Source organism: Melospiza melodia, unplaced genomic scaffold (assembly GCF_035770615.1).
Source record: "Melospiza melodia melodia isolate bMelMel2 unplaced genomic scaffold, bMelMel2.pri scaffold_48, whole genome shotgun sequence".
NCBI classification, from domain to species: Eukaryota; Metazoa; Chordata; class Aves; order Passeriformes; family Passerellidae; genus Melospiza; species Melospiza melodia.
Window position 1 is genome coordinate 5,154,510 of NW_026948796.1, and position 71,702 is coordinate 5,226,211.

Sequence of the window (71,702 nt, forward strand, 5' to 3'; positions counted from 1 at the left end):
AATTAGCATACAGTATTTGCGAGAAGGAGACTGATCTAGTTAAACAGACACAGGGAATAGCCATGGGAGGTCAACAGAGTAAGGACGTAAATATGAAAACCCCCTTAGGATGTATCTTAAAGCACTAGAAGGACTTGGGAGAGATTCCAGGGAGAAACATAAGTAAGAAGACACTCCTTAAATATTGTACACAATGGTGGCCGTTGTATAAGTTAGATGACAATGAGAAATGGCCACCGGAGGAAACAACTAATTGTAATACTATTTTACAACTGATGCTCTTCCTCCGCCGACTTAATAAATGAGACGAAGTGATGTATGCTGACATGTTCTTTACCCTAAGAAATAAGCCAGAGTGGCAAAAAGAGTGCGGAGTAAACGTAGCACCTCAGGACCCCCTAGTACTAGCCCTAGAAAAAGATAAGAAAGGTTCAAAGCCTAAGGAATGTTGCTGTGATGCATGTAGCATTGGGCAACAATGTCTTAAATTGACAAGAAGGGATAGTGGAAAAGAGAGTGAAATAAGCCTATGGGAATACCATCCATTCACCCCAGGGCGGGAAGGGCCTCTTCCCAGGCCAAAAGAGGAACAAGGAGATCCTAGCCCATTAAAAGAACTAGAACGATAGTGGAAATCCAGGTTTGGGCACAGCCCTCAGAGACTAGACAACAGTTGGGAAGAAGATACCCCATTAAAATCAAGGATTGACAAGAGAGAAAGCAGCCCGCAGAGACCAGATAGTCTACAGGGGTCGGGGAGCTACAGGGAGGCTGACAGCCCACCCAGACTAGAAGTTGAGAGGGAAGAAGGCAGTCCACATGGAGCAGAGAGCCGAGGGGAGACACGCAGCCTGCCCGAACTGAGCCCATGTGGGGATAGTAGCACACTTAAGAATGGAAGTTTAAGGAAATCAAGTTCCTGTAGAATGGAAACCAGCACACCAAAGACTGGAGACAAAAGTAACTCACTGGCAAAGTTGAAATACAGTGAGAAGAATGACAGCGAGACATGCGAAAGGGAGGCAGAGAACAGCTCACAGAAGCTGAATATAGTAATTCAGATAGAAGATAAGAGGGATGGAAGAGGAACAGAAAATGAAGAGGACAGTAGCCCGGAACAGAATAGGCGTCGGCAGATGCGGGAAGAAAGGCGACAGATGCAGAGCGAGAGGCGGTTAGATTGTGTAAACCACGCTAGGGGAGTAGTAAGAAAAGAGTTAACAGAAATAGAGGAAGAAGATAAAGAACGAGAAAAGAGAAAGAGAAAAGAGAAGAGAAAGAATAGGGGAGACATTGAGGCGCAAGAAGAAGATCCCGGAGAGGGGACCAGCCACTCGTATTATACCAGATCTGTAGCACGGAGAGAAGCAAAGCAAAGAGAGGAAGGAAACCATACAATAGCTCCTCTCCGACAACTTATGCCAATGGTAAGAGAAAGAACTAAGATAAAAGTGCCGTTCTCCACGAGTGACCTGAACAATTGGAGGGATAAGGCAAGGAACTTCAGGAGGAATCCAGAGGGAGTAGCGAAGAGGTTTGAACTAATGGCAAAGAATTTAGACATTGATTGAGAAGATATAGAGGTGATGCTGTCAAAATTGACAGATACAGAAAGGAACTCGTATTAGAGACAGGAAAATGACATGCTCAAGTATTATCAGGGAGACTAGAAGATAATTTCCCCAGCAGTAAACCAGAATGGGACCCGGGCAACGAAGAGCACTATCGGCGGCTAGTGCAGTATAGAAAACTGATAGCGATGGGCTTGCGTAATGCGATCCCTAAGGCTATCAATTGGTCGATGCTATATGACATCAGGCAGGGAAAAGATGAGACCCCATCAGAGTTTTTGGACAGACTTAGGGCAGCCATGAGACAATACACACCCCTGGACCCAGCAACAGAAGAAGGAAAACAACACCTGTTAGGATTAATGATGGGACAGAGTAACCCAGACATCAGGAAGAAATTACAAAAGCTTGAGCATCCAGAAAATAAAAACCTAGAGGCATTGATGAATGAAGCATGGAAAGTATATAATAATAGAGAAGCTGAGGAGAAGAAAAAGGAAGACAGGAGGATAGCTCGAGTAGTGGCTGTGGCAGTGGCAGCTCAGAAGACAAGTTACTCGGAACCTAGAACCAGGGGAAGGGGTAGAGGCAACCCAGTAGGAGGGGGAGGGAGGCTCCAACCCCACCCAACTAGAATAGGGCCAAATCAATGTGCGCACTGCCCACAGATGGGACACTGGAGGCGAGAATGCCCCCAACTAAGGGAAAGGCTAATTGCCACTACTACTACCACACATCAGGATAGTGAATGAAGGGGACCGGTGGGCCGTACCCTAGCAGACCCACTAGTTAAAATAGAGCTAGGGGAAGGTAAAAAGGAATTGGACTTTTTGATTGATACGGGAGCAACTTTTTCAGTTTTAAATCAAGAATTAGTACCTAAAAGTGATGAATTTGTACAAGTTGTGGGAGCAACAGGCCAACCAGAAAAGGCTTACTTTTTGAAACCCATTAAATACAGAATTGGGAAACAAATGGGAATTCATCTAAACAACCTGATTGCAAATTGCATCCGTTTAATCCCAGTGATTGAGTGTATGTTAAAAATATTTTAAGAAAACCCCTACAAGAGAAGTGGGAGGGACCTTTCCAAGTGCTGCTGACTACCTTCACCGCAGTTCAGATCAAAGAGCGACCTATGTAGATCCATTATTCACAGGTCAAGAAAGCTCCGGAGAACAAACAAGAAGAAGAGAACAAACAAGAAGAGCAGACGTCATGATCCTGACTCCACCTCAAACCTTCACAACTCTGATCATTGGACTCTCGATAAGTATAGCTCTTCCCCAAGACTCTTCCCCAATAGACCCATGGTCTCATGCACACCAGTGTATCCACCCAGAGTTGAGATTGAGAAGACCCCATTTCGAAGTTTATGCCTTACGTAACAATCAGCCATACGCGAATGAAGTATGGCATCAGTCCCCCATGGTAGCATACGAGAGAGACCAAATCCAAATTGAGTGTCGAGAGCTTGACCCAGTAGAAGAAAAGAAAACAAGGCGGCTAGTGCTAACAATTGAACCCTCGATGCCAGCCTCTGAACATAACCTAATTACCTTTAGTCCCGTGAGAATGGGCAGGCCCACTGCCTAGATCCAGCAAAAGGGCCCAATTTCATGTCAGTGGAGTGACTTCAGAGAAGATCCACCTAGATCACAACCCCAAAACTCAGTGATTTATAGAGAAGATTCACTTAGGGAGCTACATCCTCAAAACATAACCTATAACCCTCACCCCCTTCTCTACCCTGCGAGAAAGATCGTAGCATCTAGTAGTCCTGAGGGAGGGAAAGTACAGTGTGAGATGGCATTTAGATTAGATCAGTCGATGACGTTCACATGTGAAAGAGAGTTGAAAACGCTCGAACAGGGTTTTACCTTCCCTAGGCGTGTTGCCATGTATAAAGTAGAATTACCGAGAGACGTGATTTCATTGTATCCAAATTTAGACTTGCCCCAAGAAACCACTCGACCAGTAGAATGTAAAGCAGTACATAACCTAACCTTTATAGGGCCTCAGGTGATAAGAAAATCTAACGAATTAAAATTATTGCTAGACCCCACTTATTCCCTAAAAAAGGTGCAGATGAACATTCACACCGATATTACGTACTTGCAAAAAGATTGCCGACCATTTATACAGCAAAGCCTTAAGAGATGGAATGCATGGCTAGCGACAAGGTCTCATCACAGAAGAGCAAAAAGAGATCTAAGTGAGTGGATTGGCACCAGATTTAGTATAGTAAACACAATAGATCAAGAGGTATTAGTAAACAAATTAAGTACCGTCATGTCGAACTTAAGAAAGCTTAAGATGCCCCTCAGTTCATCCATGCTTACATTAGCGGAAACACAATCGCTAGTAGTGAAATTACTAACCATGGTAGCAAACCATACTGCAGAAGATTTTGTAAAGCTCGCTGACTACACAAGAGAACTTAGCAGAGACATTGCACTCTCTATCCAATGCTCTGAGACGCAACAATAGGTACAATCAGTAGCAGCAAGAATAATGAGAGAAAGAACGTCAAGTATATTACCTCAAGAAATAAGGGAAACAATATTAAAGGACAATCATACTACACAATTTGAGAAGGACCATCAGGCTTGGTGGCAATTAGTGAACTTCACTTATGAGCCTTAACAAGAACACATTGAAGCTTATGTCCTCACCATTAGTGCAGCAGAAGAAAGAGCTATCTTTCCCATCCTTACTCTAGAGACAATACATCAAGATGTCATTGTCAGGCCAATAGACCATAACGTCTGAGCCAGTTATGATTACACCAAAAATAGGTGGCAATCGGTTAGCACAGAAGCATGTATTCCTAGAGGACAATTAGGCTATGTTTGCAAAAATGCTGTGGTAGAAGCCGAAGATTTATGCTTAGATGCTGAAAATAGTGTATGTACCTTAGAAATGCTTCCGCATGATAGAACACAATCACAAGTTTACTATATAAGAAATGGGTGTGCTTGCGTAAAGACAGCTTGTGACAACGTCACTATAGATAATTGCCAAGAAGAGACTAACAATACTAACTTCTGTGTATGTAACTTTACCAAGATCGTAAGTTGTGATTTTCACTACACTGTCCCAATAACTACCCAACAGCTAATTAACGCAGATTTCAACCTATATCAAGAGATACCGAAATTACAAATAGGGATGGACGTCAAGATTCTTAAAGCAATGCTCGCACATCCCAAAGTAAAAGAATTGGTGCAAAAAGTAAATCAAACGACTAAACAAATAGTATGGCAGGTAGAGCATAATTCAGAAAAGATAAAGAATGTCCTGACCGAAGTAGAACAAGTGGGCCAGCATCATTGGTGAGATATCTTTACAAGATACTCCCCAACAGCTACACAGGTCTTCAACTACCTGGTGCACCCAATGCTAATAGTAATAGTAGTTCTGTTACTATTAACTCTCACAAATATTTGTATGTAGTAGAAACTAAGAGTCATAATGAAAAAGACCCAAATAGTTTAGGCTATAGTACGAGCGTATCAGCGCCCTATAGGATCAGAACTTGACAAAAGAATTCGTAAGTTATAAGAAAAAGGGGAGAATGAAGCCCCAAAACAGATAGTCTTCAAGAAATAATGAGTTAAAACATAGAATGTGAGGCATTTGAAGAAGGCATAGTATTAGGAAACACATAGAGCAATTAATCAGCTAAAACATGGAACACAATGACAGGAAAGAGATAGGGATAGGAGAACTGATGGGCTAAGCATGTTCAGAGCCAACAATGTCAAACTGACCCTAAGGACTTTGCCAAGCCATAGAGACCAAGCCAAGTACACCGGGAATTGACCAAATTAGGAAAGGAGTTCAAAAGTTTAAGGAAGAAGACTCATCAGGAGACCCCAGCCCATGATGAAGGCAACCAGAACGACCACCGAGATGATCCTCAAAAGAGGTGTCCCCGCCCACACTCCGCCTACACCACGCCCCCTATGAATATTCATGAAAAGATATGATTATGTATATGATCTGATGTAATCCTATATTCAAAACTGTATAAAAGGCTTGCTTTGTTAGGGGAAACTCAGAAATCCACTTTGTGATTTCTCCGATGCGTCGCAATAAAATACCTCCTGCTTATCTGACTTAGGCTGAGTCTCTTAAGCAGTTATTCTGGCCTTTTGGGACAAAATTCGGCATCAAGCTTATGAATATTCTGTAAGCCAAGCGATCTATTGGGTAAACTATACCATCAACTCTTCCTCATTCCTTTGGGCCTACGTTCTCTATTTCTTACGTCTCTCTGTCCACTCATTATCATACTCAGCTAGGCCCAAGGACACGTTATCTTGCAGGTGCAGGACTTGGAATTAGCCACGGCCTTGTACTTTTCCATTCTCTAGTCGGCTAAATTCCCAACAGACACCCTGCCTGCAAAAAGGGCCTCTGCCCTAGTTAGGACATCTTTACCAAATTGATTCGGCTGTGTCCCCTCTCCTCAAACCACTCTTTGACAAAACTCTCCACACTTCCCCCGTTTTGTTCTTGGGCAAGGAGGTTAGTCTGCCAGGTTCTTTCTATCATTTGGCTGACCATGTTTTGAATACAATTAAAGATACAAGGCAAAATAAGCAAAAGCATCAAAATCACACCCAGTATCCCTATAGCATATGTCACAAAGTTTCTCAGCCACAGTCCAAGTCCTAAGCTTTTAAGCCATTTGTTGATTCCTAAACCCTCTTCTTCTTTAAGATTGTGAAGTCCCTGCTATAATTCTTTTATCTTTGCATGAATAGATACAGAGTGATTGGACAAATTCATGCAACACATTCCCTCAAACTCTTCACATCCATGACCTTGTGCTAAAAGCAAAAAATCTATAGTGGCTCTATTTTGCAAAACAGCATGATTAACACTTTGCACATCTGCGGTTAGCATATCTAAAATTTGTGACATCTTGTTTAGCTCATCCTTGGCCCAGCATCCCAATTGCTTTGCTAAGTTCATAGCTTTATTTGCAGCTCCTCCTGGCAAGATAGTTGAAACTATCACTTGCTTTAACTCACTCCAAAACTGCGGGTCTCCTATCTGGCTGCAGTCTAAGTCATGCAGGCTGCGTCTCTTCCTGCTTGAATTTTGACTCAATTGCATTAATAAAGACACATTGGGGTGAAACAATGACAATTTTCCCAAATAGCAAGGTCGACCCTGTGGCCTGGCTGGTATACCATTCCATGCCCTGTCTCCACAAATTAAAAATATCCCTGTGGGTAATTTCATCAGTGCCGTGATGTTAGTGCCATTACATTGGCTATAAAGCTGCTGAGACACTGTACCCAAATTCAGGGATGAATCTAGGGTAGCCCATGTTCCTCTATGCTGATTTAAATTCTGGGGATCTAAGGGATCGAAACTGAACCATCCACCATTTGAGGTGTTAGTCATACTGGCGTTTGCACTTCTGAAGATATCCAACTCCTCTGGAGGAGAGTACAAAGTAGTATTAAGTGATAAGATTATTAAGCATTGGCGGTAACCGTCACTTTGTCTTGTAGTGTACCCTTGTTGTGTGGGTAACATAATGTTTGTCATATTCTGCATGCATAGAGTTTGGTTATCAATCAGACTACAAAATTCCCAAGGAGATCACACTGGAAGCCCCACCAAGCATGTTCAAAATGGGTTAGTAACCCCTCCAAGGCTAAGACAAAGCGATGATTGGTTAGTTTGATTAGCAAGCGTTATCCATATGTTATCTCTTGGCTGATTAAAGCGTGTTACTCCTACTGCCCAATCTGTCACAGCACTGAGCAGTATAACAAAAATAAGCCTTATTTTTCTGTTTTCTTTCTCGCTTTCCTTTTCTTATCTGTCTTTAACCTCATCGATCCTAACTCTTGCAATCTCCTGCATCTGTAGGGCCTCGATGCAGGAGTCCAATGCCTGATCGGGATCTCCTCTGATGGGTCCTACAACCGAATGCTGTGTTAAAGGCACCAATTTTCTACACCTAGCAGAAGCTATGTATGACTTACTTTGAGCTTTAACTCTTTTCACAATACACTGTACCTCCCACTGGTAATAGGCCAAGATTTTCTGCTCGGGAGACTCATAAAGATTTAAAGATAGAGCCGTACCTAGTCCCGTCTGTCTCCTTAGTTCCCTTTGCCAGTCTTCCCTCCATGCGTAGTCATGCTTGCAGGTGTTACACCATAAACCCCAGATCCCGGACTGTTCTAACCAAAAGGTTTTACCACAACCCCCACAATACAGAGCTACCCACGCAGCACAACAGTGGCTATGACACTCAAGGCAGCGCTCCCTTGCTGGTCCTTTTATGTGGAAGGTCGATAGTGCTTCAACATTGTCAATCAGCTCCCTGGCCGTCCGGTAGTGGCGTGTCACTGCTCTGTCCACTGCTTTCGAGTGTCCCTTCAGCTGCAGCAATAAGGGTTGTAAAATCAGTAGCAGCTTCTTCTTCAGGCGCTCCTTGTCCCCCTCCTTAAGGTTGTTCACCAGATGCTGCATTAAAGACAGGTTTAGTCCACTTGGCAGACACCCACAAAGGCCCTGTTGGTGAGGAAACACAAGGATATCCCCGACCCCAATATAGCACTTTTGTGAGTTTTTCCCATATCCCTGTGCTTGGGTTCTTCACCCAGATCTCTGTTTCCTTAATAGTTTCCTGACCTGATCTTGGGTGATGTTAAACTGCAGGGGGGGCATTGTCCTCCCCAAAAATACATAAATGATTGATCACATACAAAACCTTAGCCAGGCATGCTTGTGGGTCCTTTAAATCCTGGTGTTTGTCAATATATTGTTTGAGGGTACCATTTGCTCTTTCTACTATCGCCTGTCCTGTGGGGGAATGCGGAATACCTGTCACATGCTTGACAGACCATTGGTCCAAAAACTTTCGGACTCTAGCACTTGTGTAAGCCGGACCATTATCCGTTTTGATACCTTGTGGGACTCCCATAACAGCAAAGCAACTCAATAAATGCCTGATCACATGTATCGCTTTCTCTCCTCCCTGAGCTGTAGCCCATATATAATGGCTATATGCATCTATCGTAACATGCACATACTTAAGCCTGCCAAACCTAGCTACATGCGTGACATCCATTTACCATTTCTCATTCATTTCTAAACCTCGAGGATTAACTCCGCAGCCCAGACCTATTCCCCCATTATGATAACTGCATATTGGACATGCCCTGACAATGGCCTTGGCTTCTGATAAGCCCAGATCAAAGTTCCTCACCAACCCTTTCACATTTTGATGATATCTACTATGGGCTTCTCTTGCCAATGTATGCTTATCAACAGGACAAGAGTTATCAATGGGTAAGGTAACCAGCTTCTCTGCACGCTCATTCCCTTCCCCCAGACCTTCAGACCACTTATGACTCCTCATATGGATTATAGAATATGCTGCACTTCTATCCCGGAGACCTTTCCTTAATTGAACCAGTAACTCATACAGCTGTTTGTTATTCACTTCCTTAATTGCTGCTCCTTCTATACGCCTGGCTACTCCAGAGACATGCATAAAGTCTGTGACCACATTCAAGGGCTCATGCATGTTAGACATTGCCCATACTACTTCTAACAATCCTAAGGTTTGTAGGCTGTCTGCAGGGTCTGCTGTAAGAAGTTGATGCTTCCATTGTCCTTTTTCTTGCCAAGTGACAGCAGCACGTCTCGATTTCTTCCCTGCGTCTGTGAAGTCTGTGGTGGCTCCTTCTATGGGGCGCTCTCTTCTCAGCGGCTGAGTGATCCAGTCCCATTCTGCCATCCATTGCAGGACCCTGGGCACTAACTTGCTTGTCTCCACCTTTGCAGATGATGTCAATAATGCTTCCTGTAAGTCCATTGAATTAACCAGGTACCAGTCCAGCGTCTCTTTTTCCATGGGTAACCTAATGGTGGCAGGTTCTCGACCGTCCACTTCTAATTCTGAGACGGCCTTTTTTAATCAACGCAGCCAATTGTTCAATTTTTGAAAATATTTTCTTTTATGTTGTAATGGTGGTGACAGCCATTCCAATACCCGTATCTCCCCCGCTTTGTTCTCGTATTGGGAGACAGGGCCAAGCAGGTGACAAGGGCTATTCCAAACGGTGAGGTCAATAGGGCAATCTAGTTGTCAACGAGACACATATCCTTGTTGTACAAAATTACTGATTTGCTGCAAGGCAAGATGGTGTTCCTTTATGAGGCACACAGGGGTAGTGGGGTCAGTGCCCTTTAACAAGGGTCGCAGGGTTTCCAACAAGCGATTTGGTATTCCCACAATGGGTTTAAGCCACTGTAAGTCTCCTAGCAACTTTTGAGCATCATGTAAAGTCTTAATGTCCAAGCGCAGTTCTAATTTTTGGGGTACCACTGTTTGGTCCATTAGAATCCATCCCAAATACTTCCATGGTTTCGTGGTCTGAATTTTCTCTGTGGCAATAACAAGTGAAGATGCTGCAAGAGTGTCTCTGATGCTGTCAACCTGTAAATAGGAAAATGGCTGTTGCTGCACAAACAAGATGTCATCCATGTAATGATATATTATGGTAGCTGGCCACTGCTGACGTAATGGCTGTAATGCAGCGTCAACATAAAGCTGGCACAATGTGGGGGAGTTCTGCATCCCCTGTGGCAATGTCGTCCATTCAAACCTTTTGTCTGGTTCCCCACAATTTATTACTGGTAGGGTAAAGGCAAACCTCTTCGTATCATCGGGATGCAGCCCAATAGTGAAAAAACAATCCTTTCAATGATTAGAAGTGGCCAATCTTGTGGGATCATGGCTGGATTCGGAAGACCAGGCTGCAAGGCCCCCATCGGTTCCATCTGGTCATTCACAGCTCACAGATCGTGTACCAGGCGGTATTTCCCTGACTTCTTCTTGATCACAAAAATGGGCGTGCTCCACGGACTCGTTGAGAGTCGTAAATGTCCTTGCTCGTATTGTTCCTTCACCAATTCATGGGCATGCATAGGACTCTCCCCTTTCAACGGCCATTGCTTAACCATCACCAGTGTATCTGTTTTCCAGGTGAGTGGAATGGGGAAAGTCCCAGCAATGGAAATTACCCCAAAGGGTCGTGATTGGTCAATACCACCCCCAGCTGTGTTAAAACATCCCTGCCTATCAGGCAAGAGACTGTAGGGGGCAACTGAACAACTGAGAACACAATGGACACTTGTTGCCCATCAATGTGCACTGACAGAGGCGGTGTTTTGCTTGCCAAAGTAAGTCCTCCTACTCCTGTGAGCATATTAATTGATGGGAGCAGGGGCCAATGCTGTGGCCATGCTTCTGGCGATATAATGCTGGTGTCTGCTCCCGTATCCAATAATCCATAAAGGATTATGCTCTGATATCCATGGGTAATCTCAAGTCTTTGTTTTGGCCTCTCTTGTAGATCTACAGTCAGGAGTGTAACACCGGTAGAGCCAAAACCCTTTCCATCATGCTTCTGTCCAGTAAGGGATGGAATACCCGATGTCATCTGCGGTAGCGGTACCAATTGTGCAACGCGTTGACCTTTTGTTATTTTAACTGGGGGATAAGGGGTGTAATGATTTGTATTTCTCCGGTATAGTCCGCATCTATGACCCCAGGCAATACAAACAGTCCCAGCATGGATGTCGAGGAACGTCCTAATAATAATGCTCCACATTTTTGTCCTTGTAGCATGAGAGGACCGTTTACTCCAGTTGGTATCCTTTCAGGCCGGTTCGTCATTAAAGTGACGTCTACTGCGGCTGCTATGTCCAAGCCGAGGCTCCCTGCTGTTGCTGGCTGCAGACAGGAGGTGGCACTGATGTCACGGCGGCAACTCGTGTCTGGGCACCGCCACTGAACGCGCTCCGCCGACCGTTTCCTGATCAGCGCCGGCAAGCCGTAGTGTTGTGGGAGCTGGATTGGCAGCTTTGGCACCACACACCGGCCGCTCTACATTCTCGGCGCGTGTGTCCCCCATTGCCGCATTGGTAACATTTGGGGTATGTTCTCAAGCCTCCCTGCGTGACTGCAGGGAGCATCATACTGTGGCGTGTATGTAACCGGACAGGCAAGAGCAGAAGTGGCCTCCATTGCCTCATCATCCCCCACTTGCATTGCCTCTTTTGCCAGAGTAGCCCAAGCCTCTCTCCTCTGTTTAGCCATCTCCCCCCACAGGTCACTGAGTGACCCTGGGATAGGATCGTACTCTCTGAGAGCTTTGCACTGTTGGCACTTCTGCGCAGGCCGTTCGGGTGGGGGAGGCAGCAGGCTCGGCTCGCTCTCTCTGCGGGGGGTGGCGGGCTTAGCTCACGTTCCCTACGGGGGGGCGGCAGGCTCAGCTCGCGTTCCCTACGGGGGGGGCAGCGGGCTCTGCTTGCGTTCCCCGCGATCCACCAACTTGTCCTCCTCCTCCGACAGAGGAGGTGCAGACAGCCCCCCCCGCGCCTGTAACAAGATCCTCCATACCACACTGTTGTGAACCCATCAGTATTAACCCCTTGTTTACCGAAAGTTCGAGAGGATCGTCCTCACGACCATACCCTACATTTCTCTTATGAGCTCCTGTCGCCCTTTCTGCCACCTTACGCTCAGAAACATGTTGAAGCAGTGTATTGTGTACTACTCGCCATAGCTTGCCCAATTTCTTTGCTGTCTTATCATCTTCTAACACAGCTTCCCATAGTATATCCCCAAATTTTCTCCATTCCGCGAGTTCATAAACCGTATGTGGGTTAAGGAAAGCCCCCTTAGCATAGCTGTAGGCTAACAACCCTGGTAGCTCCTTTTTTAAATCTATCCCCTTTACTCCTTGCCTTTCTAAATACGCGGCGAAAAGATCATATGCTGCTTGCCTATCCATACCTATTCGTGAGCGTGCTCTTTGCAGCTTTCCAGGCTCCGGCAGCACGTATGGCTTGAGTCACCGATGTGAACCCCAAGGGTGCTTCAAAATTCCGGCACCGTCCCAGATGCAAACAGGACCCAACTCCAACTTCCTCAACCATGGCGCGTCCTCCCCCTTTTTCTTTTAGTGTGAGACAAGGGGGTCAACGTTTGGGGTCACCATTTATTGAAGGAAGGAGACCAGGACACCAGATGGTTCATCACAGGTTCAATTTATTGATTAATTCAGCAACTTAAATACAGTGTCTAATGAGTCTCATACATATTGCAAAAGCTGAGCTCAGGATTGGCTATTCAGCTACATGTCAGCCTCGTCTAATCTAGCCTTTTAGTTACATTTCTGTGGTTAGGAAGCACAGCAGCTTCTGTATTCTTCTTATCCACAAGGACACTCTAGCCTTGAAGAGGCCTCTGCTCTAGCTAAGACTTCTTTACCAAATTGAATAAGCTGTGTCCCCTTTCCTCAAGCCACTCTGCGACAAAACTCTCCACAGCCCATGTCCCCTTGCTTGGAAGGGTGCTGGGGAAAGATGAGAACTGGATGAGTCACGCCTGGGAGAGGTTTGCCTCACTAGCTCAGGGTCTTGTTTCCTTTTTCCCCTCTTCAGAGAAATTCGCCGTTTAGCCATCCACTTTTGTTCCACGGCTGCATTTTACCTGCTCGCCCTGCTCGGCAAAGAGATGCCATACTGGGATTTCCCTGCCCTGGCATTCCTTGTGGAGGTGAGCCTCAAGGCCAGCGCTGCCTGGCTGAGCTGCCTCCCAGCCCTCTGGCCTCTCGCAGCCACAGCTGCCAGGACAGTGCCCGTGCCCTGTGCTGCTGCCTGGGCCCGGCCCTGTGCGCTTCTGGGCTCCTGCCGGCTGGCTCACCTGTCACTGCCCTGTGCCTTTCAGGTCCTCAAGTGCCTGGACTTGAGCGAATGCAGCGACAGCGTTCTGGAGATCCTGGCACAGAACCTGCAGAGCAAGCACATGGCCAGGCGTTACTTGGCAATCCGAGGCCTCATACGGCTGGGCAAGGATCCCTTGATGGTGAGAAGGGAGCAGTGGCTGAAGCCGTGCAGGCAGCGTGAGGCTGGGCAACGCCGTCACTTGGCATTGTCTGGGCTTTGGCCGCTGGGGCAGCTGCTCCCAGCTCTCCTGCCTCCCGCTTCAGCTGCCCCAGTGCTTCGGGACAGGCCTTTGGCCTCTGGGCCCTGCGGCAGCAGGGCGGCCTTTCACAAAGTGGTGTTCCGCACAGGCTGAAAAAATGCAGAGCCTGACTGAAAGTCTTCTGGAGCTCCTGGAGGAAAATGACAGCGACATGATCAGGATGAGCATTCTTCTACTCAGATATTTGCTCCTGGATAATGGTGCTCCAATAGTCACCCCCATCGCCCTGCAGCTGGCTGAGGCACTCCTGCCACTCTTTGACAGCGTAAGGCTCTGTGCCCACAGCCACAGCCACTGGCTGCTGCCGGGACAGTTGGTGCCCTGTGCAGATACAGGCCTGTGCCCTGGGGGACCTGAAGCAGCTGATGCTCAGGTCTTTTGCCCTTTCCTTTCATCCAGGATGATATCCAGGTGCAGCTGAGCTGCGTGGCTCTATTTCAAGAGATGCTGGACTTATTAACAGAAGAGGGAAGAAAGGCCCTGAAGTCCCACGTGCACCAGAGCCTGCTCCCTCTCTACTTCCACTGCCATGATGAGAATCAGATTGTTGTTGAGGTGAGCACTTGTGGTCACCTGCTGTCCCCCTGGCAGGGGCTTGGGCTGCCTCCTGCCCTGGCACCTTGTGGGCTGCAGCCTCCTCCAGCCTGTGCCATTGGAATGTTTTCCTGTGCCCTGGACTGTGGGGCCATCTGCGCATCTCTGCTGCTCTCCGGGCCTCCCGGGAAACGCTGCATTCCTCAGCCAGATTCCTGAAGAGGAGGGATATCGAACAAATGCTACACGTGGATCAGAGCTTTGGCGAATGCCTGGTAAGAGCAGCCGAGAGCCCCCAGCCTCAGCATGGCCAAGGTCCCTGAGGGCAGTGCTCAGCATGCGGGGCTAGCAGCTGTGCCCGCTGCTGCAGCCAGAGGCTGGGTGGGCGGGCTCTTCTCCAGGCTCCCGTGGGCCAGAGCCAGTTGCCCATGGAACCCCGGCCCGGCCTGGCTGCGGGGCGGCACCGCGGCTCCCCGGGCAGCAGCCGGCCCCCTGCCCCTGCCCCTGGGAATCCTTGGCCAGTGGCTTCTGGCCGTGCCTCAGGGCTGTGCGGGCAGGGGAGGCTGGGGCTGGGTGCAGGCAGCACCCGGCCCAGGGGCTGAGCCCGCGCCAACCCTTCCCTCCTGCCACTCTCTGCAGCTGGCAGAGGACAGGAGTCGAGCGGCCGAGCACTTGTGCCGGGCACTGCGCTACCTGCAGAGCCCACAGGAGCCCCTGCGAGAGGCAGCCATCAGGTTCACGGGTGAGTCCCGAGCCCGGGCTCCTTCCCCAGCCCGCCGCAGGTCAGCCCTGGCCCCGCCTGCTGCCCCGGCAGCGCCAGCCGGGCCCAGCGCCGTGCATCCCCGCCTGGCCTGGGCATTGCTTCTGCTGCCGCCCTCTGGCAGCCATGCCCTGGGGCGGCAGTGTGCGGCAAAGGCTGGGCTGAGCCCTGCAAAGCCAGCAGCCCGTGTGGCCACAGTGCCTGCAGCGCCGCTGGCAGGGAGCTGTGCCGCTGGGGCCGTGACAGGCTCTGTGTTCACAGGCATGGCCAGGCAGCACCTGAGGGGGCAGCAGAGAGCTACAGCTGATCTGCACTGGTGAGTGAGGGCAGCAGGCTGACCCAGGGGCTGGAGGGGGCAGCTGCAAGCCCTCCAGCGGCTGTGGAGGGCTCTGCTCTGGTGAGATTTCAGGGCCACGTGTGCGATTGGTGGCCAGCACCTTCAGGCTGATCCCCTTGCTCCCTGCTCCCTGCGGCCCATGGCAAGAGACGACCGGGATAACCCTGGCAGGGGGCTCTACTCGGCTCCCTGCATATGAGGGATCTGACCTTGCCTCTGTTCCTCTCTCTTGCAGCCCTTGAAGAAATGGCATGTGACAGCAGTCCTGCAATCAGAGATGATGCCATTGAATCCTGTATAGTTCTCCAGGCTGTACAGAGAGCTCCCTACTCCCCATGGCGCAGGCTGCGAGATCGATTCCGCAGCGCATGGAGGAAATGGCCTCGTCTGTGCGGCACTGCTTTGCTGTTCTGCTGGAGGTCTGCAGAGAGATGATCTGGGACCATTTAAGCCAGCAGGAATTTTCTTTTTCCTCTTTAACATTTCCGTGTTTGCATTTTCATTGTAGAGTATGTAAATATAAAATACGTTACAATACACAGAGTCCCAGGATCTTTCTTTTCCTGCCCAAGGTCTGTAGGGCAAAAGAGAAGAGGGGGAAAAGGTTGCTTGTACTCAGCCAGCTGCCCAGGCGTGCAGTGTTGCAGGGAAAATCGCCAGAAGCCTTTAGGCCTATGGTGGTTCTGCTGAAGTGTTTGTGCTGCCCACAGAGCGGCTGGGCAGGGGCCAGAGCCGCAGGCATCCCTGCCAGAATGGTGCCTGGAGGTGGCCACAAGTCCTGTGCCAGGCGGGAAGGGCCATCGTGTCCTCCTGCCAGGGTGTTGCTGGCTGCCTTGCTGAGGGTTCCCAGGTGCCTCTGGATGGGGCTCCTCTGCAGCTGCTCTGGGGCTGCGGCGCTGCTGCTGGGCAGCTTGGCCATGCTGGGGGAGACCCTGAGGGGCTGAGGCACTGCTAAGCCTTGAGCAATTGGCCAGCAGAGGCCATAAGCAGCCCCCTGGCAGCCGCCTTGATCCCGACAGCCGGCTGCTCTTGTGCTTCCAGGTTGGTGGCCCGTTGGAGGGACCTCCTGGAATCAGGCGTGGAACCCTGGTCCTGGCCTTTCAGGGCTCTGAGGCCAGCTGTTGTGGGGCTGAGCATGTGCCCTCCCTGGGCTCCAGACTGGAGCCTCCCACCCCTCAGCCTTAGGCATTGAGCTCCACTGCCTGATATCCAAGTCTTGTTCCTCTTGCTGTGGGGGAGGCTGAGCTCTGTGGCTTTAGGCCCCATGGAGCCAGAAGAGCAGCAGCTTTGAGCCCACAGGGGCCCCAGAAAGGCCCTCTTAGACCACGGGCATTCCTGTCCTGCCCAGGCCAGGGACACATGAGAGTGCAGCGGGCACCTTCAGGGTGCCACGCTGGCTTTGCACTGGGCCACTTCCCTGTGCTGTGCACGGCTGGCTCTTTGCTTTGCTGCTCTTGGCCTTGTGTCGTCGTACTCCTCTGGCTGCCTGCAGCCAGGGGCAGCCCTATCAGGAGGGTGAAAGGCCCCGTCTCCAACATCTCAGCGGGGGAAATGGAGCTCTCCCAGCCCTCAGCCTATGCTGCAAGCAGAGCAGAGCCTTTTCCCCAGCCCCGCTGGCTTTCTGCCTGCTTCTGGCCCCTGGCCACCATGACCCACTGCACTCGCTCTGAGTCACCTACAGCATGGCTGGTGCCTCTTGATTTGCTGACCCTGGGATGTGAGGCTCACTGAGGGAAAGGTGGCTGTCCCAATGCTGAGGGCACACGTGGCTCACTGAGCAGACTTGAGGCTTCCCCAGCAGCTTGCAGGTGCCTTATGTGTCATGTTACAGTGCTTGTGCTCCTGCCTCTTCCTGTCCCTCTTCTCACCCTCACCCAACCTGCACCCTCTGACCTACCTTCAATAAACCCTGTTGCATCAGACCCGGTGTCAAGAGCCCTCCTTCGGCTGCCAGTCGAGGGCACGTTACAACCTCCGGGCCTGGGAGCAAGGTGGGCTGGGGGAGCTGGTCTCTCAGACCAAGAGGGAATGGCTCTCGACAGCACCTGCCCATGGGCCTTCCCCGCACCAAATAAAATCATCTCCAAGTTTAGCTAGTAAGCTAGTAAGGTATAACTCATTAATTGTCTGGAAATCTGGCACTAGTCTCTGAGTTCCATTAGGTTTCTTTATTGTTAATCTAGCAGTATTAAATTTTGACTCCCATTCTTCCAATAGTCCTGATGTCAGGAATTTTTTGATTGTTCTCTATTCCTTTCCTAGCTTCTAATCTTCAAGGGTATTGCTTTCTAAATACTGGCCTAACTCTTGTCTGTAGCTCAATTTTCATAGGGTCTGCTCGTTTTGATTTTACCTGGGCTATGAGTATCCCATACTCTTAGGTACACCTGATTCAATACTTGCTCTAAATAGTTCTTCTTGTTTGTTGGTCTTCTGTCAATTGTCAGTCCTACTGCTAAAACTGCTCATTTGTCTTCAGGTACCTTCCATTTAGGTTTTCTTTTCCTAAACAGAAGTGTTGCTGCCAAATTTTCAAGCAAATCCCTGCATAGGACAGATTTGGGTGAGTTGGGTAAACAAAGAAACTGATGTATTCCCAGTTTCTTCTTGATTTTACATTGAAGTGGTGTCAGGAAGAAAACTTTTTCTGGCTGGCCTATAGTGGCTCCTATTGCTTGAGATAGTTTTCACTTTTGGGTATCAGTGCTTGATTCAAGAGTGAAAATGTGTCTCCACAATTTCTTAAAAATTCAACTTCTTTATCATTTTATCATTCTTTAGCTGTATTTTAACCGGTAACCTGCTAGGGTAAGAATTGCCAGTCTTGGTCATTTCTTATCATCTAGAGTGGCTGCAAGAGTTTTGTGTACTTTGTCTGCTAACTCTGGACACTGGCCTTATTTCCAGTGTCCTGATTTCTTACAAGATGCACATTGATTTGGCCCCAGCTTGGTCTGTGGCTGCTTTGAACCTCCTCTGCCTCTGATATTGTTGCCCCTGCCTCTGCTTCATCCAGAGGCATCCCACGTCCTTTCCCTGGTGCTGATCCAGAGCTGCCACCATGGCTGCAGGGAGCTCTTTTCCTTTTTCTCTCTCTTGATTATCATCCACTTTCTATGCTTTTCTCATTCATGCCTTTAAGTCTCTCTTGACAGGCTCTTTCAGCTTCTCAAGTTTCTGCCTGACATCTGGGTTAGATTGCCCTGACATCAGGGAAACGCACTGCTGCTTTCCCATATCCGAGCAGGGATCCAGGGGTGTGCCTTTACGTGCAGCTGCTCAGAGCCTGTCCACAAAGTCAGTGGGTGACTCGTGCTGTCCCTGTGTAACGTTATCTATTACTGACCAAGTTATTGCTTTTGAAATGGCATTTTTTAATTCCAGTGTGACTATGTCCTGGTATCTGGTTAACATTGCACAGCTGCCTGCATTGTTCGCGTCCCACAAAGTGCTTACAATAGGACACAGCTGGTGCACTGTACCTTGTAAGGCTCCACTAGCAATTTGTCTCTGCACACGTGCTCTGGCTACCTTGATCACCAACTCTTCTGCTGGTTTTGTTAGCTCTGTCAACATGAAATCAGTATCACCTCAGTCTGGCTCTTGATTCTTGACTATGAACTCCAATCTTTTTGCTACTTCGCTAGGGTTTTCTCTATCCATTGTAACTTTTTCCCACCAACTGTTCAGGTCACTAGTAGAAAAGCAGATGTTCCCCCTCGTGGCTTCTCCTGGGAAATTCAACACTTGCCTTAAGGGGGTGACTAAAGGCAAAGCTTTCTTGGTTTTATTCCTTGGGTTGCTTGTCACTGGGGGTCTCTGAAATTGTCCCCTCACTTGGGGACAATTATTCATCTCATCCTCACGGCCATTTGGCTTTCATTGAGGGGGCGGAGTGGTTGCCTGAGGGGGAGTGTACCTGAGCTGGCCTGGACTAACTCGGCTCTAAGTCTTGGACACATAGAACACAATTTTCCTGGTGCATTGGAGCCAATTTCAAACATCTCTGCCCTATGCTGAATTCTTAACAACATCTCTTTCTTTTCTGCCTCTTATCTGTTTCCAAAGTAAGGACTAAAGGTCCTGTGGGGCCAAATCAAAGCCACATTCTTTCTGACACTCAGGTTTATTCTTCAGTATTACAGTGACCTGATGAGGTCTTCAGGGGTGAGAGAAGTGGACGAGAATCTTGGTTGATGATCAGAAGGCTGGATTTATTGATATATGATATATAATACATCATAACTTTACTAAAAAAATAAGGAGAGAAGTTGCAGAGGCTGCTGAGCTAAGAATAGAATAGGAAAGAATGAATAACAAAGTTCTGTGTCCAGCAGAAAGCAAGGACAAACTCTCCTTGTGAGTGGTTAGCAAATCCAAACACTCACAGAAGCCCAATCACCGCTGCACCTGTTACATTCCACACCAGCCGATAACAATTATTTACATTCTTCTTCTGGGGCCTCAGCTTCCCAGAAGATGAACAAATCCCAAAGAAAGGATTTCTATGAAAAAATGTCTGTGACATTCTTCAGGGTAAAAAAACATGTCTGCATATATCACAGGATCTCATTTTTCTTCTTGTCTTAAAAATAACATCAACTGTAACAGTGTATTGTAAAGTTCCATTAGGGGGTGACTTCTCACCACTTTCTAATGGATACCAAGCCTACCACTGGGAAGAGTATTTCATCCGATTACCTTTCCTTGAAAAATTACCCTCTGGGATTCCTCCCAAATCTTTCTCATCTGCTAAATTACATTCTAGTGTACTCTTTTTAATACCCTCTTTACTTCTTGTGTTATTCATTCTTCATGCTATCTAAATTTCCAAACTTGTCAGGATGTATTAGTACTTCTCTTTTCCTTCCCTTTATCCCCTGTAGACTACAATTAACACACACGGGCTGTCTCTGAGTCATCCAGCACCAATGTTTTCTTTATAGTCTTAAAAATCAATGAAAACAAAAGCATTCCATGTGTGGTAAATAGGTATGATTCATGCTGATAAAATTTTAAAAGTAATCAATATTGATACAGAAATTTATATTTGGAAGTAATAAAACATTTAAAAGTTGTAATGCCAAAAAAGAAAGAGATAGGAGAGGTTCCACCCCCACTCCTTGGAGATGTTCAAGGAGAAGAGATAAAAGTAAGAAATAACAGTTACTAAAAATTAACAAAAAGAAGGGAAAATCTGATTGGGTCCCAGGAAAATGCCTGCTATAAGAGATTTATGGCTTTGATGCTTAAATGGAGTATTATGTTAGTTTTGGCTTACCTTGTACTGGCTTGGTGCTCATGTGTAACCCAAAGGTGAATTAAAGTGCACAGAGGAACAGAAGAGGCCTTCATCAGTGACGACCTCCAAGGACTTGTGAGACCATCAAAACAAGTGGTGGAGCATGCACGGTAAAGGTGGTGATGAGGGCGGAGGTAGAGGTGTGATGAAACGAAAATGGGAGGAATTGACATCGATACATGGCATATAAGGGGTAATCTTCACTTGACAAGCTCCTATGTAAGGTGGCAAGGGTCCAAGAGCCCTGCACTCTGAACCCCGTGGTTATCTTTTTCTTACAGGCTATTATTGGAATGAAATTATCTCTTATTTTTAGTCCAATTTGATTGTAAATATTTCAAGTGTATCCAATTTTATATAAACTATTCAATTAAAATTGCTGCTACCTCTAATATTGTTTGGTTTTTTGATGATGGGATAATTGCGCAAAAATAACAATATGGAAAAACAGGCCCAGGAGCCTCCCTCACGACTGCTTACCACACAGCTTATCTTTGACATGGGCGCTTCACCTTTTATACCTCTGGGGGTTGCATCAGCCAACCCTGGCCCCTCCCAAAGTCTGTCAGTCAACTCTTCTTTCCCGTTTATTGGTGGAGATTGCTTTCCTGCAACTTGATTGGTGGGTCAGGTGGTGCCATGCTGTGCCCTCCAGTAGCAACGAGCTTTTTCATTCTCAGCTGCCCTGTAGGAGGGGCACAGGTACACGCCTTCCTTTTACCTGTGCTAAATAACCCAGGCTGTCCAGTGGCGACAATACAGAGGATGGGGAAAGGGGACTGTGAGGAGAACAGAGGACATCTAAACAATAAACTACAATGACATACCTATACATCAATAAAACTTCTCTTAATATTCACACAATATTAATTCCTTAATTGTTAGAGCAAATCATCTCATTATTCATCTATAACAATTTTTATTTTTATTTTTACATTTTCCTATTCCTACTCCCATATTATTACCTGACAGCCCCTTAATTCCAAAATTTTAATAATTCAGAGGGAAGGGGTTTATATTTTCCATTTCCAGAGAAGCTCCTTCCTTCCTTAACAGACACCTGTCTTTCAAACCAAGATAGAGCCCCAAAAATCCTGCAAATCCCACAAATATTTGCACAAAAACCTGACCAGGTTCCTCCTTCCTGAGCCAAACAGGGCAGACCTGAACAAACAAAAACCATTTCTCCTGGTTTAATGAAAAAGCTGCGTTTTGGATCCCATAAGAGGGACAAGGGTCCTGTGTCCCTGGTACTGGGGGAGGGAATGGGGAGCTCCTGGGGGTACTGGGAGCACTGGAACGGGGAGCTCTGGGCAGCCCCATATGGGACCCCACACTCGTGGCCACCCCCCCATGGCACGGTGGGCACCCACGGGAGCTGGGGGGCGGACACACAGTGGGAGGTGCCCTCAGGCAGGGATCTCCAGTGCCCCCAGTGCCCCAAGTGTCACAGCATGTTCTCGTAGATGTCACTGGGGTCCTGCTGTTGCCCATGGGGTCCTGACAACTCTGCATTGGTCACCTGGGGGGATGTGGCACAGGGGGGCACTGCAAGAGACACTGGGTGGGGGAACCTGGATGGGAGGTGACACCCCTAGGATGACATGTCCCTGTCCCGCCACCTGTACTCACCCCCTGCCTTCTTCTTTCACACGACCTCGCTGTACAGCAGCTCCCCTGCCTTTGGAGGGACCGAGGGCACTGGGGGGGGGCCCTGCAAGGATAAGGGGGTGTCTGTGGGGGTGTAGGGGGTCATAATGAACATAAAATGGGGGTTCAGGCCTGGACCCCCCACTCAACTTTCCTGCTGTTTCCTGAGGGCTGCAAAGGAAAGAGGGGAGGGTTGACTGTGGAGCCCTCAGGGCCTCTGAACACCCCTGAGACTTCTGACTGCCCCCAGGAGCCTGGTGCATCCCTGAAGCCCCTAATGAGCCTTGAATCACCCACCGAATCCACTGAGACCCCAAACTCCTCCAAACCCCTGACAGAACCCCCAATGTCCCTGCACGACCCTGCAGGACCTCCCCAAATCCCCCAGGACCCCCAGGTGAGATCACTAGGGATTCAGCTTCACCCAAGTCAGGAGCTGTTGGTGCTACCCTCTGGACCTCAAACTCTGTGGGGGTTTCACCCCAGTCCCTGGGACCCCCATTCCCCCTCATTGTCACCCACCCAGGTGGTGCCACCAGTGCCAGCCCCTGATGACAGCCAGGAGCAGAAGTAGGAACAGGAGGGACCCGCAGACCCCTGCGGCCACTGCTGGGGACAGAGAGGGACACATCAGGGTCACCCAGAACCCCGGGGGTCCTGCACCCCCCATGTGACCCCAAGTGACCCCACCTGTGTCCTGTTCCTGTGGTGTCACCTCCAGGGCCAGCTCAGGGCTGACTGCCTGGTGCCCGTCCTGTCCCAGCTGGTTGGTGGCCACGCACTGGTAGGTGCCCGAATGTCCCACATTGATGGCCCTGAGCTCCAGGAGGGGACCTTGGGCCACCTCCTGCCCATTGTGCTGCCAGGTGAAGGTGACAGGGGCTGAGCCCCCCTGCACCGAGCAGCGCAGGGTCACGGGGTCACCTGCACACACCCGGTGTGACAGGGGACTGAGAGTTATGGTGGCATTGGCCACGGGCACTGTGGGGACACAAACAGGGCTGGCACCTGGTGAGGTGGATGGGGGTGCCATGGTGGGGTCACCCCCAGCCTGACGGTCCCGCTCACAAAGGACAGTGGCATTCAGGGGGACACTCTCAGCCATGCTGTCCCCGCACTGGTACTGGCCGCTGCCCTTGTCCCCAGTGTGGTGCAGCTCCAGGAAGGGCCAGTGCCAAGCGCTGCCCCCGAGCCCTCCCGGGAACCAGGAAATGGACAGGTGACCTGTCCCTGTGGCCACCGTGCAGCTCAGCACAAGGCTGTGCTGACAGAGACACCCCCGAGGGCAGAACCCCTGCGGGAGGGGGTGACACCAGGGGACATTGAGGGACTTGGGGGGAGGTCAGGGAGGGGCAGGGAGAGACCAGTGAGGGAAAGGAGAGGAGGTGCAGAGCTGGGGCGGGGGAGGCTTGGATAGGTACCCCAAGGAAGGATGGGGGGTTTAATGAGGGGACACATGGAGCAGGAGATGGGAGGACCCCAGTGCAGATATGGAGACCCAGAGAGGGTATTGTGGGACTTGGAGACTGCAGGGAAACAGCAGAGAGGGGTGGGGTTGACTCAGAGATGGGTGAATGGACCCAGTGAGGGATGGGGGGAATGGGGCAGTAATGGAGGTACCCAGGCAGGGGGCCCAAGGAGGCCGTGGGGGCTCCCTGTGCTCATCTCTGCATTCACTGGGCACCGTGACACGGAGCAGGGCACTGCTGTTCTGCACGGCCCCCCCTCGGAGCGCACCTGGCAGCTGTAATTCCTGAGTGGGAGACCCCCACGGCGAGCACCAGCAGCTGCAGGGACCCCTGCCGGCCCCCCACCACCGTCCCGTCCCGGTAGAACACGTGCAGGAGGGGGGCTCGGGGCCCCAGGGGCTGGGGGTGCTGAGGCAGCTGAGAGTCAGGGGGGACCCCTCGGTGGGCTCAGAGGGACCATCCAGCACCGGCACTGAGAAGAGCTCTGGAAAGGAGAGGGGAGGGAGATTTGTGAGCCCGAGTCACTAGGGAGGGGCTGCGGGGGGGGTTGGAGTGGCAGTTGTGGGGTGCTCACCATGCTCTGTCACTGTCACTGATTCTGACTTCTCCCATCCCCATGATACCCTGGATTTCACCATGCTCCCACAGCTGTAGTGGCCACTGTGTTGCAGATGCAAAGGGGACAGGGACAGCTCGGTCCCATTGCAGAGCTCCTGCAGTTTCTTCTCCTCATGGTAGAAGGACACTGATCTGACCAGGTTGTCCCGCCAGCACCGGCAGCGCAGTGTCACCGTGTCCCCCTCCAGCAGCGCCCGCACTGGCACCTGCAGCACCAATGGGGCTGTGGGACACGGGGGTCCTGTTACACCGAGGGTCCCAATGCCACCACGAACCCCGTATTGGCTCACACACAGCACAGGGATCCCCAAATCCACAAACAGGGTCTGCCAGCACTGGGATGCTCTGGGATGCCCCCAGAGTAGGGGACAGGCTTTGGTCACACAGGTGACCCATGGAGCGGAGCCCACCCAGAGCCCTGGGGTCACTGCTGGTGCCAGGATGGGGACACCCAAACCCTCCTCACCATCTAAGACTGTCACGGTGGGGCTGAGCCCAGTGCTGAGTCTCTCACATGTGTAGTTGCCTCTCTCAGTGACAGTGAGGTGGTTGTGTCCCCCCTGCCTCTAGCACCGCCAATTCTTGTACCAGGTGGTGACACCAGTGTTCCCCGAGCCCTGGCAGGTCAGTGTCACCCGGTCCCACAGCTGGCCTCCAGGGGGGCTCCATGAGGAGTTGGGTGGTCTGGACACCTGCGGGTGACAGGGGACACCAGCCTGCCAGGGCTAGCGTGGGGCTGGGGACAGCAGGGTGGGGACATGGCATCCCCCGAGGACTCACCAGTGAGGCCGCGGGTCTGGGCTGGAAGGGAGAAGGGACAGGGCTGGGTTGGGGTGGCACAATGGGGACAGTTGTGTACGTGGGTAATGGGTCATAGAGGCTGCCCCTGAACTATCCCCATGGTGACATTGGTGTGGCACAGATGTCTGGATGGGGACACTGTGCTAGCACAGGTCTCCCCTGCCAGCCCCATGGCCTCTGTCTCCATGGCCCATCCACATTGTGCTTGTCTTCTTTTCCCCCTGTCCCTGCATCCCTGTGTCCCTGTCCCCACAGCTGCCCCAGCCCCAGGATGTCTCTCCCCACATTCCTATCCGTCCAGTCCTGTTCACCCTCTCCTGTCCCCACGGCCACCCCATGACCCCGGTCACTTCAAACTCTGGCTCTTCTGGCATTGGGAACCTCAGGGAACCCTACAGCCCCCCTCTGCCCCCTCCCCACCACTCTGCCTCACCAGCGCCCATCACCGGGGTACTATCAGCCTGGCCCGTGCCCGGGGCACTCACCCCACAGGAGCAGTGCCACCTTCCCAGCCATCCCGGTGTCCCCAGCCATGTGCACTGGCTGTCACTCACTGCTGTGGCCACCGCTCCCCTGGCTGGCGGCTCTTCGGATGAAGGGGAAGGAAGCGAGGTCAAGTCCATCCCCATGTGCTGGTGGCACCTGGTGGGGGCAGGGTGGCCCCAAGCTGGGGACAGACTGTGGGCAGTGTGGGGACATGCTGGGGACAAGGAGGTCGCTAAGTCGGTGGGACATGGGCTTCCCAGGAGCAGGGGGGCGCTCAAGGGGTTTGGGGAGCCAGGGATGGGTGTCCAGGGGAATGGGGGGTCCAGGGAATGGGGATCCAGGTAATGGGTCCATGGGGAACTGGGGTCCTGAGGACGAGGAGCCCTGCTGTGAGAGTCTAAGATGGGGAGGGGGGTTTGGGTGTCCCCAGCCTGGCACACACAGGGACCCCGAGGGCTCTGAGTGTGCTCTGCTCAAGGGGTCACCTCCTGTGTGACCAGAGCCTGTCCCCTGCTCTGGGGACATCCCAGAGCATCCCAGTGTGGGGGATCCCCATGTTGGATCTGGGGATCCCTGGTGCTCTGGGTGTGACCCAATGGGGGGTCCTGGTGCCATCAGTTGTGACAGGACCCCTCTGTCCCCCAGACTTGCTGGTGCTGCAGGTGCCGTTGGGGGCGCTACTGGAGGGGGACACGGTGACACTGCGCTGCCGGTGCTGGCAGGATATGTCGGTCACTGGAGTGTGATTCTACTGTGGGAACAAAGAGGTGGAGAGGTCCCTCAATGGGACTGAGGTGTTGCTGTCCCCTCTGCAGCTGAACCACAGCAGCCACTACAGCTGCAGGGGCTTGGTGGATTCTGAAATGTCACCATGTGCACAGTCGGAACCAGTGACAGTGACAGTGCATGGTGAGCACCCACATGGCTAGAACTCCAATCTCCTGACACCCCCAAAGCCACTTCCCAATGCACTAAGAGTCACAGTCCTCACCTCCCCTCTCCTTCCCAGAGCTCTTCTCTGTGCCGGTGCTGGAGGGTCCCCCAGAGCCCACCAATGGGTCCCCCCTGACTCTCAGCTGCCTCAGCACCCCCAGACCCCTGTGGCCCCGAGCCCCCTCCTGCACATGTTCCACCGGGACGGAACGGTGGTGGGGGGCCTGCAGGGGTCCCTGCAGCTGCTGGTGCCTGCCGTGGGGGTCTCCCACTAGGGGAATTACAGCTGCCAGGTGCAATCTGAGGGCGGGGCCGTGCGGAAGAGCAGCGCCCGGCTCCAGATCACGGTGCGCAATGAGTGCGGGGATGGGCACGGGGAGCCCCCACAGGTGCCTTGGGTCCCCTGCCTGGGGATCCCCATATCCCCCAGACACCTTTCCTGTTTCCCCCCACCTCTGCCCTGTGTCTCCTCACCCTTACCTGATATGACCCCATCCCAAACATTCCCCATCACACCCATCCCCCCCACCCCTATCCCCCCACACCGGCTGCCAGGCCCTCCCTGTGGCTTCAGCCCTGTCTGTGTCCCTGCAGTGTCCGTGGCCATTGCCACCATCACCCCTGGTCCCCTGTCACACCAGGTGCCTGCGGGTGACAGCGTGACCCTGCACTGCTCGGTGCAGGTGGGCTCAGCCCCTGTCACCTTCACCTGGCTGCACAACGGGCAGGAGGTGGCCCAAGGTCCCCTCCTGGAGCTCAGGGCTATCGATGTGGGACATTCGGGCACCTGCCAGTGCGTGGCCACCAACCAGCTGGATGGGCACCGCGTGTTCCGGGCACTCAGCCCTGAGCTGGCCCTGGAGGTGTCACCTGGCTCACCCTGGGTCACAGGTGGGGTCACACAGGGTTTCTGGGGTGTTCAGGACCCTCATAGTTTAGGGTGACCCAAATTTGTTCCCCTCTGTCCCCAGCAGTGGCTGTGAATGTTGGCAGGACCCGCCTGTTCCTGCTCCCATCCCTGCCAGGCCTGGGGTTCTGGGGACCCAGAGGGTTCAGGGCACCGGGGGGTTGGGGGCCCTGCATTGGTGCAGAAGTTCTGGGGGGTTCAGGGGTGGTCAGAGTGTCCGGGGAGAGTCAGGGGTCCATTGGGAATTGGGGCTGCAGTGGGGATTTGGGGGTCCCGTGTGTGATGGGAGCTGCCGAGGTCCCAGGAAGGTTCAACGGTCCCGGTGTCCCCATGGTCACCCCCTCCCCTTTCCCTTGCAGCTGCCAGGAAGCTCCAGGAGAGTGAGTGGGGGTCTCTGGCTGGGACTCCCCTTTCCCACCTCCCCAGACACCATCAGCACCCCCCTTATTCCCACAGGACCCCCCCAGAGGAGGGGGCTGCGCTCAGTGCCCACATCAGGGGCACTGAGTGCTCAAGGACTGAGTATAAGGGAGGCAGGAACACATCACCCACTGGTGTCACCTCCACCCAGGTCTGCACCACCGCTGTCTCTCTCAGGGCCGTCATGGGTGTCCCACACCCATGCCCCACCTCGGGATTCACAAGTGACTAACGCAGAGCTGTCGGGATCCTAGGAGGGACAGCGGGACCTGTGTGATTACGATGACGGTGACCTGCTGTGACACTGGGGGGCACTGGGGGCATTGATTCCCCTCAGGGGTCTCTTCTCCTTCTTCACAGCACATCATGGGGCTCCTCATTCCCCTTCCCAGTTCTGGGGAAGCACACAATGTTTTTCCCTCTTATTGTACCCAAAATTCTGTTTTCCGGTCAAACTGCGTGAGAAAAAAGGCTCGCTCATCAAAATTTAAAAATGTTTATTAAGGAATAAAAGGGACAGTAAACAGCATGCTGGGTGCCTGGAAACTGCCAGAGGCACATGGTTAACTACAGCAATTCTCCTTACATACCTTTTCATTGTAATGATGAAATACATACTCAAGTGGGTTATACATATTCAAACAATCTTTCCAGTTTACATGTTCTGGGAATTTTTTTGCTTGGCTTGACCCTTCATTCATTCTCATCAAGTACATGCCATACTGCAGATTAAATTTATATATTTTATGTCCTCACAAGGCCCCCCTGTTCTGTGGTTTGACAGTTCTTGATAACTGAAGGGTCAGTGGTAAATTCCTCTTTGCATTCTGTCTTTTGATATTTTTTCACTTGCTACTTTTCAATGTGTTCTTCTCCTACAGATGAGATACACCACCAGAATATTAAATCAACATTAGCTATTTCACAAATTATCTGAGTTATTTTCACCTTTGTCACTTAGTTACACAAATAAAGGCATTAGCTACTTCTGCAATAATTAATGTTGTAATACACAGCATATTGTCTCTATCTTGATATCTTGAAAGGGCATAAATTATAATATATTTCTTAAACTAAAATATATATTCTACACAGGGATTAGAGTAAAAAGGCTGAAAAATTGTAGTGTATCAAAAGCAGTTAAAAAGTGATTACAAACAGTATTATATCAAAATAATTTGGAAAAACCAATATAATAGTGAAAGCCAATGACTACAAAGTTATTCATAACAGGGAGAAGGTGTACTGAAGAGTTTAATTGACTTCTTCTTATTTTGTCGGCAATAAATTCAATTCATATTTATAATTCCAAGGCAGTTTTACCCGTGACAGGATTTGATGAGTGATCTCTCCCGGTCCTTGTCTCAACCCAGGAACCCTTTGCTCAATTTTCTCTCCCATCCAGGTGCGGAGGGCAGTGAGAGAGCGGCTGTGGTGGGTGCCGGGCATCCGGCCACTGTCCATCCATGGCAAGGCAGGGAGGAGGAGGAGGGTCCAGGTCAGGCTGTTGAGCAGATTGGTGTGGGATTTGCAGTAATGCTGGAGCTCTCTCAGTCCCTTGGGCACAGGGACAAAATTATATATTGCTGGATTTCCAGACTGGTTTCCCCACAGCTGCCCCTGCAGGGTGGGTTTCTAGCCTGCCCTGCTCTGAATACCATTAAAGGCCCTCACAGAGCCACTGCTTGGACTCCCTTTGGGGTTTGTGCTTCTTGCAGGGCTGAGAAACCACAGGCAGGCCTTTTTCCACCCACAGAATTCTCACCTCTGCAGCAGCTCTAGAGCTGCCAGAATCAAAGCCAAGGGGGCAGGGGGACCCTCAGGTGCTGGCTGCCGCCTGGGGCTGGCCAGAGCAGGGCTGGGCAATGGCCATCCCTGTGCAGCGGGGCTGGTCCATGGCTGGGCCCCACCCTTGGATGGCCACTGGCTTCAAGGAGCAGGAGTTTGGGAGCTCCTTCCTGGCCAGGGCTCCATTCCGCTGCTACTCTTGCCAGCTCAGATCCTGCAGGGGACGAACAAGAATGGAGAAGTCTGGAGCCCCCCGGAGCTGCCATGCTCCAGGACAGGAGTCCCTTGTCCAGCATGTGTCCCCCCTGGGACAGGATCCCCCCAGGACAGGAGACCCCTGGATGTGCCCCACCATGAGAGAGCCCACTCCCCCCTTCCCCCCCCCCCCCCCGTGACACTCAGCACAAACGGCCTCTTCCTTCTGTGCAGGAGAGAGAAAGTGAAAATGTTGGGGAGGCACAGCCGTACACCCCCATCTCCCACAGCCTCCCAGCCCTCCCTGCAGACCCCTCACCCCTGCTTCCCCCACCCTGGGCTTCCCCCAACCCTTTCCCTTCTCAGATGTCCCTCATGATCATCAAGACACAAACTGGGGGGTTGTGAAATTTAGGGGTAAAATGATGGAAATGGAAAAAAAGAGAGGGAAAAGTCCTTGGGGGCTGAGGAGCAAGGATCCAGAGAGGGGGCTGTGATGGGCCCTGGGTCACCCCAAAATCTGAGGCACCCAGGGAAGGAGCCGTGAACCACAGGTCCACCCAGCCACTGCTTATCTCTGGCACCCCCATTCCCCAGGGAAGCCAACCATAGCACCCCTATTCCTTCAGCCCCCTGTCCCTGGAAGCCCCATCCCAGTACTCACATTCCTCAGGATTTCCTTGGCCCAGGAACTCCATTCCCAAGGAACACTCTCCTGTTGCAGTTCCTGTTTTAGCTATCCCAGTTCCTCCCTCAGGTGTGCCAACAACCTCTTCCTTCCCCTCCCCCTTGCCCCCTTGCTAAGTGCTGTCTGTCAATCCTAACATTCCAGCTAGAGCATTGTCTGATTGGCAAACTTCAAAAGATGCCCCTCAGCCCTGGGGACATTGGGCTATCCAGGTGTCACTTTTCTCCTGAGACTTCCCCCCTCCTACCTCCTTGGTGGCATACCTACCCCTTCCCTCCCCCTCTCCCGGGCTTAAAAGACAGGGGCAACCACAGGGTTCTGGGTTCTGTTGGAGCTGTTGAAACATTCAGAGGTCTGTGACCTAGAAATAAAGCTCTGCATGAAAACCCTCCAGCAGGACCCATCGCCTTTTTCCTTCACCATCGCCTAAAGCCTTTCCACCAGAGGTGAAACTGAGTTCCTGCTTTCCTGGACTTGTCCCAAGCGCCAGCTGCAATACCCAGCTAGTCGGGGGTGTCTCTGGTGTGAGACCACCACAGCTGCTGCCTTTGGTCCAGCAGCAAGGCCAGACAAGCCCATGCATGTTTCATCCAGCAATATTGGCTCCCCCATTCATTCCATCCCCAAAAATCCCCCTTCCCACGCTACCTTGAAATTCCCAGGACCCCCTATTCCACCAGCACATTCCTCCCATGAGTCTGGAGACCAGGTTCTTCTGGGACTCTCATATCTGAGTCCCCCCAGCCCTGGGGACCCCCATTCCCCTTGCACCCCAATCTCTGGTGACTTCCCCTCCTCAGGACCCCCATTCCCCTGGGCACCCATCCCTGAGATCCCCTCAACCCTCCACTCCTGAGAACTCCATCTCCCACCTTTTGTCACCCAGTTTTGTTTCCAGACTGTCTCCATCCTGCCCACAGCCTGTCCCCAGCTTGTGGCCACACTGCCTCCACCCGGAGCCACGAACACGTGAGGATGAGACCTGACCTCCCTTCTTTCTCCTTCACCCTTAGAGCTGCCAGCCAGGGGAGCGGTGGCCACAGCAGCAAGTGACAGCCAGTGCACATGGCTGGGGACACCGGAATGGCCGGGAAGGTGATGCTGCTCCTGTGGGGTTGAGTGCACTGGGCACGGGCCTGACACCCCAGGGATGGGCCCTGGTGAGGCAGAGACTTGTGGGGAGGGGGCACAGGCGTGCTTCAGGGTCCCCTGAAGTGCCCAATAGCACCAGAGTCAGTGCAGGTGGTGACCGGGGCCATGGGGTGGCTGTGGGGACAGGACAGCGGGTATGGAACTGTAGGGACAGGAATGTGGAGAGAGGCATCCTGGGGCTGGGGCAGCTGTGGGCAGAGGGACAGAGACACAGGGATGCAGGGACAAGGACAACAGCCTCTGTCACCTTCACCTGGCTGTGGAATGGCTAGAAGGTTGCCCAGGGTCCCTTTCTGGAGCTCGGGGCTGTGGCTGTGGGACATTGGGGCACCTAGCAGTGCATGGACATCAACCAGCTGGATGGGCACTGTGTGTCCTCAGAGCTGGCACTGGAGGTGACACTGCATGGTCGCAGGGATACAGGTGGGGTCACACAGGACCCCTTGTGGGCTGCAGCAGCCCCGGGATTCTGGGTGACCCTGATGTGTCCCTCTCTGTCCCCAGAAGTGGCAACAGGGGTCATTGGGTCACTTCCATTCCTGGTCCTCCTCGTGGGTGTCACTGGGGGCTGGCACAGGTGTCACTGCCTGGGTGGGTGACAATGGATATGGATGGGTGACAATGGATATGGATGGGGATCCTCTGGTCAAAGGGAGGTCCCCAGGTAGGGGGCAGACAAAGTGACAGCAACAAGTGACTTTGGCTGGGGATTCCAGAGGATCTTCAGGTGCTCTTGTATCATTCCAGGAGGGTCTTGAGGAATATTATGATGGGACTCGGAGCTCCTGGTTGGGCTCGGGAGGTATTGGAGGGTCGTGCAGAGATTTTGAGAGGGCTTTGGGAATCCTGGGACAGTTTACGGGGTGCCCCTCCCTGTATGGGGAAGCTTGGGTTTCTGGCGGTTCAGCAGTAAAAGGGGGGTTGGTGGTACCAGATGATTCAGGGGTTCTGTGGGGCTTCAGGGTGCTCAGGAGTGCTGGGGACATTCAAAGGTCCAGTGGGGGTTCAGGAGTCCCAGGGAGGTTTGGAGGTCCTGATGACCCCCAGGGGTTCAAGGGCTCTGGGGACTCCATTGTCACCTTCTCCAGTCTTTCCCTTGCAGCTGCCAGGAAGCCCCAGGAGAAGTGAGTGAGACACTCCAGCCAGGACCCTTTTTTCTCCCTCTAGAGATTCCTTTCGACACCCCCTTTTCCCCACAGCCCCCCCCAAACCGCTTTGGAGGAGGGGAGGTGCTGGACACCAAAGATGTGATCACCAAGAGGGCAGGAAGTGAGTATGGGGGACAGGGACAGCAAGGAGAGAACAAAACCAACAGCAACAGAATTCAGAATCCAAAGGGTCAGAAAAGGAACAATTTCCAGGGAATGCCCCTTACAAGAGACCCTCATGGTCAGAGCGTGAATCCAGTGGAGAGTGGACACAGACAGGGACTGTAGGGGCTGGAACCAAGTGCCAGCACCACTGAGAGAGGCTGTGCAGGACCTCCAGGACAAGCTGGAGTCTGAGGCGAACAAGTGGTGTCCCCATGGATATTGCCAAAGCCTTTGTCACCATTCCTGTGGCAGAGGGCAGGACACAGCTTGCCTTGACCTGGAGAGGTGTCCAGAGCTGCTGGAACTGACTGGAAACTCAGCCCCACCCTGTGCCATGGCCTGATCCTGACTGCCCTGGTAAAAGGGGAGACTCTGGAACCCCCACAGGACCTTTGTGACATCCTCGTGTGGGGAACACGGCAGAGGAAGGGTTTGGGACAGGGGACAAGAGAATCCAGAGCCTCCTGAAGGCTGCTTTGGCCATCAGAGCAAGGAAGGTCCAGGAATCTGCCAGGTTCATCTGGCGGAGGAAATGTCCTGGGGGAAATGTCCAGGGCTTGTTCCCTTTTGGTGGCTTTCCCTGGAAATTGTTCATTTTGTGACCCTTTGGATTCTGAATTTTGCGAACTGAGAAGGATTGGTTCAACAACCTGACTGGGACCCTCTTTCTTCCTGAGCTGAACAGGGCAGAGCTGAAGAAACAAAAACCATTCCTCCTGGTTTAATCAAAAAAGCTGAGTTTAGGTCCTGTAAGAGGGACAAGGGTCCTGTGCCCCCTGGCACTGGGGGAGGGATTGGGGAGCCCCTGGGGGTACTGGGAGCACGGGGAGCACTGGAACGGGGAGCTCTGGGCAGCCTCACATGGGAGCCCCCACTTGTGGCCACCCCCTGGGCACAGTGGGCACCCATGGGAGCTGGGGTGGGGGGGACACACAGGGGGTGCTCTTGGATAGGGACCTCAGTGCCCCCAGTGTCCCCAGTGTCACAGCATGTACTCGAAGATGTCACTAGGGTCCCACTGTCATCCGTGGGATCCCGGCACCTTCGAGCAGGTCACCTGGGGGATGAGGCACAGGGGGGCCCTGTGAAAGACACTGGTTGTGGGGAACTGGGTGGGGTGACACCCGTGGGTGATACGTCCCTGTCACTCCCCGTACTCACCCTCTGCCCACTCGGTGCCCACAATGTGGGAGTCCAGCACTGCTCCCTACTCTGTGGGGGGTTCTGTGGGGATAAGGGGGGTCTGGGTGGTGTCTGAGGAGGGGGAAAGGGGAGTCCCAGCCTCAGCCCCCCACTCACCTGTCCTGGGGCTTCCTAGTGGCTGCAAGGGAAAGGGGAGGGGGTGACCGAGGGGACCCCAGGAGCCCTGAACCTTCCTGGGACCACAGCAGCTCCAACCACCCATGGGATCCCCAAATCCCCACTGCAGCCCCGATTCCCAATGGATCCAAGATTCCCCACGACACTCTGAGCACCCCTGAACTCCCCAGAACTTCTGCACCACAGCAGGGTCCCCAAACACTCCAGTGTCCCTGACCCCACGAGCCCCAAGAACCCCAAGCCCGGCAGGGACGGGCACACCAAAACTTGCCCAGGACCCCAAAAATATTCCCAAACATCCCTGCACAGTCCTCCAGCAGCTCCCCAAACCCTCCAGGAGCTCAAAAGGCACCACATGGTTCCTCAAAGCCCAACTGGGGACAGCCCTGGAGCCCATCCAAGACTTTGCAAATTCCCCCCAAACTCCCCCAGGATCCCCAGCTGAGGTCACTGAGGGCTCAGTGTCCCCCAGCTCAGGTGCCCTGAGTGCTGCTGATCTCTGCCCCCACTCTGGGGGATTCCCCTCACTCTAGGACCCCCATCCCCCCCCATTGTCACTCACCCCGGTGGTGCCACCAGTGACAGCCCCCGATGACAGCCAGGAGCAGGAGCAGGAACAGGAGGGTCCTGCTGACATTCACAGCCACTGCTGGGGACAGAGGGGGACATATTGGGGTCACCCTGAACTACAGGCGTCCTGAACTTCCCAGCAACCCTGTGTGGCCCCACCTGTGAGGCAGGGTGAGCCAGGTGTCACCTCCAGGGACAGTTCTGGGCTCAGTGCCCGGAACACGTGGTGCCCGTCCTGTCCCAGCTGGTTGGTGGCCATGCACTAGTATCTGCCCGAATGTCCCACATGGATGTCCCTGAGCTCCAGGAGGGATCCCTGGGCCACCTCCTGCCCATTGTGCAGCCAGGTGAAGGTGACAGGGACTGGGCCCACCTGCACTTTGCAGCGCAGGGTCATGGGGTCACATGCATGCACCTGGTGTGCCAGGGGACCGGGGGTGATGGTGGCATTGGCCACGGGCACTGTGGGGACACAGACAGGGCTGACACTGGGCAAGGCGGGATGGGGATGTCATGGGTAGGGTCATCCCCAGCCCAAGCATCCCGCTCACCCAGGACAGTGACATTCAGGAGGTCACTCTCAGCCACGCTGTCCCCATCACTGACCCGGCACCGGTACTGGCTGCTGTCATTGTCCCCAATGAGGCACAGCTCCAGGTGGGGGCTGGTGCCCAGCGGTGCCCCTGAGCCCTCCCAGTGCCAGGAGAAGGACAGGGGACCTGTCCCCATGGCCACTGCACAGCTCAGCACCAGTCGGTCCCCCAGTGCCACCTGTACCCTGGGGGGCTGTGCTGACAGGGACACCCCCGAGGGCGGGACCCCTGTGGGAGAGGGGGACACCAGGGGACAGTGAGAGACCCGGGGGGTGTCAGGGAGGGGCAGGGGAACTCTAGTGAAGGAGAGGGTGTGCAGAGATTGGGGGAGGGAGGGTTAGAAAGGAACATCGAGGGATGATGGGGGGGTCAGGGAGGGAACACCAGAGAAATAAGAAACACCAGGAAGGGTACAGGGACCCAGGGAGGGGGTGGTGTCACCTGGGGAATGTGTGGAGACCTCAGAGAGAGGTGAAGAGACCCAGGGTTCGGTGAGGGACCCGATGAGGGATGGAGAGAAACACGAGCCAGGAACGAGGAGACCTGGGGAGGGACCTGCAGCAGGGATGGCGAGACATGGAAAAGGTGTCAAGGAAGGATGGGAGTACCCATGTAGGGGCTGGGAGTCCTGGGGAGGGCCCCGAGAAAGGATATTGGGAGCCAGGAAGGGATCCGGGAAAGGTTGGGTACCCCAGAGCAGGTGTCAGGGAGGGCTGCAGGGTGCCAGGTAGTGTAGGGGACCTGAGGCATCTGTGGGGGTTCCCCGTGCCCATCCCCACACTCACTGCTCCGTAACACGGAGCTGGGCACTGCTCTTTCACACGGCCCCACCCTCGGATTGCACCTCACAGCTGTAATTCCCTGAGTGGGAGACCCCCCCGGCAATCACCAGCAGCTGCAGGGACCCCTGCAGGCCCCCCACTACCTGCCTTCCCAGCAGAACATGTGCAGGAGCGGGGCTCGGGGCCGCAGGGGGCTGGGGGTCCTGAGGCAGCTGACTGTCAGGGGGGACCCCACGGTGAGCTCGGGGGGACCCTTCAGCACTGGCACCGAGAAGAGCTCTGGGAAGGGGAGGGGAGGGGGATTTGTGAGCCTGAATCCCTGGGGAGGGGCTGTGGGGGTGTCGGGGTGGGGGCTGTGGAGTGCTCACTGTGCACTATCACTGTCACCGGCACTGATCACAACAACTTCTCTGATGTGCCGAATTTCATCCGGCCCTCGCAGCTGTAGCTGCCGCTGTGGTTCAGCTGCAGAGGGGGCAGGGACAGCTCGGTGCCATAGCGGAGCCTCCCCAGTTCCTTCCCCTTTTGGTAGAAGGATGCTGAGGTGACTGTTCTATTCCAGGAGCCCCGGTAGTGCAGTGTCACCGTGTCCCCTCCAGCAGCACACGCCCCGGCACCTGCAGCACCAGCCAGGCTGGGGGACAGTGGGGACCTGTCACACCTGATGGCACCAGGACCCCCCCATTGTGTCACACCCAGGGCACCAGGGGTCCCCAGTTACCACACGGTTTCCTCCACTCTGGAATCCTCTGGGATGTCCCCAGAGCAGGGGACAGGCTCTGGTCACACAGGAAGTGACCCATGGAGCGGAGCCCACCCAGAGCCCTCAGAGTCCCCGTGGGTGTCAGGCTTACGTTGGCACCCAAACCCCCCTTACGTTGTAAGACTATCACGAGGGGGCTGCGTCCGGTGCCGGGTCTGTCACACCAGTAGGTGCCACTCTTGGTGACAGTGAAGCGTTCCTGTCTCTCCTGCCACAAGCGCCGCCTGTCCTTGTACCAGGTGGTGGCATCAGAGGTCTGGCAGGTCAGTGTCACCTGGTCCCACAGCACCAGTGGTGTCCAGGAGGGCTCCACCAGGATCCGGGTGGTCAGGGCACCGGTGGGTGACTGGGGACAGCAGCCTACCAGGGCCACCAGGGAGCTGGGGACAGCGGGGTGGGGCCATGGCATCCCCTGAGGACTCACCAGCGAGGCCAAGGATCTGGGCTGGAAGGGAGAAGGGACAAGGTTGGGTGAGGGTGCCACTGCAGGAACAGTAGCACGGGGGCATGGAGTGTGGGGCTGTTCCCGAAAGGTCTCACTGGGGGCAATGGTGTGGCACAGATGTCTTGAGGACAGGGACACAGCCAACCCTTGCTCAGGCATGGAGACGCTGTCACCCCTGCCAGCCCCACAGCCCCATCCCCATGGCCTTGTGCCCATGGTCCATTTCCGATGGCACCTGTCCCCATGGCCCATCCACATGGTGTTTGTCCCCTTGTCCCTGTCCCTGGATTCCTGTGTTCCTGTCCTGGTCCCCACAGCTGCCCCAGCCCCAAGGTTCCTTCTGCCACATCCTTGTCCCCCCCCATCTTCATCCCCCTGTCCCCTCATACCTGTCTCCTGTTTCTGTCCCAAAAGCTACCCCACAACTCTAGTCACACTTGGCTCCATGCCCTGCTGGCTTTGGGGACCTCAGAGAACCCCACAGCCCCCTTTTCCCCCTCCTCTCCCCATCCCTGGGATGTCAGGCCCATGCCCAGGGCACACACCCCACAGGAGCAGCACCACCTTTCTGGCCATCCCGGTGTCCCCAGCCATGTGGACTGGCTGTCACTCACTGCCAGGGGTGGCTGTCCCCTGGGTGGTGGCTCTTTGGCAAAAGAAAGGAAAGGAAGCGAGGTCAGGTCTCATCCTCATGTGTACGTGGCACCTGGTGGAGGCAGAGTGGCCACAAGCTGGGAACAGGCTGTGGGCATGGTGGGGACAAGGCTGGGTGGGACACAGTGGGACATGAGGTTCCCAGAAGTGAGAGGCTCAGGGGGGGATGTGGGGCTGGCTGTCCAGGGGAATGGGGGATCCCAGGGACGGGGCCCGTGGGAATGAGGGTGCTGAGGAGGGGAAGTCACTGGGAATGGGGGTTCCCACGGCTGAGGGAATTCAGGGATGGGAGTGACAGAGGAACATGAGTTCCAGGCATTTGGGGTCATGGGATGGGGATGCTGGGGGAATGGGGGATCCTGTGGGAATGGGGGTGCTGTGAAAATCATGGTCCTGTGGGAAGGGAATGTTAGGGATGGAATGAACTGGAGAGGGTTCCTTGGGAATGAGGGGTCCTGAGCCATGGAGATCCTGGGGAATGTGAGTACTGGGATACAGGTTCCAGAGAGGGGGAGACATAAGAAATGGGGTACCCATGATTTGAATTCCAGGGGAATGGAGGTGCCAGGGATGGGCAGTGGCTGGATGGGCCCACAGGTTCCAGCTTTTTCCCTGGGTGCCTCAGATTTTTGGGTGACCCAGGGCCCAGCACAGCCCCCACAAGGTGCTGGAGGCCTGAGGGTCACCCTAGACAAATTCTGAGGGGCTCTGGCTCTGTAGAGCTGCTGCAGAGGTGAGAATTCTGTGGGGGAAAAAGGCCAGCCTCTAGTTTGCTCAGCCCTGCAAGAAGCACAGACCCCAAAGGGAGCCCAAGCAGTTGCTCTGTGAGAGCCTTTGGTGCTTTTCAGAACAGGGCTGGCTGGAAACCCCACCTTCAGGGGCAGCTGAGAGGGAACCAGTTCGGAAATGTAGCAATTGATCATTTGTTCCTCTTTGTAAGGGACCGAGAGAACCACAAAACTACCGCACAACCCGCAACATTGTGCTCAACATCCTGACCTGGACCCTCCTTCTTGAAGAAAGCCTGCAGCCTTCTGGAACCTCATGGAAAGAATGTTTGGGTTTGGGAGGTGTCTGCCAGATAAGAGGGAAAAGTGTGGAAATACCAAGCAGGGGCTCTGCCCCCGGCCATGGTGGGGCTCTGGGGAGTAACTCTGTGTGGATTCCAGGTGTCCACAAAGCTGCTCCATCTTTACTGTATCGATATCAATTACTGTTCCAATTTTTATCAGCATGAATCATACCTATTTATCACACTACCCTCCTCACCTGAGTGAAAGGCTGAGGGTTGGCAGGAATTGCAGTGTAAAGCCACCAGAGGGGCTGCTATGGACCCAAGACCTGCCTGGGGTCAGGCGCTGCCTTCCTTCCATTCGGGATCATGGAGAGCGGTTGCTGGTGTTGCGCAGGGCATGTGCCTGGCCCTGGGACACTGCTACGCTGCCAGTGGGACCTGGGATCCAACCTGCTGCCTTGGCGGCTTCTGCCCGCTGCCGGTGGTGGTGCCGGGAGCGATTGGTGCCCGTAAGTTCGCAAAAGGAGCGATTTCCCCTCCTTCCTCCCGTCCGAGGCCGCCATGGCCCCCGAGGGGATGGAGCTGGACCGGGGCGCCCCCTGCTGGCCGGGAGTACTCCCTGCAGCACCCCCTGATGGCCGCAGTTAGAACTGCCACAAAAACCAACAGCCCTGAGCGGGAGGGAAAGTTCTGGGTTTCTGTTGTTTGTTCTGTTCTGATTTATAAATTTCCCAGTAAAAAGCTGTTATTCATTCTCCAACACTTTGACCTGGTATCCCCATAATATTGGAAATTAAAAGAAGTTTAGAGATGGGTCTTCTTTCCATTCCAGGAACATTCTCACTTTCCTTGGCAGATATTCCTCATTTAAATGAGTTACCACCTCCTGAGTTCCAGCGGGGATGCGACAGACACCCCAAGAAGAGACAGGGTCAGGGATTTGGCCACCTCATGCTCTGCCTTTTAAGCCAGTTGGGACACCAAGGGCCCTCTCCTCAGATGGCACTTCTGGTCCCCCGACCACTCAGGAGCTGGCTTTGTCAAAGCGTCACACTGTCCCCGGTGTGCCACGGCTGAGAGACTGATGGACAGATGGGGCCCTGTCTCACCAAAAGCAAGGCCTGACCCACCCCTGCCACACACAGGTGTTCCAAAATGTCTCCAGACATGAAACTTCCTGTCTCTGACACCCCACGGTAGCTCATGGCCTGAACCCAACTGCCCTGGCAAAAGGGCAGGCTCTGGAACCCCCACAGGACCTTTGTGACATCCTCGTGTGGGGAACATGACAGAGGAGGGGTTTGTGACTGGGGACAAGAGAATCCAGAGCCTCCTGAAGGCTGCTTTGGCCATCAGAGCAAGGAAGGTCCAGGGCCCTGCCAGGTTCCTCTGGTGGAGGTAACGTGCTGGGGGGAGTGTTCGGGGTTTGTTCCTTTTTGGGCGCTTTCCCTAGAAATCTCTCCTTGTGTGACCCTTAGGACTCTGAACCTTGTTGCTGTTGATGTTGGTTTTATTCTCTCTCATTGCTGTTTCAGGAAATTGTTCTTCTCTCAGTCCTTTGGGATCTTTGTGCCCCCACAGGGAGGCAGAGGGGCAGTTTTAGTGGCAGCACACACACAAGTGGGTGTCCATGGGTGGGGACCCCTAGTGCCCCCCAGTGTCACAGCACATTTCCGTAGATGTCACCGAGTTCCTGCAGTCGCCCCTGGCATCCCTGCAGCTTCACGTAGGTCACCTGGGGATCCTGGACGGTGGTGGCAAAGGAGGACGCTGCGAGAGACACGGGCTGTGGGATCTGGGTGGGGTGACACTCGTGGGTGAGGTGTCCCTCTGTGTGTGTCCCCCGTACTCACCCCCTGCCCTCTTGGTGACCACAACGTGGCTGTACAGCAGCTCCCCCTCCTCTGGGGGGGCCGGGAGATCCGGAGGGGCCCTGAGGGAACAAAGGGGTTGTGGGGAAGGGGATGGGAGGTCTTGGGGGTTGGGGTAAAAGGGGAGAGTGTGGGTTGAGCCCCCTACTCACCTTTCCTGCTTCTTCCTGGCGGCTGCAATGGAAGCAGGGGAGGACTGACTGTGGGGTCCCAGGGCCCTGACCCCTCTCAGGATTCCTGAACCCCTTCAAGACCTCCAAGTATCCCTGAAGCTCGCCAGAATCCATGAGCCTCCCCAGTGTCCCCAAACAACTCACACTCAAGAACCCAAATCCCAGGAGGGACAGAGACTCCCCCAAAATACCCCAGGGCCTTGGAAAGAATCCCCAACATCCCTGCAGGACCATCCAGCACCTCCCAAAACCCTACAGGACCCCTAGCCAAAGTCACAATTGTGGTGCTGTGGGTATTTCCCTATGGTTTCTCCAATTCTGTGGGCCTCTACAGCTCCCTGTATAGGATCCCCCCATTGTCACCCACCCACACTGTGCCACAGGTGCCAGGTCACAATGACACGCAGGAGCAGGAACAAAAGAGCCCCACCGACCCCTGAGGCCACTGCAAGAAACAGAGGGGGTCACATCAGGGTCACCCATCACCCCAGGGGTCCTGCACTCCCTGGTGACCCCACCTATGTCACCCCACCTGTGACCCAGGGTGAGCCACGTGTCACCTCCAGGGACAGCTCTGGGCTGAGTGCCCGGAACACGCGGTGCCCGTCCTGTCCCCGCTGGTTGGTGGCCATGCACTGAGAGGTGCCCGAATGTCCCACATGGATGGCCCTGAGCTCCAGGACGGGACCCTGGGCGACCTCCTGCCCATTGTGCAGCCAGGTGAAGGTGACCTGAGGGGTCACCTGAGGGGCTGAGCCCACCTGCACCGAGCAATGCAGGGTCACGTTGTCACCTGTGCGCTCCTGGTGTAACAGGGGACCGAGCATGATGGTGGCATTGGCCACGGGCACTGCAGGGACAGAGACGCAGCTGGCACATGGCGAGGTGGATGGGGGTGCCATGGGTGGGGTCATGCCCAGATCGAGGGTCCCGCTCACGGAGGACGGTGACATTCAGGAGGACACTCTCGGCCACGCTGTCCCCATCGCTTACCCAGCACCGGTACTGGCTGCTGTCATTGTCCCCAACGTGGTGCAACACCAGGCAGGGGCCGCTGCCCGACAGCGCCCCTGAGCGCTCCCGGTGCCAGGAGAAGGACAGGGGACCTGTCCCCATGGCCACTGCACAGCTCAGCACCAGTCGGTCCCCCAGTGCCACCTGTACCCTGGGGGGCTGTGCTGACAGGGACACCCCCGAGGGCGGGACCCCTGTGGGAGAGGGGGACACCAGGGGACAGTGAGAGACCCGGGGGGTGTCAGGGAGGGGCAGGAGAACTCTAGTGAAGGAGAGGGTGTGCAGAGATTGGGGGAGGGAGGGTTAGAAAGGAACATCAAGGGATGATGGGGGGTCAGGGAGGGAACACCTGGAGAGGAAGATGAGCAACACCAGGAAGGGTACAGGGACCCAGGGAGGGGGTGGTGTCACCTGGGGAATGTGTGGAGACTGCAGAGAGGGGTGACGGGACCCAGGGAGGGGTGAGGGGACCTGCCCTGTTCTCAGCTGTTCTAATGGCCTGGAAAGGCTCAGGATGGCCTTGGGGCTGCCCGCGCTCCAAAGAACGAAATGAGTCTTGAATTTTTTCTGTTCTTCAGTGTTGTTTATTAATTCTTGTCTACAATATTTTCTCCCGGCCCGACAGAGGTCCGCACAGCAAGCCAGCCATGAGCACACTGACTGCCCTTGGGGCAGTCACTTATCTTTATACAAAAAACTACGTGTCAGATATTTGCTTTTTCTCCCCAATACCTTTCACCCTTATTGACAAGTGCACATTCAGTAAGAACCAATCTCAAAGTGCCACTATCACCACCGAAGATGGATGACAAGAAGAAGAAGAAGGACAGGACACGCCCTAATTCCTCCATTTTGTCTCCTAGAACCCCCCTGTATGGGGATTCTAAAACTTGTGTTTTCACATTATAACTAATCTATCCCTTCACCATTTATCCCCGTGTGATCCTCCCATCCTCATACAGGTGTTGTTTCCTGTGCAGGATCCAAGTCTAACCACCAAACACTTCTGGCAACGTTCCAGGACCTCCGAACCCCCCAAGGGTTGTCTCGGTAACTCTGCACATCAGGAATGTGCTGAGTTCCCACAGGGACCCAATGAGGGATGGAGGGAAACACGAGCCAGGAATAGGGGGACCTTAGGAGGGACCTGCAGCAAGGATTGCAGGAGACGGCAAAGGTGTCAGAGAAGGATGGGAGTACCCATGTAGGGGCTGGAGGTCCCAGGGAGGGACCTGAGAAAGGATATTGGGAGCCAGGGAGTGATCTGGGAAAGGTTGGGTGGCCCAGAGCAGACGTCAGGGAGGGCTGGGGGGTTCCAGGCAGGGTGGGAGACCTGAGGCATCTGTGGGGGCTCCCCGTGCCCATCCCCTCACTCACTGTGCACCGTGACGCGGAGCCGGGTGCTGCTCTTCCACACGGCCCCCGCCCCAACACTGCACCTCACAGACATAATAATTCCCCAGTTGGGACACCCCCATGGTGGGCACCAGCAGCTGCGGGGACCCTGTGGGCCCCCCACCACCTGCCTGTCCTGGTAGAACACGTGCAGGAGAGGGGCTCGGGGCCGCAGGGGGCTGGGGGTGCTGAGGCAGCTCAGAGTCAGGGGGGAACCTACAGTGAGCTCGGGGGGACCCTCCAGCACCAGCACCTGGAAGAGTGAAGAGCTCTGGGAAGGTGAGGGGAGGTGAGGACTGTGACTCTGAGTCTGCTGGGAAGTGGCTTTGGGATTGTCAAGATATTGGAGTTTCAGCCACAGGGGTGCTCACTGTGCACTTTCACTGTCACTGGTGCTGCTAGCCGTGACTGCCAGGACCCCACCAAGCCCTCACATCTGTAGCGGCCACTGTGGTGCAGCTGCAGAGGTGAAAGGGACAGCGTGGTCCCCTTTAGGGACCTCCCAAGATCCTTCTCTTCTCGGTAAAACTGCACCCTGGTGAGATGGTTGTCCTGCCGGCAGCGGCAGCGCAGTGTCAAGGTGTGCCCCTCTAGCAGCGCCTGTGCTGGCACCTGCAGCACCAGTGGGCTCTGGGAGAAGAAGGTCAAATCTCACTGATGAGACCGGGCTGAGGTGGGTGCCAATAGCACTGGGGACATCCGGGTGCTCTGGGGTGCACTGGGATGTCCCTGTGTGCAGGGCACAGGCCCTTGCCACACGAGGGATGTGAGGCCACTCATGAAGTGGAGCCCACCGTGTCCTCTCAGGGGCCATGCTGATCTTTAAAGATCCCCCTCATCATCTAAGACTGTCACAGGGAGGCTGAGCCCGGTTCTCAGTCTGTCACACGTGTAGGTTCCTCTCTCGGTGACACTGAGGCGGTGCTGTCCCTCCTGCCACCAGCACTGCCTGTCCTTGTACCAGGTGGTGGCACAGGCGGTCCCCAAGCTCTGGCAGGTCAGTGTCACCCAGTCCCACAGCACCGCTGGCCTCCAGGGAGGCTCCACCAGGAGCTGGGTGGTCTGGGCACCTGTGGGTGACAGGGGACACCAGCCTGCCAAGGCCAGTGTGGGGCTGGGGACAGCGGGGTGGGGTCATGGCATCCCCCGAGGACTCACCAGCAAGGCCGAGGGTCTGGGCTGGAAGGGAGAAGGGACAGGGCTGGATGGGGGTGGCACCATTGGGGAAAGCACCACATGGGGTATGGGGGAGGGGGGCTGTCCCCAAAGTGCCCTTGTGTGACATAGACCCCTTGGGGACAGAGACACTGCAGGCACTCCTTGCTCAGGCAGGACACTGGGTCACACTGTGGACACCCCTGAACTGGGGACGCCATGGTCACCCCATGCTGGCACAGGTCACCCCCACCAGGCCCATGATGCCTCTGCAAATCCTTGCCCCAACATTTTTGTCTCTACATTCCTGTCCCTTGTTCCCATCCCCTCGGCCACCCCATGGCTCCGGTCACCTCATGCTCTGGCTCTGCTGGCATTGGGTGCCTCAGGGGACCCTGCAGCCCCCCTGTGCCCCCTGCCCTCCCCATCCCCGGGGTGTCAGGTCTGTGCCTGGGGCACTCACCCCACAGGAGCAGCGTCACCTTCCCGGCCATCCCAGTGTCCCCAGCCATGTGCAGTGGCTGTCACTCATTGCTGTGGCCACCGCTCCCCTGGCTGGCTTCTCTTTGAATCAAGTGGAAGGAAGCGAGGTCACGTTTTGTCCCCACGTGTAGGTAGCCCTTGGTGGGGGCAGGGTGGCCACAAGCTGGGGACAGGCTGTGGGTAGGGTGGGGACAGGATGGGGACAAGGCTGGGGGTGACATGGTGGGACATGGGGTTTGCAGGACTGGGGGGCTCAGAGGGTTTGAGGAGCCAGGGCTGGGTGTCCAGGGGAATGAGGGATCCCAGGGGAATGGTGTCCCTGGGAATGGGGGTCTGTCATGGTTTAGGCCATGGTCCTGGAGAGAACCAAGATCCTGGGGGAAGGGAGAATTCAGGGGTTGGAATTAACAGGAGGGGGTTCCTCGGGAATGGGGCGCTTGACCATGGAGATCCTGGGCAATGTCAGTACTGAGATGGGGGTTGCAGAGAGGGTGGGACATAAGGGATGGGGGTCCCATGGTTTTCCAGGGGAATGAGGGTGCCAGGGATGGGCAGTGGCTGGGTGAGCCCGTGGGTCTCAGCTACTTTATGGGGTGCTTCAGATTTTGGGGTGACCCAGAGCCAGCTCATCCCCCACAAGGTGCCAGAGTCCTGGGGGTTGCCTCAGACAGATTCCGAGGGACACTGGGTCGGTGTCCCCACACGCCCAGTGACTCTGCCCTCTCTTCATTTCCATTTCCATAATTTTATCCCTCAATTTCACAACCCCCTGAGTATGTGGCTTGATGATCCTGAGCAGGCCCTGAGCAGAGAATGCGTTGGGGGAATCCCAGGGTGGGGCAAGCAAGACTGAGGCGTTTGCAGGGAGGGTTGGGGAGGCTGTGAGGGGTGAGGGTATCTGGCTGTGCCTCCCCAACATTTTCATTTTCCTGCAGCAGAAGGAAGAGGCCATTTGTGCTGAGTGTCACATGGTGGTGGGGGAAGGGTCTTTCCTGGGGAGCACATCCAGGGGTCTCCTGTCCTGGGGGGATCCTGTCCCAGGGGGGACACATGCTGGACAAGGGACTCCTGTCCTGGAGCATGGCAGCTCCGGGGGGCTCCAGACTTCTCCATTCTTGTTCGTCCCCTGCAGGATCTGAGCTGGCAAGAGCAGCTGGGGAATAGAGCCCTGGCCAGGAAGGAGCTCCCAAACTCCTGCTCCTTGAAGCCAGTGGCCATCCAAGGGTGGGGCCCAGCCATGGCCCAGCCCCACTGCACAGGGATGGCCATTGCCCAGCCCTGCTCTGGCCAGCCCCAGGTGGCAGCCAGCACCTGAGGGTCCCCCTGCCCCCTTGGCTTTGATTCTGGCAGCTCTAGAGCTGCTGCAGATGGAAGAATTCTTTGGAGGAAAAAGGCCTGCCTGTGGTTTCCTCAGCTCTGCAAGAAGTAGAAACCCTGATGGGAGTCCAAGCAGTGGCTCTGTGAGGGCCTTTAATGGTATTCAGAGCAGGGCAGGCTAGAAACCCACCCTGCAGGGGCAGCTGTGGGGAAACCAGTCTGGAAATCCAGCAATATATAATTTTGTCCCTGTGCCCAAGGGACTGAGAGAGCTCCAGCATTACTGCAAATCCCACACCAATCTGCTCAACAGCCTGACCTGGACCCTCCTCCTCCTCCCTGCCTTGCCGTGCATGGACAGTGGCCGGATGCCCGGCACCCACCACAGCCGCTCTCTCACTGCCCTCCGCACCTGGATGGGAGAGAAAATTGAGCAAAGGGTTCCTGGGTTGAGACAAGGACCGGGAGAGATCACTCATCAAATCCTGTCACGGGTAAAACTGCCTCGGAATTAGAGATATGAGTTGAATTTATTGCTGACAAAATCAGAGCAGGATAAGGAGAAGTCAAATAAACTCCTCAGTACACCTTCCCCCTGTTGTGAATGACAGCGTAGTCATTGGCTTTCACTACTATATTGCTTATTGCAAATTATTTTGATATGATACAGTTTGTAATCACTTTTTAACTGCTTTTGATAGACCACAGTTTGTCAGCCTTTTTAACCTAATCCCTGTGTAGAATATATATTTATAGCATGATAAATATATTATAGTTTAGACACTCATAAAATATCAAGATAGAGACAATGTGCTGTGTATTACAACATTAATTATTGCAGAAGTAGCTACTGCCTTATTTGTGTAACTAAGTGACAATTATGAGAATAACTCAGATAATTACGTGAAATAGCACATTGTGAAATGTTCATATAATGTAGTGCTGGAGTATCTTATCTGTATGATAGAAACACATTGAAATGTAGCAAGTAAATAAACATCAAAAGAGAGAATGCGAAGACGAATTTACCACTGACCGTTCAGTTATCAAGAACTGTCAAACCACAGAACAGGGGGGCCTTGTGAGGACATAAAATATATAAATTTAATCTGAAGTATGGCATGTATTTTATGAAAATGAATCAAGGGTCAAATCCAGCAAAAAATTCCCAGAATATGTAAATTGGAAAGAATGTTTGAATATATATAACCCTCCTGAGTATGTATTTACCAAATACAAATGAAAAGGTACATAAGGAGAATTGTTTTAGTTAACTGTGTGCCTCTGGCAGTTGCCAACCACCCAGCATGCTGTTTGCTGTCATTTTTATCCATTATTAAACATGTACAAATTTTAAAGAGTGAGTCCTGTTTCTCACACAGTTTAATCAAAAACCATTATTTTGGGTACAATAAGAGAGAAAAATGTGTGTGCACTTCCCCAGCACTGGCAGGGGGAATGAGGAGCCCCATGGGGAACTGTGAAGAGGAAGAAGGGACCCCTGAAGGGAATCAATGCCCCCAGTGCCCCCCAGTGCCCCCAGTGTCACAGCACGTCATCGTAGTCACAGGGGTCCCGCTGTCCCTCATGGGGTCCCAACAGCTCCGCATTGGTCACTTGTGGATCCTGAGGTGGGGCAGGGGTGAGAGACACCCGTGGGAGTCCTGAAAGTGACACTGGTTATGGGGACCTGGATGGGGGTGACACTTGTGGATGACGTGTCCCTGTCCCCCCCTGCACTCACCCTCTGCCCACTCGGTGCCCATGATGTGGGTGTTGAGCACAGTCCCCTCCTCCGGGGGAGTCCTTGGGGGGAGGGAGGGGGTCTGGGAGTGTCTGGGGAGGGAAAAAGGGGAGTCCCAGCCCAAGACACCCACTCACCTGTCCTGTGGCTTCCGAGCAGCTTCAAGGCAAAAGGGAGGGGGTGACTGTGGGAACCCCAGGGCCCCTGAACCTTCCTGGGACCTCAGCAGCTCCAACCACCAATGGGACACCCAAATCCCCACAGCAGCCCTGATTCCCAATGGATCCCTGATCTCTGCCCTCACTCTGGTGCCTCCCCCTTACTCCAGGATCCCCGTCACGCCCCCCTGTCACCCACCCCAGCGGTGCCACCAGTGACAGTCCCCGATGACAGCCAGGAGCAGGAGCAGGAAAAGGAGGGTCCTGCCGACATTCACAGCCACTGCTGGGGACAGAGGGGACACGGTGTCAGGGTCACCCTGAACCCGAGGGGTCCTGAACCACCTGGCGACACCATGTGACCCCACCTGTGACCCAGGGTGAGCCACGTGTCATCTCCAGTGCCACCTCTGGGCTGAGTGCCCGGAACACGCGGTGCCCGTCCTGTCCCAGCTGGTTGGTGGCCACGCACTAAGAGGTGCCCGAATGTCCCACATCGATGGCCCTGAGCTCCAGGAGGGGACCCTGGGCGACCTCCTGCCCATTGTGCAGTCAGGTGAAGGTGACAGGGGCTGAGCCCACCTGCACCGAGCAGTGCAGGGTCACGCTGTCACCTGCACGCACCTGGTGTGACAGGAGACTGGGGGTGATGGTGGCAACGACCACGGGCACTGTGGGGACACAGACAGGGCTGAGGGCACAGGGAGGGGCTGGCAGCCGGTGTGTGGGAATAGGGAGAAGGGGGGATGGGTGTGATGGATAATGTTGGGGATGGGGTCACACCACAGAGGGGTGTGGGGACTCAGGGCAGAGGTGGAGGAACCCAAGAAAGGTGTCTGGGGGTCACAGAGGTCCCCAGGAAGGGGACCTGAGGGGTTTATGGGGGTCCCCATGCCCATCCCTGCACTCACTGGGCACTGTGACGCGGAGCCGGGCACTGCTCTTCTGCACAGCCCCCCTCGGAGCACACCTGGCAGCTGTAATTCCCTGAGTGGGAGACCCCCACGGCAGGCACCAGCAGCTGCAGGGACCCTGTGGACCCCCCACCACCTGCCCATCCCGGTAGAACACGTGCAGGAGGGGGGCTCGGGGCTGCAGGGGCCTGGGGGTGCTGAGGCAGCTGAGAGTCAGGGGGGACCCATTGGTGGGCTCGGGGGGACCCTCCAGCACCGGCACAGGGAAGAGCTCAGGGAAGGAGAGGTGAGGTGAGGACTGTGGCTCTGAGTCTGTGGGGAAGTGGTTTTGGGGGTGTCAGGAGATTAGAGTTCCAGCAGTGGGGATGCTCACCGTGCACTGTCACTGTCACTGCTGCTGACCATGACTGCCAGGACCCCACCCAGCCCTCACATCACTAGCGGCTGTTGTGGCTCAGCTGCAGAGGGGACAGGGACAGCTCAGGCTCATCATGGACCCCCTCCAGTTTCTTCCCATCACGGTAGAAGGACACTGAGGCAACTATACTGTCCTGCCAGCCCCTGGCACCGCAGTGTCACTGTGTCCCCCTCCAGCAGTGCCCCCGCCGGCACCTGCAGCACCAGCCAGTCTGGGGGACAGAGAGGTCCTGTCACACCCGATGGCACCGGGACCCCTGGTCACACCCAGTGCACCAGGGGTGCCCAATTCCAACATGGGGTTCCCCCACACTGGGATGCTCTGGGATGTCCCCGGAGCAGGGGATGGGCTGTGGTCACACTAGGAGGTGACCCATGGAGTGGAGCCCACCACCAGGAGCCCTCGAGGTCCCCGTGGGTGCCAGGCGGGGGACAGCCAAACAACCTTACCCTTTAAGACACTCACGGAGGGGCTGAACTTGGTGCCAGGTCTTTCACATGTGTAGGTTCCTCTCTCGGTGACAATGAGGTGATCCTGTCCCTGCTGCCGTCGGCGCCACCCATCCTTGTACCAGGTGGTAGCACTGGCAGTCCCCGAGCCCTGGCAGGTGAGTGTCACCCGGTCCCACAGCACTGCCGGCCTCCAGGGGGGCTCCGCAACGAGCTGGGTGGTCTGGGCACCTGTGGGTGACAGGGGACACCAGACTACCAGGGCCAGTGCAGGGCTGAGGACAGCGGGGTGGGGTCATGGCATCCCCCGAGGACTCACCAGCAAGGCCGAGGGTCTGGGATGTAAGAGAGAAGGGACAGGGCTCAGTGCAGACAGGGGCAGAGGCACAGGGGCATGGGGTGTCAGGGATGTTCCCAAAGTGCCCTTGTGTGACATGGACCCCTTAGGGAAAGGGACACTGCAGCCATCCCTTGCTCAGGCTGAACACTGGGTCACACTGTGGACACCCCTGAACTGGGGACGCCATGGCCACCCCATGCTGGCAAAGGTCACCCTACTAGCCCCCTGATGCCTCCCCAAATCCTTGCCCCGACATTTTTGTCTCCACATTCCAGTCCCCCTTCTCCTGTCTCCACAGCCACCCCATGGCTCCAGTCACCTCATGCTCTCTCTCTGCTGGCACGTGGGACCTCAGGGGACTCCACAACCCCCCCTGTGCCCCCTCCCCATCCCCAGGGCGTCAAGCCCGTGCCCAGGGCACTCACTCCACAGGAGCAGCGCCACCTTCCTGGCCATCCCAGTGTCCCGAGCCGTGTGGACTGGCTGTCACTCGCTGCTGGGCGTGGCTGTCCCCTGGGTGGTGGCTCTTTGGCCAAAGGGGAAGGAAGCGAGGTCAGATCTTGTCCTCACTGGTTGGTGGCCCTTGGTGGGGGCAGGGTGGCCTCAAGCACAGGATCATGGGGATGTGGCCATGGGGACAGGCTGTGGGATGGGTGGGAACAACCTGGGGACAAGGGTGGGTAGGGACAAGGTGGGACATGGGGTTCCCAGGAGCAGAGGGATTGGTGGGTTTGGGGACCCAGGGATGGGGTCTGTGGGAACGGGGGTCCCGAAGAGGGGGAATCATTGGGGATGGGGGGGCCTATGTGAATGGGAGTGCCCAGGGCTGGGGGGGTCTCAGGGATGGGAATCCCAGGGGAACGTGGGCTCCAGAGATTTTGGGTCATGGGATGGGGATGCTGGGGGAATGGGGGGGTCCCACGGGAATGGGGGTCCTGGGAGAATCATGGTCCTGCAGGAACGAGGGTTTCAGGGTATGGAACAGGAGAGGGTTCCTTGGGAATGAGGGATGCTGGGCCATGGAGATCCTGGGGAAGGTCAGTATTAGGATAGAGGTCCCAGGCAAAATGGGACATAAGGAATGGGAGTCCCATGATTTGATTTGCAGGGAAATGGAGGTAACAGGGATGGGCAGTGGCTGGATGGGCCTGTGGATCTCATCTCCTTCCCTGGGTGCCTCAGATTTTTGGGTGACTCCAGGCCCAGCACAGCCCCCACAAGGTGCTGGAGGCCTGAGGGTCACCCTAGACAAATTCTGAGGGGCTCTGGCTCTGTAGAGCTGCTGCAGAGGTGAGAATTCTGTGGGGGAAAAAGGCCGGCCTCTAGTTTGCTCAGCCCTTCAAGAAGCACAAACCCCAAAGGGAGCCCAAGCAGTTGCTCTGCGAGAGCCTTTGGTGCTTTTCAGAACAGGGCTGGCTGGAAACCCCACCTTCAGGGGCAGCTGAGAGGGAACCAGTTCAGAAATGTAGCAATTGATCATTTGCTCCTCTTTGTAAGGGACAGAGAGAACCACAAAACTACTGCAAATCCCACAGCAATCTGCTCAATGTCACCTGGACTCTCCTGGATCAAAACCTGCAGCCTTCTGGAACCTCATGGAACGAATTCTTGGATTCTGACTTTGGCCACAAAATTAGAAAGAAATGTGAGTAAATATCCATCAGAGGCTCTGCCTGAGGCCATTGTGGAGCTCTGGGGAGTGACCCTGTGTGGATTCCAGGTATCCCCAAAGCTGCTCCATCCCTGCCCTCCTCAATGGAGTGAAAGGCTGAGGGTTGGCAGGAATTGTGGTGTAAAGCCACCAGAAGGGCTGCTGTGGACCCAAGACCTGCCTGGGGTCAGGTGCTGCCTTCCTTCCATTTGGATTCATGGACAGCCCTCACGGGCATTGTGCAGGGCATGTGCCTGAGTCCAGGACACTGCTACGCTGCCGGTGGGCACTGGGATCCAACCTGCTGCCTTGGCAGCTTCTGCCCGCTGCCGGTGGTGGTGCCGGGAGCGATTGGTGCCCGTGAGTTTGCAAAAGGAGCAATTTCCCCTCCTCCTTCTTGTCCGAGGCTGTCATGGTCCCTGAGGGGATGGAGCTGGACCAGGGCGCCCCCTGCTGGCCGGGAATGCTCTCTGCAGCGCCCCCTGATGGCCATGGTTATAACTGCCACAAAAACGAACAGCGCTGAGTGGAAGGGAAAGTTCTGGGTTTCTGTTATTTCTTCTGTTCTGGTTTATAAATTTCTTAGTAAAGAGCTGATATTCCTTTTCCTACACTTTTGCCTGGAAGCCACATAATTTTCCAAATTTAAAAATGTAAGAGATGGGTCTACTTTCCATTCCAGGAATGTTACCACTTTCCTTGGCTGACATTTCTAATTTAAATGTCAATTAAAGAGTTGCCAACTTCTGGGTTCCAGAGTTGATGGGACAGAGACCTCAAGAGGAGACATGGTCAAGGACTTGACCATCTCATGCTCCTCCTTTTAAGCCAGTTGGGACACCAAGGGCCCTCTCCTCAGATGGCACTTCTGCTCCTGTGGTCACACAGGAGCTGGCTTTGGTAGAATGTCACACTGTCCCCAGTGTGCCATGGCTGACAGACTGATGGACAGATGGGGCCCTGTCTCTCACCACAAGCAAGGCCTGACCCACCCCTGCCACACACAGGTGTTCCAAAATGTCTCCAGACATCAAACATTTCCTGTCTCTGACACCCCACCATGTGCCATGCCCTAATCCCAACTGCCTTGGTAAAGAGCGATGCTCTGGAACCCTCACAGGGCCTTTGTGAGATCATCGTCTTGGGTACAGGGCAGAGGAGGGGTTTGGAACAGGGGACAAGAGAGTCCAGAGCCACCTGAAGGCCGCTGTGGCCATCAGAGCAGAGAAAGTCCAGGGCCCTGCCAGGTTCCTCTGGTGGAGGTAACGTGCTGGGGGGAGTGTTTGGGGTTTATTCCTTTTGTGGCTTTCCCTGGAAATTGTTCCTTTTTTGACCATTTGGACTCTGAACCTTGTTCCTGTTTCTATTGGTTTTGCTCTCTCTCATTGCTGTTTCAGAAAATTGTTCTTCTCTCAGCCCTTTGGGATCTTTGTGCCCCCATGGGGATGGAGAGGGGCAGTTTTTAGTGGCAGCACACACACGAGTGGGTGCCGATGGGTGGGCACCCCCAGTACCCCCCAGTTCCCCCCAGTGTCACAGCACATTTCCGTAGATGTCACCGAGTTCCTGCAGTTGCCCCTGGGGTCCCCGCAGCTCCTGTAGGTCACCTGGGGATCCTGGAGGATGGTGGCACAGGGGGACACTGCGAGACACATGGGCTGTGGGATCTGGGTGGGGTAAAACTCATGGGTGATGTGTCCCCCTGCGTGTGTCCTCCCCGTACTCACCCCCTGCCCTCTTGGTGGACAATGTTGGGCTCCCAGGGGAATGGGGGTGCCAGGGATAGGCAGCGGCTGGGTGGGCACAGGGGTCAAAGCTCCTTCCTGGAGTGGTTCAGATTTTGGGGTGACCCAAGGCCCAGCACAGCCCCCACCCTGGGCCACCCCAGGGCTGTCCTGGGAGTTTCTGTGTCCCTGCTCCACACACCCCTGGGTCAGGTCCCCCCATTTGCTCTTCCATCCCAGGCAACACCTGATGCCAAATTGCTTGAGACAAAATTACACATCTATAGAATAAAAGCAAAAGCATTATTTTCCCAAGAAAGAACAAACTCATCAAAAATCAATCTGACAAGGTATATAATGGTCTGGTTTATAGAATCCATTGCTTTCCCAACAAATCCCTCACAATAAAAACACAAACAAATCACAATGAAATGATAAGTTTTGGTTCTCTTGCTGCATCCCACAGCAGCTTTATCTCCCTGAGTGTCCAACAGCTCCATGGGATTATTCCCTGCCTGCTGGGCAGCAACCCAGCCCATAGGAAACCTTTTCTTGACCCATATTTAGGAACTCTCCCTGTGTTTCTCATTTCCACCTTGAAACCTGACTGACTTCCCATTGAAGAAGGGGAGAAGCTCTGTTTATCCTTGGGACAGTGCACAGGAATCTGTGGAAATGCCTGTGTGTGCCCCAGGGTCTGATTCCCTGGTAAATCCACTCCAGCCTGCCCTGAATTCCCCTGCATGGACACTCCCTGCTCCTGCTGTGACACCCCTGTTCCCCAGCCCCTCGTGTGCCGCCCCTGCTCAATATTTCCACGCTTTCCCCTCTCTTCTGGTGTACACATCCAGAACACACACATTCTTTCCATGAGGTTCCAAAGGGCTGGAGGTTTTGTTCAAGAAGGAGGGTCCAGGTCAGGTTGTTGAGCAGATTGTGTTGTCCTTGCAGTAGTTTTGTGGTTTTTCTCAGTCCCTTGGGCAAAGGGACAAAGTGATCAATTGTTGCATTTCTGGACTGTTTCCCTCTCAGCTGCCCCTCCAGGGAGAGTTTCCAGCCTGCCCTTCTCTGAAAACCATCAAAGGCCCTCTCAGAGCCACTGCTTGGCCTGTCTTTGGGTCTTGTGCTTCTTGCAGGGCTGAGGAAACCACAGGCAGGCCTTTTTCCACCCACAGAATTCTCACCTCTGCAGCAGCTCTAAATCTGCCAGAATAAAAGCCAAGGGGACAGGGGGGACCCTCAGGTCCTGACTGTCACCTGGGGCTGGCCAGAGCAGGGCTGGGCAATGGCCATCCCTGTGCAGTGGGGCTGGGCCTTGGCTGGGCCCCACCCTTGCATTGACAGGGGGTTCCAGGATGTGCCACCCCTGGGACAGGCACCCTGCCAGGAACGTGCAGGGACATTTCTGGAACTGCCACCCTCTGGGACAGGAACCCCCATGCCAGGATACGTCACCCCCTGGGACAGGATTCTCTCAGGACAGGACCCCCTGGATGTGTCCCCCAGGACAGAACCCCGCCCCTTTCCCATCAGAAACTGAGCACAAATGGCCTCTTCCTTCTTGTCTAGGAAAAAGAAAGTGAAAGTGTTGAGGGGACACAGCCCAACACCCCCATCCCCCACAGCCTGCCCACCCTTTCCTGCGTCCCCCACTCCCCATCTTCCCTCTCTCCTGGGTGCCCCCAACCTGTTCTTTGCTCAGGTGTTTCCCAGGATTGCTGTGTCAGGAACTGGGGATGGGGTACATGGCACAAAAGTGAGGAAAATAGGGAAATAAGAGAAATAAAGAGAGGAAAAAGTCAAGGGCAGGGGTGGGCACAGAGGCACAGCAACCCAGGACCCCCATGTGATACTTCCCCAGGAAATGAGCACCCCAGGGAGGCAGCGCTGGGCCCTGGGTCACGCCGATTTCTGAAGCACCCTGGGAAGGAGCTGTGACCCCTGTGCCCACCCAGCCACTGCGCATCCTTGGCACCCCCATTCCCCTGGGAACCCAACCATGGGACCCCCATTGCCTTGGTCTCTCCTCCCTGGGGACTTCTATCCCAGAACTGCCATTGCCCAGCACCACCATTGCCTTGAGCCCATCCCATGGGCTGCTTCTTCCCCCAGAACCCCTATTTCCAAGGGTCCCCTTTTTCCCCCTGCACCCCCAACTCCGGCACCCACATGCCATGACACCAAATCCTTGGGGACCTTGTTTCCACAGCACTCCCATCCCTGAATCCCCCTAGGCATGGAGACCCCAATTCCCCTGGACACCCACCCTTGGTTCCCCACATCCCCTGAGCCCCCCACTCCTGGCAACACCATCGCCAACCATGTCCCCAGACTATCCCAGAATGTCCCTGGCCTGTGCCCAGCTTGTGGCCACCCTGCCCCCACCAAGGGCTACCTACACGTGGGGACAGACGTGACCTCACTTCCTTCCCCTTCATCCGAAGAGTCACCAGCCAGGGGAGCGGTGGCCACAGCAATGAGTGACAGCAAGTGCACATGTCTGGGGACACCGGGATGGCTGGGAAGGTGGCGCTGCTCCTGTGGGGTGAGTCCCCTGGGCACGGGCCTGACACCCCGGGCATGGGGAGAGGACAGGGCACAGGGGAGCTGTGGGGTCCCCTGAGGTCCCCAGGGTCAGCAGAGCATTGAGCCCAGTGTGACCAGAGTCCTGGGGTGGCTTTTGGGGACAGGAACAGGGCTCAGGAATAGGGGAACTGGGATGTGGGGACAGGGGATAGAGATGTTGGGACAAGGATGTTGAAGAAGGAACCTTGGGGCTGGGGCAGCTGTGGGGACAGGGAAACAGTGATGCAGGGACAGCTGTCCCTGTCCCCTCTGCAGCTGAACCACAGTGGCCACTACAGCTGCAAAGGCCAGGTGCAATACTGGGTGTGGAAGGAGTCTGCGCTGGTGACAGTGACAGTGCATGGTGAGCATCCCAGAGCTGCCACCCTGACATCTCCAGCCCCTTCCAGGGAACTTGGGGTCACAAATCTCCCTCCCCTCTCCTTCCCTGAGCTCTTCATGGTGCAAGTGCTGGAAGGTCCCCCTGATCTCACCGTAGGTTCCCCCCTCACTCTCAACTGCCTCAGCATCTCCAGGCCCCTGCGGCCCTGAGCCCCCCTCCTGCACGTGTTCTACCAGGACGGGCAAGTGGTGGGGGGCCTGCAGGGGTCTTCGCCCGCTGTGGGGGTCTCCCACTCGGGGAATTACAGCTGCCAGGTGCTCTCCAAGGGGGAGGCCATGTGGAAGAGCAGTGCCCGGCTCTGCGTCACTGTGCGCAATGAGTGCTAGGATGGGTACAGGGAGCCCCAAGAGACCCCTTGGGTCTCCTGCCTGGGCACCTCCATGGCCCCCGGACACCTTGCTTGTGTCCCCCCACCTCTGCCCTGTGTCCTCTCACCCCTCCATGGTGTGACCTCATCCTCGACATCCCCCATCACACCCATCCCCCCCTGTCCGTACCCACCCACACCGGCTGCCAGCCCCTCCCTGTGCCCTCAGCCCTGTCTGTGTCCCCACAGCGCCCGTGGCCAATGCCACCATCACCCCCAGTCCCCTGTCACACCAGGTGCGTGCAGGTGACCCCATGACCCTGCGCTGCTTGGTGCAGGTGGGTTCAGCCCCTGTCACCTTCACCTGACTGCACAATGGGCAGGAGGTTGCCTGGGGTCCCCTCCTGGAGCTCAGAGCCATCAATGTGGGACATTCGGGCACCTACCAGTACGTGGCCACCAACCAGCTGGGACAGGACGGCACTGCGTGTTCTGGGCACTCAGCCCTGAGCTGGCACTGACAGTGAAAACATGGGGACACAGGGACACAGGTGGTGACACACAGGGTCACCAGGGAGTGCAGGACCCCGGGAATGATGGGTAACCCTGACACCGTGTCCCCCTCTGTTTCTTGCAGTGGCTGCAGGGGTCGGTTGGGCCCTTTTGTTCCTGCACCTGCTTGTGGGTGTCATTGTGACCTGGCACCAGTGGCACCATATGGGTGGATGACAATGGGGAGACAGGGGTCCCAGGGAGCTATAGAGTTGGGGAGCAATTAGACAGCACCCGCAGCCCCAGAACTGTGACCTTGTCTGGGGGTCCTTTAGGGTTTGGGGAGGTGCTGGAGGGTCCTGCAGGGATGTTGGGGGTTCCCTTGGGGGTGTTTGGTGTCTCTGTCTCTGCCGGGCTTTGGGTTCTTGAGGCTGAGTTGGTCAGGGGCACTGGGGATGTTCATGAATTCTGGGGGACCTCAGGGATGCTTGGGGGTCCTGTGGGAAATTGAGGGCCCCTTGGCTGTTCAGGATTCCTAAGAGGGGTCATAGCCCTCAGATCCCACAGTCACCCCTCCCCTCTTTCCTCTGCAACTGCCAGGAAGCAGCAGGAAAGGTGAATGGGGGCTCAACCCACACTCTCCCCTTTTACCCCTACCGCCACGACCTCCCATTTCTTCCCCCACATCCCCTTTGTTCCCTCAGGGTCCCCCCGGATCCCCCGGCCCCCCCAGAGGAGGGAGAGGTGCTGTACACCCACGCCATGGTCACCAAGAGAGCAGGGGGTGAGTATGGTGGGGACACACACAGAGGGACACCTCACCCACAAGTGTCACCCCATCCAGATCCCAGAGCCCGTGTGTCTCGCAGTGTCCCCCCCTGCCACCACCCTCCAGGATCCCCAGGTGACCTACGCGGAGCTGCGGGGACCCCAGGGGCGACCACAGGAACCCGGTGACATCTACGGGAATGTGCTGTGACACTGGGGGGCACTGGGGGTGCCCACCCATGGGCACCCACTCTTGTGTGTGCTGCCACTAAAAAATTGCTCCTCAACCTCGTTGTGAAGGGAGAAAGATCCCAAAGGACTGAGAGAAGAACAATTTCCTGAAACAGCAACAAGAGAGAATGAAACCACCAGCAACAGCAACAAGTTTCAGAGTCCAAAGAGTCACAAAAAGAACAATTTCCTAGGAGAGCCCCCAACAAGTAAGAAACCCTGAACACTCCTCCCAGCATGTTTCACACCCCAGAGTAACCTGGCACGGCCTTGGATCTTCCTCGCTCTGATGGCCAAAGCAGCCTTCAGAAGGCTTGGGATTCTCTTCTCCCCTCCTCTTCTCATCTCCCAAACCCCTTGTCTCCCGTGATCATCCCACAATGATGCCATGAAGGCCCTGTGAGGGTTCTGGAGCCTGCCCCTTTGCCAGAGCAGTTGGGATCAGACCATGGCACATGGTGGGGTGTCAGAGACAGGAAAAGTGTGATGTCTGGAGACATTTTGGAACACCTGTGTGTGGCAGGGGTGGGTCAGGCCTTGCTTTTGGTGAGACAGGGCCCCGTCTGTCCATCAGTCTGTCAGCCATGGCACACTGGGGACAGTGTGACACTCTGCCAAAGCCAGCTCCTGAGTGGCTGTGTGAGCAGAAGTGCCATCTGGGGAGAGGGCCCTTGGTGGCCCAAGTGGCTTAAAGGGCAGAGCATGACGTGGCCAAGTCCCTGATCCTGTCTTCCCTATAGGTGTCTGTCCCATCCACACTGCAGCTCAGGAGCTGACATCTCGTTTATAAGCAATATGAGCCAAGAAAGTGGGAATGTTCCTGGAATAGAATGAAGACCCATGTCAAAAATGTTTTCTAATTTCAAAAATGGTGGGGCTTCCAGGCCAAAGTGTAATGTTGAATTACCCTGGCACTTTGAGGAAAGCTGGTACTCGGTGCTGACTCTGCCAGGGCTCCTCAGGGGGCTCCAGAGCACGTTTGGAGTTCCTGCTCTTCCTGGGCCACTGCTGGTCCCTACACAGAAGCCACAGGGGGAGGAGGAGAAGGAGAGCAGAGCCGCAGCTCTGAGGGCTCTACAGCTGCAGCTGGAGCACAGGGGCAGCCTAGGCTGGAAGCAGTGCCTTGGGAGGGCAAAATGGGGCAAAATTGGAGCTGATTGGGCCAATGCCCCAGTTCTGCTCTGGGTGCTGCAGACCATTAAGGAGACATTGTAATTAGGGCCGGGGTTCCTAAATTTCAGCCATGGTTCTAAAGCATCCCAGTGCACAAACATCCAGTGCCTCTACTGGCGATTTTGGGCTACACAAGGCAGCACTGCACACAATTTGGGGGTCCGATGCTGCCAGCTCTGCCCACAAGGAGCTTTTTTGGCTGTCTGTGTTATGTTTGCCCAATATTCCCATCATAAAAAAAAGCCAAACAATATTTGATATAGCAGCAATTTTAATTGAATAGCTGAGGAAATATATAAATAAGGGATAATTTGGTTCAAATTATAGCGCATAAGCAAAAAAAATGTGGGGTACAGAGTGAAGGGCTCTTGGACCCATGCCACCTCACATATGAGCTTGCCGAGTGAAAATTACCCCCTTACATGCCATGTGTTAATACCATCTCCTCCCATTTTTGGTTTGTCATATTTCTATCTCCACCCTCATTATCACCTTTTCCGCGCATGCGCCACCACTCAGTTTGGTGGTCGCACAAGTCTTTTGGAGGTCGTCTGATGAAGATTTTGTAGTCTTCCTGTTGTTGCCCGATTGATAAATGACACAAAACTCGGATAAGTTTTGTGGGTGCTTTATTAAGGCCCGGGGAACTGGGGGACTCACGTCCCAAAATCCGAGCCCCCCAAATTCACGTATGGATGCTTCCCTCTTATACATGCAATTCACAACAAAGTCTCCAAGAAACAGTTTCCCCGTTCCCCTTGCCTGGTCACAGACCCCTTGTGATACATTCCTGGGTTCACAAACAAGATCATTAATCCTCTGCTTATCTTATTCTAAGAGCATTGTATGCTGCCTCCAGACAGGTTAGCATTCTTACTTTCCTGCACTAGTTTAATTATTTATTAAATCCCTAAGACTACCTCCTAGGTTACACACAAAACTCAACACACTTTTCAACGGCTACAAAACTACTTTTTAACAAACCAGTTCACACACAACTCACTATAATTAAATATTTTGCTAAATTTCATTTCTTTTCCAACATTTCCCCCCCTTTTGAGCATCCTTCAGTCCTGCTGCAAGGATGCTCAATCAACAGTAACATCTTCATAACGAGGTGGGGAGTGTTCTTCATTCTGCCGCCCGTGGGTCATCGCCTTCAGCAACTGGAGAGATCGCCTCTTTTCCTTTTTGATCACACCTAAGAGGCATCTATATACAATCCATATAGTCACTAAAAATACTAAAAACATTAGTACATATTTATAGCAGATGTAATCCAGCCAGACAGTGAAGCCCCAAAGAATCAAATACTGCTCATATCCAATTATGCTGTGCTTCCTTTTCAATTTCCTTGGTTTTTGTTTCCACTTCTGCCAGTTGAGAAATATCTTTCTCAACTTCAAGTGTAACATTTGGAATGTGTACACAGCAATGATCTATTCTCCTACTCAGGTAACCACAAACTCCATGTTCCTTTAACAGTAGCAAATCCAATGCCATTCTGTTTTGTAGGGTCATTCTTGATGTAGCTTGCAATTGCAAATTTAGATATTTAAATCCCTTCTTAGTAGCTGCTGCCAACCTTTCTGTCTGTCCTAACAAATTGTTGAGCATTTCCCTGTTTCGATATGTCGCTACCGGAGGGAATAATGACTCCAATATCCATCCAAATTGTACTCCTGAGCCAGGTTCATGCCACTGCTCCTCTAGGGATTCTTCCCTCTTTCTGAGTCCTTTCCGTTGGACCAATCTATTCTGTTTCCAGTATGGACACAATGTGGGAACCCCTAGGGTGATTTGTGTTACTGATCCATCTAGAGGTAAATGTGTGGTCCACTGTCCCTGTCCCAACACCCAGACTAAATTTCCAGGGCTATGCACAGTGGTATATCTGCAATCTATAGGTCCATCCATGGACTCTCTGCTAACCGTGTGATCATACCCCCTACACTCGCATCCCCACTTTAATGCCATTTTCACCGGTACCAATCCAATTCGGTCTTCCGGTGTATCACATGTAAAAACCTCAGTAAAATTCCAATCCTCTTTCTGCGGTCTGAACTCTCGGGAAGATGTAGACGTGATAAGGGCCCTATAATGTGACTGATTCTTTACTCCTGACCATTGGATGCACCATTGTACTTCCCCAAGGTAATTATAGTGTTCCAAAACACTAGGTCCCCATAATGTCTTCCAACTATTCCAGGTGTCAAAATTCTGTGTGACATTCTGGCAACTCATCTCATTTCGTTGGGATTTCGTTCTTATTCGTACTGTATTGCATGGCTCATCTATTGGGGTTGCAATTAAACACCTCCTGATATTTTGAATCCAACCATAATGATTGGATTTCTTTTCACATTCCTCTCTAGTCATAGCCCGAATGGTCATACACGAATCCCTCCATACATCTACTGGTTTGGGAACTGACTGGCAGGACCATGAAACATTCTTGAATGTTTCAGGCATTTTGGTTACCGGTATTATTCCCCAGGGAATTGGTTCACCTGCAGCCTGTGGTAATGGCAGGCAAGCTGTTATTTTAGTCACATTCTGCATGATCCCAAAATCTCTGATTAATCTTACTACTAAATTTTCCTGCTCAGTATTTCATTCTATTGTATCATTAACCTCCCGTCTACTCCTTCTACCGTGTCTCTGTAAGGATAACATCATTCTGTCATGCCTCCACCATGCATTTCCTATTCTAGGATTAGTGACATTTGACCACCCACAACCTTTGCCTTCCTTCCCCCACCAACTGGTCCCGTCCTCTATTCTGTCCCAGGTCAGTTCCCTATTTTGCTTCCACCATTTGACCCGAAGGTTCCTTTGATATCTTTATCTTACTAGGAAGGAACAATTTATTCTGAGAGGTGGCCCATCCCACATGTCCACTGCCATTGATACTGGATTAACCTTTATGTTTTCAGCACGATCCCCTGTCCATGGCAAAACCCTCATACTCACTCTTTTGTAATCAAAACTATCCCGTATTTTGACCAAACATGTATATTCTCCCGTATCGTTTGTGGTTACCTTGGTAAGATTCAGTACCGTGTTTCCTTGTTGTTTATCCTGATCCCAACCGACTCCTATCTTGCCTCGGCTTCTTTCAGCCCCCCGTTGCCATATTGCAATAACTTCACCGGCCTCAACTCTCTGGCTGTCAAAGATAACACAAGTTAATTGAACATCCATCCCTTCCATGACTGTAACCTTTGTTTCTTCAACCTGTACTAGAGTAGACCCTTGAATGGGTAATAGTCTCATGATCACTAGCAGTAATATAATTAAGAAGGCGGCTTTGCGCGGAAGATCATCCGGGTTGGAGACACTATCTGGGTTTCCCATTGGAACGGTGCCTTCTTTACCCTGGTGTAATGGATCCAAGCATCCATCCCCTGGACCTTCACCGCCGTGTAGGTCGCCATCATCACCTGGTGGGGTCCGCTCCATGATTCCTGTAGCGGATCCGTGATCCACTTCTTGACGTACACCTGGTCCCCAGGCTGGATGTCGTGGACAGAATTCTCCAGCGTGAGCGGTCTATTCCACTGTAATGTATTTCTTAAAGAATTCAAGATCCTATTAAGTGACATAACATACTCTGCAATCGCCTGGTCCCCACTCACATGTACCTCCCCTTTAATACAGTTGCATGATATGGTTTGCCATATAATATCTCATATGGACTTACGCCTACCTTTTCCCTTGGTTTAATTTGAATACTGAGTAGGGCCAAAGGCAAAGCTTGGGGCCAGTGCAGTTTAGCTTCCTGGCAAATCTTTTTGATTTGTCCTTTCAGGGTTTGATTCATCCTTTCCACCTGCCCACTAGACTGAGGTCTCCAGGGGGTATGCAAATTCCAGGTCATATCTAACATTCGTGTTAATTCCTGCACTACCCCAGCTATAAAATGCGGACCCCTATCTGATGACAATCCTAAAGGTACTCCAAATCTTGGTATTATTTCTTTTAACAAGGTTTTTACCACCTCCTTAGCCTGATTAGTTCTACATGGAAAAGCTTCTGGCCATCCTGAGAACGTACATACGTACACTAACAAGTATCTGTATCCCTGTGCCCTAGGCAATTCGGAAAAATCAACTTGCCAGTAATCTCCTGGTTGTGGCCCAACTTGCAACTTTCCCATTTGTATTTGTCTCCTAACTACTGGATTATTTTTTAAACATACCGGGCACATTGCATTAACTCTTTTTGCCATTGTTAACATCTGATTAGAGATTATCTCATTCTTCAAAAATTTTATCAATACTTCTGCCCCCCAATGACATTTATTATGTTCTGATTCCAAAATAAATTTCATTATGCGGGTAGGTACCACTATTTGTCCCATTGGTGTAACGTACCACCCAAGTTGATTCTTCTGTGCCCCTAGCAAGTTTATTAGTTTTCCATCTTCTATTGAATATTTGGGCTCCTGATTCAGGTATGGGGTAGCCGGATTTGTTCTTACCGGTACCAATGCCACTTGAGTCCATACTTCCCGTGCCACTTGCTGTGCTGTAACATCAGAAAATCGATTTCCTCTGTAAACGTCTCCTTCCGCAGTCTGATGTCCTCTAACATGCATTACTGCAACTGCTTTGGGACTGTGTGCCACATCCAGTAGCTGTAGCACTTCTTCCTGGTGCTTGATGTTGGTTCCCTGTGAATTCAAAAGCTCCCTTTCCTTCCATAACGCCCCATGTACATGAACCACACCAAAGGCATATTTAGAATCTGTCCAGATATTAACCCTTTTGTTCTTGCTCAAATACAGGGCTCTGGTGAGTCCAATCACCTCTGCCTTCTGGGCCGAAGTTCCAAGTAACAAAGCCTTTGCCTCTATTACCTGATCCAATGTTACCACTGCATACCCGGCATAGCGAGTCCCATTCTCGACAAAACTGGATCCATCAGTGTATAGTTCCCATTCAGGTTCTTCCAATGGTTCATCCTTTAGGTCGAGTCTGCTGGCATATACTTGTTCAATTACCTCTACGCAATCGTGCACCAGTCCCCCAGCCTCCTGGTCACGGCGTAAAAACTCTGCTGGATTAACATGATTAATAGTCCTTATTTCAATATCATCCTGTTCTCTCAGGATGGCCTGGTATTGCAACATTCGACTGGATGATAGCCAGTGACCCCCCTTTTGCTCCAAAACGGCCATGACCATATGGGGAACAAACACTTTCATTTTTGCCCCCAAAGTCAATTTCCGGGCCTCTTGAATAAGAATTATTGTTGCCGTCATGGCTCGTAAACACGAGGGCCACCCGGAACTTACTGAATCCAGTTGTTTAGAGAAGTATCCCACTGGCCTCTTCCAGGATCCCACCTTCTGGGTGAGGACCCCCATGCCAGTTTTTGCCTCTCATTCACGTACAACTGGAATTCCTTGGTCACGTCAGGGAGTCCTAGGGCTGGGGCCTCCTTTAGTGCCTGCTTCAATTCCTGGAAGGCCTTCTTTTGCTGTGTCGTCCACTCCAACCGATGCTGCTTCAAGGCCTCATACAGTGGCTTGGCTAGGAGACCAAAATTCATGATCCACAGTCGACACCATCCCACCATTCCTAGAAAAGATCTCAATTCCTGATGGTTACGAGGCAAAGGAATAGCACATATTGCCTCTATTCGGTTTACTCCCAAATGTCTCTGCCCTTGTGTGATCTCACAACCGAGGTAAATAACGCTATTTTTGACCAATTGAGCTTTTTCCTTAGAAACCTGATACCCTGCTTGGCCAAGCATGTTGAGTAATTTAATTGTTAATTCCACACACATTTCCCTTTCCTTAGTAGCCAGAAAAATGTCATCCACGTACTGCAGGACTACATACAAGGATGGGGATATTGTTACCTGGGTTATCTTCCATTCCTCCAGCTCCTTGGCCAGTTGGTTTCCAAAAATAGTAGGGGAGCATTTAAATCCCTGTGGGAGTCTCGTCCACGTAAGCTGCTTCTTTCTCCCAAAATCAGGACTCTTCCACTCGAAGGCAAAATATTTCCTACTCTCTACTGGCAGTGGGATGCAGAAGAAGGCATCTTTAAGGTCAATCACTGAGAACCATTTAAACTCCTCCGATACAGATGTTAACAAGGTATAAGGATTAGCAACAACTGGATGTATGTCTTTCACTATTTCATTAATAGCCCTTAAGTCCTGTACCAAACGGTACTTACCATTAGGTTTCTTTACTGGAAAAATTGGAGTATTATACTCCGATTCACATTCCTGTAATATTCCTTGCACCAAAAATTGTTTAATTAACAGGGCTACTCCCCTCCTTGCCTCAAGCTTCAAGGGGTATTGCTTTATCCTCACTGGTCGGGCCCCTTCCTTTAGTTCCACCTTTACTGGCTGCGCAGCTTTAGATTTTCCAGGGACCCCTGACTCCCATACCCAGGGTACTACAGCCTGCTCAATTTCTTCTGGAATAGCAGAGGCATCCACTTCCTTGATCACAAAAATGCCTGCTATTTGTTCCTCAGGTATTTCCAATTTCACCCTTCCCCCTTCAAATATTATTTTCACATTAAGTCGGGACAACAGGTCTCTGCCAAGAAGGGGTGTGGGGCAGTTTGGCATATACAAAAATTGGTGATCTAATTCCTTCCCCCCAAACCTAAGATTTAAAGGTTGTAAAAATGGTTGTTCCTCTAGCTTCCCTGTTGCCCCCACCACCTGTACCGTTGTGTCACTCAAAGGTCCCAATCGTCTATTGAGTACAGAATAAGTAGCTCCAGTGTCTACCATAAATTCTTGATCCTTTCCATCTATTTCTAAAACTACCCTTAAATACTTTTCTAGTCAGCTTTGATTCTGATAGTTTCCCAAAACTAGTGCTTGAGCGACTTCTGCTGGTCCTCCCGTGAATCCTCCCACAGGAGCATTCCCCATTGGACCTGTCCTTAATCCCATGTTTCCCATGCCCATACCTTCTCTAACCGGGCATTCATTTTTCCAGTGCTCCAATTGTCGGCAAAACGCACACTGGTTTGGATCCAACCTCCCCATGTTATAGTATCTAATAATACCTGTAAATCATTCCAGTACGGATTCTGAGTCTTTATTACCATTTTAACCACCCTTGCCACCCTTTCAGAATCCTCCCGATAACTCCCCGCTGATTGCTTCCATATTACCAAATCCCCGGGTGATAAAGGCACTTTTATAAGTATCCTTTCTCCCTGCGGTCCCACAGCTTCCCTCAATGGTGCAATTAAATGTGGCCCCTTCTGCCCCTTCCTTCCCTTGCGAGTCCGCCCTGCTAATGGAGTTCCTTTAACACTCTCATTCTTTTCACCATCACCATGAGAGTGATACCATCAGTATCACTCTCACTAGATCCCATTTTTATAGATATATCCGCAGGGGGAGCAGGGGGCATATTAGGAGCAACTGGAACCCTTGGAAGTGCTATACAATAAGACAAATCTTCCTCGACTGAAGGATACAAATTACGCTCCTTTCTTTCTTTACATCCCACACACTCCCTTTCATCATTCACTTCTAAAACCAAGATACCTCATTCCTTTTGCCATTCCTCTTTCCGATATAAAACGAAAAACAAATCCAAAAATGGTATTTCATCCCATTTCTCATTTCTCCTTAAAAATGGCATCAAAGATTCCATTATCCCCAATTCCAGTGTACCATTCACCGGCCATCCCGCTTCCCCAATCTCATATTCAGGCCACCAATGATTACAATAATCTATCATTTTACTTTTATCCAATTCTTGATAAAACCCCTCACTTTTCCACCGTTTCAATATACAACCTAATGGTGTATTTCCAGGTATTTTAACATTGGCTTGCACTAAGGTTTTAAAAGTTTTAAAAGACATTATATTACAACCTTTAATTCCACTATTAATCCCAATAAACCAATATACCTTAAACCAATATACCTTCTCGCAGTCCTTCCCTAAAACAAACAGGAGGCGAGTTCCGGTCCTGCGTCCTTAGACGTCTTATGGCCTGAGCCTAGGCTTTTTTTTACCAACCACCAAATCCAAATCCAAATCCAATTATCACCTTTTTCCAATATAAAGCACCTTCGGGCTTACCTTGGCAGTTGTCCAACAGGCGCGGGGTGTGGGGAACGACCGATGACTCCCCGAGAAGTGCTCGGTGCCGGCTTGGAGTGGATCGGGATGCAAACCGCCCCAGCAGCCCTTGGAGTCCTGCCGCGATCGCCAGAAAACTGTTGCCCGATTGATAAATGACACAAAACTCGGATAAGTTTTGTGGGTGCTTTATTAAGGGTCCGGGGAACTGGGGGACTCACGTCCCAAAATCCGAGCCCCCCAAATTCACGTATGGATGCTTCCCTCTTATACATGCAATTCACAACAAAGTCTCCAAGAAACAGTTTCCCCGTTCCCCTTGCCTGGTCACAGACCCCTTGTGATACATTCCTTGGTTCACAAACAAGATCATTAATCCTCTGCTTATCTTATTCTAAGAGCATTGTATGCTGCCTCCAGACAGGTTAGCATTCTTACTTTCCTGCACTAGTTTAATTATTTATTAAATCCCTAAGACTACCTCCTAGGTTACACACAAAACTCAACACACTTTTCAACGGCTACAAAACTACTTTTTAACAAACCAGTTCACACACAACTCACTATAATTAAATATTTTGCTAAATTTCATTTCTTTTCCAACACTGTGTGTCTTTTAATTCACCTTTGGGTTACACATGCGCCACCAAGCCAGTACAATGTAAGCCAAGACTAACGTATCACTACATCTACATATCAAGGCAATAAATCCCTTATAATTAACATTTTTCTGGGACCCAACCAGAGTGTCCCTTCTGTGTTAATTTTTAGCAGCTGTTATCTCTTGCTTTCCTCCTGTTCCTGAACATCTGCAGGGAGGGGGGGTGGAGCCCCTCTTCTCCCTTTCTTCTTTGGCATTACAATTTTTAACTGTTTTATTATCCACAAATATTAATTACTGTATTAATATTGATACCTGTTTCAATTTTTATCAGCATGAATCATACCTATTTACCACAAATCCCCCATTTCTCTTCTTGATCATTATGATCTGTGCTTTATTAAAAATCTATGCCCTGATATCCTTTATATTCCTCAGAATTTTGATTTTCTTCTTGTCTCTTTTCAGCTTCAAATTTCTCCAGCATTTCTGTTGCTGCCTCTAATTTTCCACACTTTTTTCAAATTTGGTTAGCATTTCCTGGGCTATTTCAATCTGTTTAGGTCCTTATTATTTAACACGGGTTGATTCAGCTGTTAGTACCATCACAGATTTTGGTTTTCCTCTTTCTACTGATTCTGAATCTAGAGATATTATTGTAATCTGCATCTCCTGAATCACTGAGCGAATTAGCCTAATAAAACATGGAATCATACAAGGCAGAAACAAAAGTCTCAAAATTGAACAAAACAACATGAACTCTAACTTTTTCTACCAAACACCTCCAAAGAGGTTATCTCACCAATCTGCTTTCTAGATTGAATTCCACTTTTGTACTGGCACATGAGCCACCCTTTTAATTTCCTCCACAGGTTCGGTGATAGCTTCTCCATAATCTTCAATTTCTATACAGCAGTAAAATTTGTTAAATCTCCCACAAACTCTTCCTTCTTCTGCTAACAGATAGTCTAGGGCAATCCTGTTTTGGTACACAAATGCTCGCATTTGTGTATATTGCCTGGCCAACATTTTTAAGGCGCCGGTGGTGTGATTTGACACCACTTCCACTACTACTTGGGGCCCTATCACTCGATTCAACAGGCAAATTAGGGTCCTATACCCCCATGACCAATCCTGAGCCATTGATAGATTGGTAGTGGTTAGCTCCAGGACTTCTGTACCAGCATAAATCAATCTGTTCATCCCATTCACAGTTTATTTTTTATTGGTCTCTAATATCCAACAGGGGTTTCAGGTCACCAAACTTTTGAACAATTATCCATATTGACCACCAATGTGGATTTACAAGGAGTATGCCCCACTACTTTATTACATTTTCTTCCTTCTTGAGTTATACAAATGATTTCAATTACTTGATAGCTTAGAATCTATCTTTCAAGTCTCTTCAATGTTGTAGAAATTTGGCTATGGTTCCATTTTAAAAATTGTTCTGGAGCTAAGCTCTCACTTTTCCACGGCCATCTTTTCAGCTATTTTTAGACCTCCACAAATCCAACATTTGGATAATCCCAATTCTGTAGCAATCTCTTGCATCAACCTCACAAACAGATTCTTATTCAAGACTGGCAGGTTCCAATCTTTGTAGTGCTGTTTAAGTTATTTATACAATTCAGCCAATTCTTTTGACTCTTTTCTCTTGTTCTTTCCTCTATTCTCCTTTGTTTCTTTCTCTTCTTTTATTTTCTCTTTCAATTTTTCTCTTAGTGCCTGGTTTCCCATGCTTATACTTGGATCATCTCTTTCAAAACAAAAGAACTTTTCATACTGGGGGCAAATCTGATTACCATGGGGATGAGGAGCTCGTCCATTATAGTTTAAATTTTTCCCTACCCAATGCACCTTTCTTTCTTTAACACAAACAGCTATAAAGTGGTTGTGATTGTAGCAAGCAGAACTAACATATGGGTGTGTCACAAACACAGATCCCATCTTGTCCTTAATCTTCATAGGGTGATTGCAATAGTCACAAATATTGAAATTGCTGGGACTTGGTTTTTGCCCTGTTTGCTTTTTTATTGATGAAACTCTGTCAGGTGTGGCTCTCTGGCTTTGGCCAACCGTCCAGGGTACCAGAATGATCACAGTGAAAATAATATAATAGATTTCTTTAGGAAATCTACCTTTCTACCTTTCTCAAGGCCCCTTGGGTTGCAACCAAGGGCCGAGATGCTAGTCTTCTCAGTAGCAAAGGTAATATCTAGGGATCTAGTCACTGGTGTTTTTAGTTTCTCTGGTACCCATAGCCCCACAGTTTGCTTGTCCCCTCTTAAATGCCATTTCTCAGTTCTGGCTGGTTAAGAAGAAATAATTAAAACGACAAGAACAGGGGAAAGGTTAGGCTGGAATACCATAAACCTTAATTTTCCAAAATTTTAGGGATGTGTCAACCACAATAAGATTTCACTAAATATTTTCTACTTCAAGTGCAAGAAGTGCATTAAATCGCAGCCTCCAATAGGCACACTCGCCAGGCCAATATGCCCCTGGAATGCGCTTATGATGTGATATATAGACTTCTTCTCCACAACAACTATCGATTATGAGACACTGGTCTATAATATTATAAATTGCTCGTTCTCTTATTTGTGCTACAGCCAATATGGCAAGAACCAATTGATCTAAGTTCTCTATTAATCCAATTGCTCCTGGAAGGGTCCCGTCTCCCAGTCTCATTGGTATCTAAAAAAAATCACTAGCAATGCGTTCTATAGTTAGCTGTCTAAATACATAACTATAGCAAAGCAACCAAATCAATTGTTTCTCCTTCTCTTCCCTCTTAGTTACTCTCCACCATGAGTTAAAGCAAAGTGTGCAAACAATACATATCCAGGGATGACACCCTAAACCATGTTTACTGCACTCCCAACGTTTTAGTTGTCTCTGGACTCTTTCAACAGCAGGTGTTATCAATCTCAGTTTCTGGAATTGCAGTTTTGTAATAAATTCTAATAATGTTGCTGGTGGGTAACCCTGGAGGAGATCTTTGATCCTTTTAGGCTGTTCCCACTGATTCAGAAAGTCTTTTATTCTTTTCCACCAGCGTTCTTCTGCCTCTGAGCTCAAGGGAATTGCGGTCGGCAGCCACTCCAGGATGCTTAGTTCATTCTTACTAAATCAGGGTTAATATAAATCCACTTCAATCCCACCAT

At 52.6% G+C, this 71,702-nt stretch overlaps 1 protein-coding gene and 1 pseudogene across 1 annotated transcript in view; one reads left to right on the plus strand and one right to left on the minus strand.

The window, feature by feature from the left end:
* Nucleotides 1-12,031, plus strand: part of LOC134413702 (zinc finger protein 195-like) — a 19,460-nt gene extending 7,429 nt beyond the window's left edge. Inside the window, exon 3 of the mRNA XM_063147744.1 lies at nt 11,796-12,031. Within this exon, the coding sequence (XP_063003814.1) occupies nt 11,796-12,031 (236 nt within the window). The remainder of the gene's footprint in view (nt 1-11,795) is intronic.
* A 10,158-nt stretch (nt 12,032-22,189) lies between these two features.
* LOC134413703 (Fc receptor-like protein 1) lies at nt 22,190-45,205 on the minus strand (annotated as a pseudogene).
* Nucleotides 45,206-71,702: the final 26,497 nt, after the last annotated feature.